Source organism: Triticum aestivum, chromosome 2B (genome assembly GCF_018294505.1).
Source record: "Triticum aestivum cultivar Chinese Spring chromosome 2B, IWGSC CS RefSeq v2.1, whole genome shotgun sequence".
In the NCBI taxonomy this organism is placed as follows: Eukaryota; Viridiplantae; Streptophyta; class Magnoliopsida; order Poales; family Poaceae; genus Triticum; species Triticum aestivum.
In genome coordinates this window covers 197,290,209-197,362,297 of record NC_057798.1, presented here as the reverse complement: position 1 = coordinate 197,362,297, position 72,089 = coordinate 197,290,209, and positions in this window count along the sequence as shown.

Here is a 72,089-nt window from a genome sequence, read left to right as displayed (position 1 = left end):
TGTAGAAGGGGTCGACTATCACGATGTCCGGGGTCTTGTCTCGAATGATCCACATCTCCATACTTAGCGAAAACAGACGAACGAAGGTGTAGTGCAGCGGATGAAGGTTAAATATAGTAAAGATGTCATCAAACCGCAGGACGATCGTACCCCCGATGGCGCCATCCACAAAGCCCTTGCCCTCTGGCACCTTGGCCACGAAAACCGGGTATGCCACATCATTCTAGGAGAGACGCCGCTTCTCCAAAGAAAGAACACTGTCATGCAGACTCCGCATAACACTGGTTGCAGCATTGAGCATATTTGTCGGTAGCATCGCCCTACCCGTCACATGCACCCTTCTCGAGATATCCTTAGGTGAAGGTGGCTGACGGTGTCCTGGACTAGGGGTACTCACCACGTCATATCCCGATCTGTTAGATTGGGACGAGGACTCCCATGGCCGTATACTCATGGGCCAGTCCGGACAGCTGCCACATACAAGGAAGATTCCGCAAGACTTGGCGATAAAGACAAGGACTCCTCCCCCACCGGTGTATTCGGCTAGGACTCATGTTATCCTAAGCCTCTGGTGCATTATATAAACCGGGGCCAGGCTAGTCGATAGACATATACAACAACAATCATACCATAGGCTAGCTTCTAGGGTTTAGCCTCTCTAATCTCGTGGTAGATCAACTCTTGTACTACCCATATCGTCAATATTAATTAAGCAGGAGTAGGGTTTTACCTCCATCGAGAGGGCCCGAACCTGGGTAAAAACATCGTGTCCCTTGTCTCCTGTTACCATTGATCCTAAGACGCACTGCTTGGGACCCCCTACCCGAGAACCGCCGGTTTTGACACCGACATTGGGGTATTAGAATTGCCGTCATGAAGCAGGTCGACAGTTATACCCCATTGGAAAAAAGTTGCCGTGATGAAGCTTTTTCCTCTTGCATATGATTATAATTGTATGGCTTTGTTCCTTGTTCGTGTATTACGCCACAATATGCACCATATTGACTTAAGCGATTTGCAAGCTGGGTTGCCTAGCTCCTGTGCTTACCCCTACGTTCCCGATTGTTCGGCTAGGGAGTAAAGGGAGCACCTCTGCGATTGTCACGATCGGGTCATCTGAGCCGGACCTCAGACTGGGTGAAGCCGAAAGCTAGCGCTCTTATAGTTTTCAATGATGGTCGGCACACAAAGGAACTCATGAGTACAAAAAATCTATTGCTCAAGTCTCATAATAACAATGAGCACCGAAGAAAGGTATCAGTGGGGGTACTATTTTCTTAGAAGATGCTTCTTACACTTCGCAGTAATATAGCATAAGTTCCCTGAGCGCGCTTTGTCTGTTACAGCCTTATGGCCTGATTGCCTGGTTATTGGAAACACTGTCGATATTCTCTACAGATGGAGTACATAACACTTTTCGGTCCTTGACCGAAGAGGGAGAAGCCGACGGTCGGTTAAGACGCGTTTAAAGTTCGGTTGAACATAGATATGATATAAGTACTTCGGTACATGCCATCATTCTTTTACCCAAGTCACTTGGGGCTCTTAAATTTATATGAGCCGTTTTATGATAAGTGTTCTCCTTCTTAGTCGTTGCAAAGTTTTATTATTACTATTATTATCTATCACTCCTTTTTTCGACACGAGCGTGTGTTCACTAGCCGGGGAGCCTAATTTCTCTCTCAAAGCCGCTAGAGTTTAGTTTGCTAAACTGGCCTAATGAGAAGTACTCCGCCCTCGGGATATGAGGTTGAAGCCGTAGGCTGACCCGCTTGAAGTCTTGAGATAAGATGTATCATGTTAAAGCACGACAGAAGCACTTCTTTTGCTAAGGCCAATTTTCGGATTGGCACCGAACACTTGATCTTGTTCGGACGTCAAGTTTTTACTGACGTTTTTCTTGGTTTTCCAAGCTTATGGCACTTTTAAACTATTTGTGTGTTTTCAGCACAAGTCTCGCAGTGCAACGCCAGACACCTTTAGAGATTTGGCAAAAACATTCTCGGATATTGCTATATATGCATCGGTTTCGAATTGTGTCTTTGGTCAATAGTTGGGTTGCCCGGCTCCTGTGCTTGCCTCCTATGTTCCCCTTTGTTCGGCTAGGTGTGCAAAGGGAGAACCACTGCGATCGTGCTTCCAGCTCACATGGTTAAGCACCTCAGTGGAGAAAGCCGAAAACTGACTAGCACAATAAGTGTAAAGTGGTCAGCGATCCGATGACGGTGTTAAACGACAGGCCATTCATAACAATGGCCGAAGTGTTTACGGCTTGACCTCGACTGTCGCCGAACACTACCGTGGGCTATTAACTGGCCTCCTAAACTAAATCCTCGATATTTTGCTCTTACATTGGAGCTGAGGTTTCATGATCATGCTTAGCATGACAACCCAAAGAAAGGAACCGATAGCGGGACTATTTTCTTTGGCAGACATTTCTTATGTTAAACAGTAATATAACATATCTCTCCAGGTACCTTTGTTTATAAAACCGTATGGCCAGATTGCCTTGTTTGTTGTAAATCTTTGCCCTCATAAAGGCTTTATAAAGTAGGACAAACACTCCTTGGCTATTGGCCGAGGAGGTGGAAGCCGATGGTCGGTCAACAAAGTTTTGTACAATGCGGATCCGAGCATTAATGACGTAAAGTACTTGGATACATAGAGTCATTACACATAATTTGTGATTTTACTATGGATATCGATCCTTAATTCAGCCTCCCGTTCCTGCATTAAGGCTCGGGGGCTACTGGGCTTCGGGCTTATTATTTACAAATATTAAAGGGGCACATCGATCCCCTGATCTGGTGTTGCCACCCGACCATTGTCTCGGGGGCTACTGCATTGCATGTTCTATGCAGAAAATTTTGAGTGCAATACAGTTTCCGAGGAGATTTTGATCCTCAGGTTGGTCGGCTGCACCCAACCTGAGTCTCGAGGACTGAGCATGCCGCTTTTTGTGTCCCGAAGTATTTTGCCGAGCTAGGACTTGATCCTCAGACCGATTTTGCAAATCAACCTGAGTCTAACAGCTACGGGGAACAGCGGTCTTATGTCATCCTTCATGTGCATCTCGGGTTTTAGACTGATACCCACCTTGAGGGCTACTGGCTATGTATCTCGGAAGAGAATAAATTGCACCAATAAAAAATATTGACAAAAATCGGCCCACATTCGGGGTGATGCACCACCTCGGAAGCAGTCTGGCATAAAGCTCGGGCGCTAGTGGCTGGCTCCATAGAGGGCATTTCCGGCATTAAGCTCGGCTAAACTCCTTCAAACTTCTTTGAACCAAGGTGATTTATGAAACCTCGGATACAGTCCGGCGTTGGAGCTCGGATACATAGTCCGGCGTTGGAGCTCGGATACATAGTCCGGCGTTAGAGATGGGAAGCAGTCCGGCATTGGTGCTCAGCTGCAAAAGATACCTCGAATGCAGTCCGGCGTTGGAGCTCGGATGCAAGAGGACGCTGCCGCCCGGGAACAACTTCAAACCCGAGGTGTGGCATAAAAATAACAAGGCATTGATAAAGGCCGGAAACTTAAAGGGGCTCCTTGGATACCCGACGTGTAAACTCGTCGAATGCATTTCGGCGATCCTCAAGATCGAAGATGAGAAGATTTGTTGAACCAGTTTTCAAGACCGACGACTGAAGATGAAGAACGGTTCGGAAGAATCAAGGAGCGTCCCTAACTTGATGACCGGTTCAGGGGGCTACTGATGGTGTCTTGGACTAGGGGGTACTCACCACGTCATCTCCCAATCTGTTAGATTGGGCCGAGGACCTCCATGGCCGTATACTCATGGGCCAGTCCGGATAGCTGCCGCATACAAGGAAGATTCCGCAAGACTTGGCGATAAAGACAAGGACTCCTCCCCCACCGGCGTATTCGGCTAGGACTCATGTTATCCTAGGCCTCTGGTGCATTATATAAATCGGGGCCAGGCTAGTCGATAGACATATATAACAACAATCATACCATAGGCTAGCTTCTAGGGTTTAGCCTCTGTGATCTCGTGGTAGATCAACTCTTGTACTACCCATATCGTCAATATTAATCAAGCAGGAGTAGGGTTTTACCTCCATCAAGAGGGCCCAAACCTGGCTAAAAACATCATGTCCCTTGTCTCCTGTTACCATTGATCCTAAGACGCACTGCTTGGGACCCCCTACCCGAGATCCGTCGGTTTTGACACCGACGGTGGCCCATCCTGAGCACGGATCGTACTCGGTGCCGGCTGGCTCGCACCGGCACCCTTGTTAGTCTTTCATTTCCGTCCCTTCTTCTTGATCTGCTGTAATGGGACCGAGTTCTGCTCATAGACCGCCTTCTTGAGTGTGTTGGGGCTGATAATATTTCGCACCTCAGCTATCTGAGGCTCGATGAAGGCGGGAACTGGAGGCCTCTCCTGAGAACTGAACGCCAGACGACGCCTGTTGCAATTGGATTTCTCCGCCGTACCAGCTAGATCGCAGTCGTCTTGGTTGGGTTCTTGAGAAGGAGGCCCACAGAACTCATCACCGTACCCATGTTCGGCAAAGTACTTATTGACGTTGGTAAATGTACCATTGTCGTTATCGTCGTCGTCCGGATCCTGTGCCATATGCATGTCCGGATCCTGTGCCACAGGGATGTCCGGCATGTCCGGTAGTGTTGCGGCGTTCTTGCCATGGCTTGGCGCCGGCACGACTGGCGGTCTTATCTGTGGGGTGGTGTCCCCCGCCCCCAAACGAATCTGGCTCTTCGGCCAAAGCAGGGGCCAGTTTACGCAGGCGTTGAGGGTCATCCCATCTTCTTTGTTGGCCCCAGCGGGTTGAATCTGAGGTAACAGCTCGTCGTAGCCTGGCAGCACCCGAACCAGTTCAACCCTATACACCGTGGGTGGCATCGGATTACCATGGAACACGGGGTTGCCCGGTTGAACGATTTTGCCCTTGGCGACATCGACCAACTCGCCGCCCACGAAGTGCAGGAGAGTGCAAGGAACGTCGGCGGCGCCCTGCGAAAACATGTAGGGCGTCAGGGATGCCCAGTCAAAGGCAAGGAGATGAAGTCATCGACCGAGAGGCTTAGTTACCGTGATGCCGTCAAGCTCGGCTAATGTCGAGGCACCGCCAACGGCGGGCATGCAACTGACGGAGGGGCCGCTTGCTGGCGAGGTGCCGGCCGGCGTACACCCGGGTGCGTTAAGCTCCAATGCCCATGCCGGCACCGGAGACACAAATACCGCCTCCTCCAGAGACACCAATGGCGCCGCTTGAGACACCAATGGCTCCGCCTGTGCGTTGTGCAAGTTGCTGGCCGTGAAGCTGGGAACCGGGGGAGGCCCTTTTTGGCCGCCCGCAATCCATGTCGTCAGCCCGTGAATGAACGTAGGCACCATGGCGGTGAGCGTCGTTCCCAATTGTTATTGCACTTGCTCTTGGATAATCTCCAGAATCCGCGCCACTTGTGCCTTGAGTGCTTCAACCTCGCGCGACTGCCTTTCTGAGCTGGTCTTTTTCTCCTTTCACCCACCAGCGGTATAGTATGATGACCATTTTGTGGACAAGCCTTTGCCGGCCACACGACCAGCTGACGACGGCTTACTAAGCTTATCCTTGTTTTTCATTATGTTCAACACCCTATTTAAAGGGGTGTCGAAAGGGGAGCTCTGAGACGACCCTGCGCTACTACTTTCAGTGTCCTGCGGAAGGAAGGTGAACCATTTAGAAATAATGGGGATTAATTAGAATGCAACCATATGGAGCTAATTATGCGGGGGTGTATTCCTTACCAGAACAAGCTCAAGCGCCCTGGTCTTCGGATCCTTGGTAAGCTCCTTTGTTAATCCCCATGGTCGACATGCATTTCGCGACGACCCTCACGGTGACCCCATCCAGCGAGCCTACCGAGGTGCCTGTTGACAGGCAGACCAACGGGGTTCTCGATGCCTAGATAATTCGTGCAGTAGGAGATGCACTCTTCGGTCAGAAAGCCCCTGGCTATGCTTCCCTCTGGGCGTGACATGTTGCAAACGTATCCTTTGATGACACCATTCATCCTTTCGAACGACATCATGATGTGCAGGAACGTCGGCCCGAGTTGGATGATATCCTCCACGATATGGACCAGCAGATGCACCATAACGTTGAAGAATGCGGGCGGGAAGTACATCTCAAGCTCGCATAGTATCACCACGATCTCTTCCTGTAGCCTTCTGAGTTGCCTCATGCCAACCGATTTCGGAGAGATGACGTCGAAAAAGTTGCATAGGACAAATAGCGCTTCATGGACGTGCGCGTCCATGATCCCACGGATTGCAACTGGAAGTATCAGCGTCATCAGCACGTGAGAGTCGTGAGACTTCATCCCGCTGAACTTCTGCTTCGCTGGGTCTAGGTATCTGCTTATCTTCCCCGTGTAACAGTAAGGAAGTTTTACTCCGACAAGGCAGGTGAAAAACTAATCGATCTCCTCCTGACTTAGAGTGAAGCACGCGGGAGGGTAGTCATTTCTGGTCTTCTTGGCCTTTTTGCCTTCGCGACGACTTTCCATGTCCTGGTTCGCCTCATCATCATCATCATTAGCGTGAAGCTCCTCCCTGATGCCCATTGATTTCAAGTATGCCCTTGCTTTCAGCCCATCTTTGGTCTTCTCTGGCATGTTCAGCAGGGTACCAAGAAGACTCTCGCACACATTCTTCGTGATATGCATGACATCAAGGCTATGAGGCACACGGTGGATCTTCTAGTACGGCAAGTCCCAGAAAACAGACCTCATTTTCCATACCTTCAGCAGCGGCTCTGGCGCCTTTCGCTTCTTTCCCGGCTCTGGTTCCTATTGCTTCTTTCCCGATAGTGGGCAGTCTTTCCAATTTTTCAATAGCTCGTCTATTTCCTCGCCGCGCCTCGTACGCGGGCGTCTTCGGGGTTCGGTTTCACCATTTAACAGATCCTTGCATTTCGTCCACGGGTCATCATCGCGAAGCCACCTTCGATGTCCCATGAACACGGTTTTCGAAGACCCAGGATCTCTATCTAGATGGTGATACGTTGTGTCATCCATGCACCTAACACATCCAGAAAATCCGTGGACCACCTGCCCCGCGACATATCTGTAACCGAGATAGTCGTGCACCATCGTGAGCAGTGCGGCTCTCATAGGGAAATATTCTTTCTCTGCGGCATCCCATGTATTGGCTGGCATTTTCCACAGAGTGTCTAGCTCCTCTTTCAGCAGCCCCAGATACAGATTGATGTCGTTCCCTGGTTGTTTCGGCCCTTCAATTAGCATACTCATGTGAATGTACTTCCTCTTCATGCACACCCAGGGGGAAGGTTGTACATCCACACAAACACAGGCCAGGTGCTATGTGTGCTTCTCTGGCTGCCAAACGGATTGACTCCATCGGTTCTCGCGCCCAGCACAATATTCCTTGGATCCTTCCCAAATTCTGGGTGTTCGAAGTTCAATGCTTGCCACTGGCTCCCATCCCTAGGGTGACTCAGCATCTTGTCTTTTTTATTTATCTCCGGATCGTTTGCGTCATCTTCTGGCTTCTTATCCTCCCTATCCGCGTGCGAACGCAGGAACTTTGCTACCTTAGGGTCCGCGAAATACCGCTGCAGACGAGGAGTGATCGGAAAGTACCACATCACTTTTAGAGGAGCTTTCTTCCTCTTCTTGTATCGAGTGACGCCGCACACCGGACATATGGTAGACTCCACGTGCTCGTCCCGATAAATGATGCAATTATTCATGCACACATGGTATTTCACGTGCGGTAAATCCAGAGGACACATGATTTTCTTCGCCTCCTCGAAACTGGTCGGGCACTTGTTCCCCTTGGGAAGACGTTCGCACCAGAATGTCATGTTCTCGTCGAAGCATGCGTCGGTCATTTTGTGTTTTACCTTCATCTCCAGAGCCATGAGCGTTACTTTCAGGAAGGTATCCTTGGGCCTGGATCCTTCATACAATGGAGTAACCGCGTCTATCTCCAGTTGATCCAGCTTGGCTTTCTCTCGGGCGGCAGCTCTTGCGTTATCCGTCTGCTTGAGAAGCAGCTCTTGAATATGAGGGTCCTGCACCCAGCCCATCGATGGTCCATCGTCGTCTGCTCCGCTGGCATCTTCATCTTCATGATCATGCCCTTCGTCTGCTCCGGCATATTCCTCATCATCATGTCCTGCATCTTCTACATGATGACTGTGTACAGCATCACCGTCGTGATCATGTCCTGGAGATTCTTCGTCTTCTCGCCCGCCCGAGCCGCGGTGGTTGTCTTGCTGCCCTTCCTCATTTCTTGCCCGGCCCCCATGGACGACTTCATAGTCATCTTCATCACCTTGCCACCGATAGCCATCCTTGAAACCACGCAACAGCAGGTGGTCCCGCACCTGCCCGGAATCCGGGTCCGCAATAAGGCTCTTCAGCTTGCATCTTCGACACGGACATCTTATCTCCATCTCATTCTTTTGAAGCATCTCGGCCTTCACAGAGCTCAAAAACCTATTCATGATGCCTTCGTTCATCGTCTGGACCATGGTCGCCTGCGGGGTAGAGCAAAACAATATTTTAGAACCAAGAAAAAATTTGGCATGACTTTCCCTAAAAATAGGACCAAAAAGAATGCATAGTGCCAAAATTCTCGCCGAAACGGAAATGAATCAACATTCCGGTAAAATATTGGCAACTATCGCATTTCAAATACCGGTACCTGCAAACACAAACATATATGCAACACCACAAATATATGCAACACCACAAACATACATAGATCTAGCTAGGCCACAAAAAGTGCATGTGCACGATGTTGGAGGGAGAACAACATAAAGATAGCTTCCCCCCTTACTTACCTATCAACAAAAGGTAATTTAACCACTTAATTTGGATGAATCTATGGTGCAAATGAGGTGAGGAGGAGGAGGCAGCCGAGACAAGCTTGGAGGAGGAGGTGGAGACAATGAAGTGGGGAAAGTGAGTGGTTAGGTGTGGCTGTCCAAAATATCTTGTTGGTCCCAGGTTACTAATGGCGCACCACCTGAAAATGCGCCATTAGTAACAATGGTTACAAATGGCGCACCTGCTGGTGGTGCGCCATTAGTAGTTTTGCAAAAAAAAAATACTAACGTCGCACCATGGCATAGTGCGCCATTACTAGTTTAAACTAGTAATGGCGCACTATGCCACGGTGCGCCATTAGTAGTTTTGCAAAAAAAAGAATAAAAAAACAACAGTAGTGGCGCACTGTGTGGCTGGTGCGCCATTACTAGTTAGCACTAGTAATGGAGCACTTTTGCCAGGATGCGCCATTAGTATGTTTGGAAAACAAATTGTTACTAGTGGCGCACCATGTGCCTGGTGCGCCATTAGTGTCTTCCACACTAATGGCGCACCTGCGCATGGTGCGCCACTGCTATATAGTAGTGGCGCACCACATGTCAGGTGCGCCATTAGTATCCATTTCATCTATAGCCCTTTTCCTAGTAGTGAACTATCTGTTTGGTTTGGCCAACTAGATTGGTTTTTCTTGCAATGGGAGAAGTTCTTAGCTTTGGGTTCAATCTTGCGGTGTCGTTTCCCAGTGACAGTTGGGGCAGCAAGGCACGTATTGTATTGTTGCCATCAAGGATAAAAAAATGGGGTTTTCATCATATTGCTTGAGTTAATTCCTCTACATCATGTCATCTTACTTAATGTGTTACTCCGTTCTTTATGAACTTAATACTCTAGATATATGATGGATAGCGTTTGATGTGTGGAGTAATAGTAGTAGATGCAGAATCTTTTTGGTCTACATGACACGGACATGATGCATATATTCATGATCATTGCCTTAGATATCATCATAACTTTGCACTTTTCTATCAATTGCTCGACAGTAATTTGTTCACCCACCATATTATTTGCTATCTTGAGAGAAGCCTCTAGTGAAACCTATGGCCCCTGGGTCTATTTTCCATCATATAAGTTTCTTATCTAATATTTTGCAATCTTTTACTTTCTGATCTATAAACCATAAATATTTACTTTATCAATTATCTATCTCTATCAGATCTCACTTTTGCAAGTAACTATGAAGGGGTTGACAACCCCTTTTATTGCATTGGGTGCAAGTTTGTTTGATTTATTGTGTAGGTATTCAGTGATTTATGCATTGTCTCCTACTGGATTTATACCTTGGTTATCAAACCGAGGGAAATACTTACCTCTACTTTGCTGCATCACCCTTCCATCTTCAAGAGAAAAACCAATGCAAGCTCAAGAAGTAGCAGGAAGAATTTCTGGCGGTGTTGCTGGGGAGATCTACGCCAAGTCAAGACATACCAAGTACCCATCATAAGCTCTCATATATTGCATTGCATTATTCGCCATTCGCCTCTCGTTTTCCTCTCCCCCACTTCTAAAACGATTTTCGAAAAGATTTGCCTTTTTCTTCGCCCTTCTTCCATTCATCTTTTTTGTTTGCTTGTGTTGCCATGTGCCTTCTTTTTTCTTGCATCTTCGCTTGCTAAAAGTGTATGGATCCTCATCCACTTGCCAATCTTTATAAGAGATCCAATTATGTTTAACCAATTGCTAGTGAGTTGTGTGCACTAGATTATCTTTATGAAGTTTTGCTTGAAATTCGTGAATCTAAAAATTGTGATGAAGAAATTTATGAAGAGATTCATGATAGCTTCTTGAATAAAAATCATGATTGCAATGATATTATTACAAATTCTATTAATGTCAATTGTGTTAATATTATGCAAAACCCTATGCTTGGGGATGCTAGTTTTGCTATGTCTACTACTTGTTGCAGTGATCATCATTGGGGTGATTCTTCTTATGATCTTGAAAATTTATTTAAGCCCAATGATGAATATGAGATTGATAATAATATTTGCAATAATATTTAAAGTGGGTTTGGAAGAGTGTCAACTTTAGATCCCACATATTTGGAGAATGTTCAATCTTATGAAATTTTTGATAAAAGTGGGTTTGGAGAGGTCATGATTTAGTTAATGTTAACCCCACTATTTTGGAAGAGTGTCAACTTTTATGCTTGCGGATCATGTAGAGAATATTTATGTGATAGCTATATTGTTAAATTTGAATATGATCCCACATGCAATTATTATGAGAGAGTAAAATATGGTTGTAGAAATCCTCATGTTACTAAATTACCTCTCTTGATGCTTAGATTGTCAAAGTTTTATCTTTCTTCCATGCATATTATAGTTTTTGCTTGCCTTGATAATTTGTTTGCTTATAAAATGCCTATGCATAGGAAGTATGCTAGACGTAGATGTGTTTGTGATGTGTTTTATGATTCCCTTTTTGTGCTTCAATTCTTGTCTTTCATGTGAGCATCATTGAAATCTCAATGCCTAGCTAAAAGGCTTTAAAGAAAAGCGCTTGTTGGGAGACAACCCAATATTTCCTTGTTGTTTTTGACTAAATAATTCATCTAGCCTCTGTTATATGTGGTTTTGTGCTTTAATTAGTGTTTGTGTCAAGTAAGACCTTTGGGCTGGCTTACAGTGATAGTTGTTTTGATCTTGCTGAGAAACAGAAACTTTTGCGCCCAGGACAATAATTTTCATAATTCACAGAAGCATGCTTTTGATCTGATTCTTTTTGCACTAGATTGGTACACAAATTTCCCAGGTTGTCCTAATGTTTCATAATATTTGGAGTTATAGAAGTATTCGAAGTTTCCTGATTGCTACAGACTGTTCTGTTTTTGATAGATTCTGCTTTCTTTGTGTTGCTTGCTTATTTTGATGAATCTATGGGTAGTATTGGGGGGTATGAACCATGGAAAAGTTGGAATACAGTAGATATTACACCAATACAAATAAAGAATGAGTTCACAACAATACCATAAAGTGGTGATTTATTTTCTTATACTAACGAAGCTTATGAGATTTTTTGTTGAGTTTTGTGTTGTGAAGTTTTCAAGTTTTGGGTAAGGATTTGATGGACTATGGAATAAGGAGTGGCAAGAACCTAAGCTTGGGGATGCCCAAGGCACCCCAAGGTAATATTCAAGAACAACCAAGAGCCTAAGCTTGGGGATGCCCCGGAAGGCATCCCCTCTTTCGTCTTTGTCTATCGGTAACTTTACTTGAGGATATATTTTTATTCACCACATGGTATGTGTTTTGCTTGGAGAGTCTTGTATGATTTGAGTCTTTGATTTTTAGTTTGCCACAATCATCCTTGCTACACACACCTTTTGAGAGGGACACGCATGAATTGTGATTTATTAGAATACTCTATGTGCTTCACATATACCTTTTGAGCTAGGCAATTTTGCTCTAGTGCTTCACTTATATCTTTTGAGAGCACGGCGGTGATTTTATTTTATAGAAGTTGATGAACTCTCATGCTTCACTTATATTATTTTGAGTCTTTAAATAGCATGGTAATTTTCTTTGGTTATAAAATTAGTCCTAATATGATAGGCATCCAAGAAGGATATAATAAAAAATTCAAAAAATAATATATGTGAAGTTTGATTCTTTATGATTGTTTTGAGATATGAAGATGGTGATATTAGAGTCATGATAGTGAGTAATTGTGAATTTGAGAAATACTTATGTTAAAGTTTGTGATTTTCGTAGCATGCACGTATGGTGGACCGTTATGTGATGAAGTCGGAGCATGATTTATTTTTTGATTGTGTTCCTTATGAGTGGTGGTTGGGGATGAGCGATGGTCTTTTCCTACCAATTATCCCCCTAGGAGCATGCACGTAGTACTTCATTTCAATAACTAATAGATTTTTGCAATAAGTATGTGAGTTCCTTATGACTAATGTTGAATCGATGGATTATACGCACTCTCACCCTTCCACCATTGCTAGCCTCTCTTGTACCGCGCAACTTTCGCCGGTACCATACACCCACCATATACCTTCCTCAAAACAGCCACTGTACCTCCCTATTATGGCATTTCCATAGCCATTCCGAGATATATTGCCATGCAACTTTCCACTGTTCCGTTTATTACGACACGCTTCATCATTGTCATATTGCTTTGCATGATCATGTAGTTGACATCGTATCCGTGGCAAAGCACATAATTCTTTCATACATGTCACTCTTGATTCGTTACACATCCCGGTACACCACCAGAGGCATTCATATAGAGTCATATTTTGTTCTAAGTATCAAGTTTTAATTCTTGAGTTAAGTAAATAAAAGTGTGATGATTTACATTATTAGAGCATTGTCCCATGTGAGGAAAGGATGTTGAAGACTATGATTCCCCCATAAGTCGGAGTGAGACTCCGTACGAAAAATAAATAAATAAAAGAGGCCAAAAAATGAGAAAGGCCCAAACTAAAAAAGGGAGAAAAGGGGAGAAGGGGCAATGTTACTATCCTTTTTCCACACTTGTGCTTCAAAGTAGCACCATGATCTTCATGATAGAGAGTCTCCTATGATATCACTTTCATATGCTAGTGGGAATTTTTCATTATAGAACTTGGCTTGTATATACCAATGATGGGCTTCCTTAAATTGCCCTAGGTCTTCTGAGCAAGCGAGTTGGATGCACACCCACTTAGTTTTCTTTTTGAGCTTTCATAAACTTATAACTCTAATGCACCCGTTGCATGGCAATCCGTACTCACTCACATTGGTATCTATTGATGGGCATCTCCATAGCCCGTTGATACGCCTAGTTGATGTGAGACCATCTCTTTCTTTTTGTCTTCTCCACAACCACCATATTCCATTCCACCTATAGTGCTATGTCCATGGCTCATGCTCCTGTATTGCGTGAAGGTTGAAAAACTTTGAGAACATCAGAAGTATGAAACAATTGCTTGGCTTGTCATTGCGGTTGTGCATGATTTAAATATTTTGTGTGATGAAGATGGAGCATAGCCAGACTATATGATTTGTATGGATAAGCTTTCTTTGGCCATGTTATTTTGAGAAGAGATAATTGCCTTGTTAGTATGCTTGAAGTATTATTGTTTTTATGTCAATATTAAACTTTTGTTTTGAATCTTATGGATCTGAACATTCATGCCACAATAAAGAAAATTACATTGATAAATTTGTTAGGTAGCATTCCACATAAAAATTCTGTTTTTATCATTTACCTACTTGAGGACGAGCAGGAATTAAGCTTGGGGATGTTTGATATGTCTCCAATATATCTATAATTTTTGATCGTTCCATGCTATTTTATTATCTATTTTGGATGTTTTATATGCATTAATATGCTATTTTATATTATTTCTAGGACTAACCAATTAACCTAGAGCCCAGTGCTAGTTCCTGTTTTTTCCTTGTTTTTGAGTTTTGCAGAAAAGGAATACCCAACGGAGTCCAAACTGAATGAAAAGGTCTCGATGATTTTTCTTGGATCAGAAGACAACCAGGAGACTTGGAGATGAAGTCGGAGGAGTCACGAGGCGTCCACAATGATGGAGGGCGCGCCAAGGGGATAGGGCGCTCCCCCACCCTTGTGGGCCCCCTATCGGTGTCAAAACCGGCAGATCTCGGGTAGGGGGTCCTGAACTGTGCATCTAAGGCTAATGGTAACAGGAGACTGGGGACACGATGTTTAGCCAGGTTCAGGCCCTCTTGATGGAGGTAATACCCTACTTCCTGCTTGATTGATCTTGATGATATGAGTATTACAAGAGTTCATCTACCACGAGATCAGAGAGGCTAAACCCTAGAAGCTAGCCTATGGTATGATTGTTGATGATAATGATGATGAGTCCTGCGGACTAAACCCTCTGGTTTATATAGACACCGGAGGGGGCTAGGGTTACACAAAGTAGGTATACAGCGGAGGAGATCTACATCCGAATTGCCAAGATTTCCTTCCACGCCAAGGAGAGTCCCATCTGGACACGGGACGAAGTCTTCTATCTTGTATCTTCATAGTCCATCAGTCCGGCCAAAGTACATAGTCCGGCTGTCCAGATACCCCCTTATCCAAGACTCCCTCAGTAGCCCCTGAACCAGGCTTCAATGACGATGAGTCCGGCGCGTAGATTGTCTTCGGCATTGCGAGGCGGGTTCCATCTCCGAATACTCCAAGATAAATTCCGAACACAAGGACTGTGTCCGACTCTGCAAGATAACATTCCATATACCATCGTAGAGAGAATAATAATCCACGAATCCAATCTGCTGACAATTCTTCGAAGGGTGACACCACGCCATGGTCCGGTTTTATTCAAACCATTTTCTTCAACCTGCTTCTGCACACATCGCGAGGCGGTTCCTTTGGCATGTCTTGTCAAAGCAGAGATCGTGTCCCCTTATCACGGGATCTCCATCAATGCGGGTATGGGTAACCCAACCAACAGCATTAATCGAGGCGCCTGAAAAAATAAGAAATTTCGAGAGGCAAGTGGGGAGGCGTACATTCACATCGCCTTTATAAGGGGGCAGAAATCTCCCATTTTCACCCACGCCTTCTTCTTCCTTCGCTCATCCGTTCTCACACCCTCGAGCTCCAGCGCCCAAGTTCTCACCGCAGCATGTCCGAAGCGGGAGGCAAGTGGATGGCCTCCTCTGTTATAGAGGAGAACATTACCAAGCTTCGGGAAGCCGGATACATGGCCGCTAATATCACTCACAGGCTTCCAACAGAGGGACAGATCACCCCTACACCAAAGTCTGGGGAGAGAGTGGTATTTCTCCGCCTTTTCATCCGCGGGCTCATGTACTACTACGGGCTAGATTTTCATGATTTGGCCCCGAATTTCATCCTCAACATCTCGGCCTTCATCGTCATGTGCGATGCCTTGCTCCGCATCAAGCCTCACTTTGGCCTGTGGCTGAAAACCTTCTGCGTGAAGCCGAAGATCGTGAGCGGCCAACAGGCGGAGTGCGGAGGTGCCATGGTGGGCAAACTGCCCAATGTTATATGGCTCGAGGGCTCCTTCGTGGAGTCCATAAAGGGGTGGCAATCAGGGTGGTTCTACATCATTGAGCCACGCGACGCCAACTTGGTGGCGGCCCCCAAATTCAGATCCGGAATCCCCACGCGGCTCACCTCTTGGGAGAAGAAAGGCCTAGCCTGGGGCGAACCCACAGAGCTGGCCGGACTCGAGGCCTGCCTCAGAAGTACGAGGGACAAGGAAATCAAGCTTGTCAATGTGGTCCAGGTCAAGCTCATTCGCCGGATTCTCCCGTGTCAAAGACGGGCATTTGATATGTGGGAGTTCGACCCGGCCGAACACCAGATGCACAACGCACAAAGAAATCTGGAAGGTTCTATTCAAGACCGGCGAAGTCCCTCCTCCCCTTTCCGAGGATCGGGAGCTCAGTGCAATGCGCCTTTCTAGTTAGGTAAGTCCTCTAGTTATTACAAGATGTTTCCTTTCAAGCACATTTGGGGGAGGATTTTTAAGTCACCTTGCTGACCGAACAGGAGTGGGTGGAGACGGCGGAGCGGATCGACTGTCCGGCTCCGTTGCCTGAGGACCCAGTAAGCGCACACCTGGCGGAGATGTTGGTTCCAGCGCCTTACAAGGTGCCGGAGAAAAAGGCCGAAAAGAAGGCCATGGGGACCCGAAGGGGTCTTCGGCACGAGGCCACACCCGACGGCTCGCCAGAAGAGGATGAGGCGCACTCCTCCCACGAAGGGGAGGAGAGGAAGAAGAAGAAGAAGAAGGCTTCCTCAACTGAGGGGCCGAAGGGTCCAATAAGGTGGCCACGGGGACCAGAAAAGGTCACCGGCGCAGGGCCGTGATGGAGTCGTCATCCGAAGACGACAAGGAAGATTCTCCCCTCGAGAACGGGGGAGAAGATGAAGAAATGCCTCCTCCCCGCGCTAGGAAGGAGAAGAAAAGGAAGGCCGCCCCGTCGAGGGAGCCGGGATGCTGAAGAAGGGCAAGGCGTCCCTTCCAGATCAATCCACTACCACCGCCTTTAGTGGCGAGGAGTGGCTGCCCAGGGGCAAACCCTGGGCGAGGTCGTAACTATCCGTATTCCATAATATTTTTTGTATGACTTTTGACCTCATGGTTTGTAATGACGCCGAACACGTATATGCAGTCCGGCTGGGTCCGATCTCTTGGAGTCCTCTTCGGAGGAGTCTCTAAATGAGTCGGAGATGAATTCGCTCCCGACGGCGACCTCTCCGCGACCCGCGGATGACACCGAGGTGTTGTCCCGGAGGATGCCCGAGCAGGGGCGACGGTTCTGGAGATGCCCCAAGGCAGAATCTCAGGCGCCGGACACATGGGGGATGAGAACCCCATGGATTATGCTGATGGGAGCCATAGTAAGTCTGGCTCTCGGCCAGTTACTGCACCAGAGCCTACAAAGGTTCCAGATTCCGGTAAGCAGTCCCTCGTGAAGGAGGGCGAGCCGGCCGTGCTGATGACCTCCACCCAGTCGAAGGCATCAGATAATTTGTTGGAAGTGCTTTGAGGCGCTTCCATCGAGGATGAACACCGTACACTTATGGGTATGGTGATTAAGAAGGTTCGGTCCGCCAAGAGCGGATTGACCGAAGCCTGCACCAGCCTGCTAACAGGCTTTGAGGTAAAGAAAGTGTGAGGAAATATCACCCGATAGGTAGTAGCCCCTAATACTCTGGTTGGTGTTCGGAAAGAAAAGCCAAACAGAGGGTCAATTAAAAAACCACAGGAAACTAATAGTATTTGTCTATATGAATCAAACGGGCACTGCTGCTGACCGCCGCTGCGCATACGGCGGAGGTTGCCATACCCAAGCGCGAACTGGGGCAGGCCGAAGAAGAGCTTGGCCTTGTGAAGAAGCAGCTCGAGGCGAACAGAGGTGAGAAAAACCCCGTCGATATGTAGTATAGAGGATAAAAAGTTGGTGATGCTAAGAAAAAGCATCATGGCTTTTGATAGGGACCGCGATCGAGGTGGCGGCCCTGAAGGAAGCGCTGTCCGCGGCCGAAGCCAAGGTGGATACTGAGCGCACCGAGCAAGAGAAGCAAGATGCTCGGGTGGGAGAGGTGCAGCAGGAGCTCCGGAACTCGGCCAGAAGTTCGGCTCCCTGGAGCATGACTACAAGACGCAAGCGTCTGAGCTTGCAAAGGCCCTCCAGAGTGCGGCCAACACCAAGGCCGAAGCCCAAAAGGCCCTCCAGGAAATCCAGGCGGCCAAGAAGATAGCGGAGGGTAAGGCCATCTTTATGCAAAGCAAGCATGTGGAGGAGTCATTTCTTTTACTTACACGAATCTGGAGCTCTCCAGGGGCATTCGCAGATCTGCCATGCAGCATTTCGGATGCTGTGGAGTTCTATCGCGCTGAAGAGGGGACCTCTACGGAGAAGCTGTTATGGTCCTAATATACTAGGACCGAAAACCCGATGCCTCTGAGTGACCAACTGAAGCAGCTGGTCGAACTCCACAATGCGGCTGAACAGGCCATGGGGGACATCATAGTCCGGATGTGGCCTGGCGAGCCCTTGCCCGGCAGCTATTTTGGCCTGCTGAAGCGGATGGTGCATGCCTGTCCATGGCTAGAAGTTATCAAGCAGTCCGCATGCATTGAGGGTGCCCGACGGGCCTTTGCCCGCGCGAAGGTGCATTGGGACAAGTTGGACGCTGAGAAGCTCGTGAAGGATGGACCCCCGGAGGGCAAGGAGCATCGCTGCCCCGAGAAATGTTATGATGGCGTTATGAAAGGCACTTGTCTTGTGGCGAATGAATGTCCTAAGAACATAATTTTTGAGTGAATGTACTCATGTCATTCGTGTAATATGAGAACGGGTTTATTTGTGATATGCAACACTTTGTTTGATTTAAAATATTACCTTCTCTGCGATCGTTTATCAAAATCCGAAAGTAGGCCAGACGTCGGCTTCCGCCCCCTTGTAACTAGTACTGGGGTGTTCGTGGAAATCTAAACACTCTTTATCCAAAGTTTTGGTCCTTTAAGGAGGTGTTTGGCGCAGCGAACCAGGCAATCGGACTATTCGGCTTTATAACTCTCACTTGACCATAGAAGTCTACAATTTTAAATTTCGGTGAAGCCCCTGGTATTCGGAAAGCCGAACTGGAGCGCTATACAGCCTAAATCGGACGAAGCTGATTCCTCGCCTTAAGCAGAAAAAATCTTTAGGGATTTTGGTAGCTCCTGAATAGCGACCAGCTCTCGCCGCATCATGACGGTCAGTTTTTGGCTTTCTCTACTGAGGTGCTCCTCCGAAAGAACTGGGACACAATCGTAGTAGTTCTCCCTGCACTACCTTAGCCAATATAACGGAACGTAAGGTACCAAAACAAGGGAGCCGGGCTAACCCAAGTATTGACCCAAGACATGATTCGGAGCTGATGCATATAATGCTATAAGTTCGGTGTGCCGCACTGTTGAAAGTGTTCGGAATTTTCTTGCCATGGTATGGGGCTCGATAAGAAGCCCCTGGCAAAATGACCGTACCAAAATGTACGGATGCAGTATTGAATAAAGATTCAACAGAAAATATGAGGATAGTAATAGGAAGCTGGTGCTACGTACTACTTCCAATTTATTTGGACAATATGACAAGACATAGGTGTACAATTATTGCATTAAGCAGAAAAAATAGGACTATTTGACATATCCTATCCAAGGGCAGGCTACATGTGGGTATGTAAGGACAGGTATAACGATCATTGAAGAAGACCACCTGAGTATTCCCTTGTGTGCAAAAGCCTCTTGCCTCCTTGGTGCCCCTCCATAATGAGTCTGGTTATCCGATCTCTTCTGAAGGGGCTTCCCGAAAGTGGGGTCCTAAAAAAGGAAAAAAAGAAAAAAAAAAAGGGTATGCGGGCCTCCTGGTGGCTGAACCGTACTCTGGCCGCATTGTCATCTCGCCTCCACCTATGCCCATGGTATTTTGAGCACGTAATTATGCACGCATGGTACGAACACCGCTTGAATGGGGCTGGGGTGGAGGGCGGATTGCTAATCGAGTTCCTGGCGTGCCTGACTGTCCTGTTGCGGGGTACTCCGGACTCGCTTGATGGTGTTCGGAGATGTCGTTGCCGGATTGGCTGTTTGTTGGAGGAGGCTGCTTTGTACTTCTGCCGTGAGGGCTGCAGTATGTTTTTCCGTACGGAGGGAGCAGTCTGTATTTCCATTAACTGTTATGACCCCGCGAGGTCCTGGCATCTTGAGCTCGAGGTATGCATAGTGCGGTACCGCATTGAAACGAGTGAACGCGGTTCGTCCAACTAGTGTGTGATAGCCACTACGGAAAGGGACAATATCGAAGATTAACTCCTCGCTTCGGAAGTTATCCGGAGATCCGAAGACCACTTCCAGTGTTATTGAGCCCATGCATCGGGCCTCTACCCCTAGAATTACACCTTTGAAGGTGGTTTTGGTGGGTTTGATCCGTGACGGATCGATGCCCATTTTGTGCACTGTATCCTGATAAAGCAGGTTCAGGCTACTGCCGCCATCCATGAGGACTCGCGTGAGGTGGAATCCATCGATGATTTGGTCAAGGACCAATGCGGCTGAGCCGCCATGGCGGATGCTAGTGGGATGGTCCCTACGATCAAAGGTGATCGGCAGGATGACCATGGGTTGAATTTCGGGGCAACAGGCTCCATTGCATCCCTGAGTGCACGCTTTCGCTCCCGTTTCGGGATGTGAATGGCATAGATCATGTTCACCGTTTTTACCTGGGGGGGAATTTCTTCTACCCTCCAGTGTTCGGACGCCGGGGTTCCTCGTCATCATCGCTATGCAACCCCTTGTCCTTGTTCTCGGTGTTTATCTTGCCGGCCTGTTTGAACACCCAGCAATCTCTGTTAGTGTGATTGGCTGGTTTATCGGGGGTGCCATGAATCTGGCACGAGCGGTCGAGTATGCGGTCCAGACTGGACGATCCCGGATTGTTTCTTTTGAACAGCTTCTTCCGCTGATCGGATTTGGAGTTGCTGAATCCAGCATTGACTGCACTGTCCTCCGAATTGTCGTCATTATTTTGATGCTTGTGTCTATTGCATCGTGGCTTTCCGTTACTGTCACGGATATCTGCCGTACCAGGGTTCCAGGAGCGGTGTTGCTATGAGCCAGCCAACTGTCCTCATCCACGCAAAAGCGGGTCATTAGTGTCGTGAGGGCCGCCGTGGTCTTCGGCTTTTCTTGGCTGAGGTGTCGGGCAAGCCACTCGTCGCGGATATTATGCTTAAAGGCTGCCAGGGCCTCAGTGTCTGGACAGTTGACAATTTGGTTCTTTTTGGTGAGAAATTGAGTCCAGAATTTCCTGGCTGACTCTCCGGGCTGTCAGCATCTGGTGGTCGCACATAGGTGCCCTGGAAGTTATCGAGGAATGCGTCCTCAAGATTTTCCCAACTGCCAATGGAGTTTGCTAGTAGGCTATTCAGCCAGTGTCTAGCTGGCCCTTTAAGCTCTAGTGGGAAATACTTGATGGCATGTAGGTCATCACCGCGGGCCATGTGAATGTGGAGAAGAAAATCCCCGGTCCACACCGCGGGGTCTGTTGTGCCATCGTATGACTCAATGTTGACGAGTTTAAACCCTTCTGGGAATTCATGTTCCATTACTTCATCAGTGAAGCAGAGGGGGTGTGCGGCGCCTCTGTGCCGGGCTATGTCACGACATATTCGGATTGGGTCTGGTCGGTAATGTCCGGCCTGGCCGGATTTATCCGTATTGTATCCGGCATGACAATCGGTGTCATGAGCTGTGGTGCGCCCCCATGATCCGTAGATCGATCTTGGTTGTCTTGCGTTGTTTTCCAACATGTCTTGCAGGTCCTGCATATTCCCCCTGGCCGTGTTAAACCGGCATGGGGGTGCGGGCTGGTGTCTGGCCTGATAGCCTGTTTTATCCTAGCCACGAGGTGGCCGGTCAGCCTCATCTTGTGCTGGAAGTTCAGGCTCTTCGGCTTCTTCTTCCAGCGGTTTATGCTTTGGGTATCCCCTGCTCGGGGGCTCGAGTCCATATTCCTCGGCCGCCAGGACTTCGGTCCATCTGTCTGCGAGCAGGTCTTGGTCAGCTTGGAGTTGCTGCTGCTTCTTCTTCAGGATTCTTGCAGTGGCTATAAGCCTGCGCTTGAAGCACTCCTGCTCTATGGGATCCTTTGGTACGCCGAATTCGTCGTCACTGAGGCTCACCTCGTCTTCGGAGGGAGGCATATAGTTATCGTCCTCCAAGTATCCATCCGTCGCCTGTTCGTCTGGGCTAGCCAGCCCGTGTTCCTGTTCAGCTTGCTCGAAGGTGGGTTGATCAGGATCGTATTCCTCTTCGGCACTATCTGGCTTTTCTTCTCCAGTGCCGGTATTGTTGTGGCGAGGCTTGGAGCGGCGCTGATGACGCCCATGTTTTCCTTTCTTCCCCGAGGGGTTTTCTCCCGTTGCCTCATCACCATTGGTTTCTTTGGGAGTATCCACCATGTATATATCATATGAGGAGGTGGCCGTCCAGAGCCCTGTGGGCGGTGGTTCCTGTTCTGCCCCCGCATCATCGTCTATACCGTCGATGTCTTCGGAGTCGAAGTTAAGCACGTCGGTCAAGTCATCGACCATGGTTACTAAGTGGGTGGTGGGTAGGAAACGAATTTCTTCGTTGCCACCTTCCCACTCGAGCTGGACATAGTTCGGCCAGCAGTCTCCTGACAGAGAGAGATACCTTAAAGAATCTAGAACATCTCCGAAGGGTGAGTGCTGAAAGATATCTGCGGCAGTGAACTCCATGACTGGAGCCCAGTTAGATTCAATGGGCACGGACGCGCGCGGCTCGGAACACACGGCCGGAGGTGAGTCCGGGGGTCCAGGGACACAGATCCCTTTAGGAGAGGAGTCTGTGTTCGGCTCCAACGCCGAGGAGTATGTGGCCTCTAGGGCGGGGTCCATCCACCCGTCCTTGGAAGGCACGACCCGCTCTAGAGGGAAGTTCGGAGCGGTAGCAGGTGCGATATTCTGAATACTATCCGACTGCCGATCTAGGTCGTGCACGTCGTGATTGTTCGACGCTCCTGACACAGGCCCGAATCCATCGAAGATCAAGTCTCCGTGGATGTCGGCGGTGTAGTTTAGGTTTCCAAACCTAACCTAATGGCTGGGGGCGTAGCTATCGATCTGCTCCAGATGGCCAAGCGAGTTGGACCGCAGTGCGAAGGCGCCGAACACGAAGATCTGTCCGGGGAGAAAAGTCTCACTCAGGACAGTGTGATTGAAGGATGGAGGAGCCATCTAGCCTTGTAGCAACAACATAGAAGAACTCTCAATGAAAGCACCAATGTCGGTGTCAAAACCGACGAATCTCGGGTAGGGGGTCCCGAACTGTGCGTCTAAGGCTAATGGTAACTGGAGACTGGGGACACGATGTTTACCCAGGTTCAGGCCCTCTCGATGGAGGTAATACCCTACTTCCTACTTGATTAATCTTGATGATATGAGTATTACAAGAGTTGATCTACCACAAGATCAGAGAGGCTAAACCCTAGAAGCTAGCCTATGGTATGATTGTTGATGATAATGATGATGAGTCCTATGGACTAAACCCTCCGGTTTATATAGACACCGGAGGGGGCTAGGGTTACACAGAGTCGTTTTACAGAGGAGTAGATCTACATCCAAATCGCCAAGCTTTCCTTCCACGCCAAGGAGAGTCCCATCCGGACACGGGACGAAGTCTTCTATCTTGTATCTTCATAGTCCATCAGTCCGGCCAAAATACATAGTCCGGCTGTCCGGATACCCCCTTATCCAGGACTCCCTCACCCCCATGACTCTCCTGACCTAATTATTTCGCCTATATATTCCCACATATCCCCAAACCAATAGAAGCATCCACAAAAACACGTTTTCGCCACCGCAACCTTCTGTACCCACGAGATCCCATCTAGGGGCCTTTTCCGGCGTCCTGTCGGAGGGGGATTCGATCACGGAGCGCTTCTGCATCAACTCTATTGTCCTTCTGATTAAGCGTGAGTAGTTTACCACAGACCTACAGGTCCATAGCTAGTAGCTATATGGCTTCTTCTCTCTCTTTATTCTCAATACCATGTTCTCCTTGATGTTCTTGGAGATCTATTCGATGTAATACTTTTTTGCGGTGTGTTTGACGAGATCCGATGAATTGTTGATTTAGATCAGCTTATCTATGAATATTATTTGAATCTTCTCTGAATTCTTATATGCATGATTTGATATCTTTGTTATTCTCTTCGAACTATCGGTTTGGTTTGGCCAACTAGATTGGTTTTTCTTGCAATGGGAGAAGTGCATATCTTTGGGTTCAATGTTGCAGTGTCCTTTCCTAGTGACAGTAGGGGCAGCAAGGCACATATTGTATTGTTGCCATCGAGGATAAAAAGATGGGGTTTTCATCATATTGATTGAGTTAATTCCTCTACATCATGTCATCGTACTTAATGCATTACTCCATTCTTTATGAACTTAATACTCTAGATGCATGCTAGATAGCGGTCGATGTGTGGAGTAATAGTAGTAGATGCAGAATCGTTTTGGTCTACTTGACATGCATGTGATGCCTATATTCATGATCATTGCCTTAGATATCGTCATAACTTTGCGCATTTCTATCAATTGCTCGGTCGTAATTTTTTCACCCACCGTCTTATTTGCTATCTTGAGGTAAGCCTCTAGTGAAACCTATGGCCCCTGGGTCTATTTCCCATTATATAAGTTTACGATCTACTATTTTGCAATATTTTACTTTCCGATCTATAAACCAAAAATATTTACTTTATAGTTTATCTATCTCTATCAGATCTCACTTTTGCAAGTAACCGCGAAGGGATTCACAACCAATTTATCGTGTTGGGTGCAAGTTTGTTTGATTGTTTGTGCAGGTATTCGGTGATTTGTGCATTGTTCTCTACTACATTGATACCTTGGTTCTCAAACTGAGGGAAATACTTATCTCTACTTTATTGCATCCCCCTTTCGTCTTCAAGGGAAAAACCAATGCAGGCTCAAGAAGTAGCAACTCCCACTTAGATAGACACCCCTCAAGTCATCTAAATGATACATCATCCAAATCAACTAACCATGTCCGATCATCACATGAGATGGGGTAGTCATTAATGGTGAACATCTCTATGTTGACCATATCTACTATATGATTCATGTTCGACCTTTCGGTCTCAAGTGTTCTGAGGCCATGTCTATACATGCTAGGCTTGTGAAGTTTAACCCGAGTATTCTGCATATGCAAAACTGTCTTGCACCCGTTGTATGCGAACATAGAGTCTATCACACCCGATCATAATGTGGTGTCTCAACACGACGAACTATCGCAACGGTGCATACTCAGGAGAACACTTATACCTTGAAATTTTAGTTAAGGGATCATCTTATAATGCTACTGTCATACTAAGCAAAATAAGATGCATATAAGTAAACATCACATGCAATCAAAATATGTGACATGATATGGCCATCATCATCTTGTGATTTTGATCTCCATCTCCATAGCATTGTCATGATTTCCATCGTCACCGGCTCGACACCTTGATCTCCATCGTTGCGTCGTGGTCGTCTCGCCAACTATTGCTTCTACAACTATCGCTAACGCGTAGTGATAAAGTAAAACAATTACATGGCGTTTGCATTTCATACAATAAAGAGTCAACCATAAGGCTCTTGCCGGTTGCCAATAACTTTTAAAAAACATGATCATCTCATACAATAACATATATCACATTATGTCTTCACCATATCACATCACAACATGCCCTGCAAAAACAAGTTAGACGTCCTCTACTTTGTTGTTGCAAGTTTTACGTGGCTTCTACGGGCTTCTAGCAAGAACCGTTCTTACCTACGCATCAAAACCACAACGGTGATTTATCAAGTTTTCTATTTTAACCTTCAACAAGGACCGACCGTAGTCAAATTCGATTCAACTAAAGTAAGAGAAATAGACAACCACCAACCACCTCTATGCAAAGCTAGTTGCATGTATGTCGGTGGAACCGGTCTCATGAACGCGGTCATGTAAGGTTGGTCCAGGCCACTTCATCCAACAATACTGCCGAATCAAAATAAGACATTGGTGGTAAGAACTATGATGATCACCGCCCACAACTCTTTGTGTTCTACTCGTGCATATCATCTACGCATAGACTTGGCTCTGATGCCACTGTTGGGGAACATAGCATGCAATTTCAAAAAACCTCCTATGCTCACACAAGATCTATCTAGGAGATGCATAGCAATGAGGGGGAGAGTGTGTCTAAGTACCCTCGTAGACCATAAGCGAAAGTGTTTCACAATGCAGTTGATGTAGTCGAACTTTCTTCATGATCCACCGATCGAGTACCGAACGTATGACACCTCCAAGTTGTGCACACATTCAGCTTGGTGACGTCCCTCGCCTTCTTGATCCAGCAAGATGTCGAGGTAGTAGATGAGTTCTGTCAGCACAACGGTGTGGTTACGGTGATGGCGAAGTTATCCTCGTAGGGCTTCGCCAAAGCACTATGAAAAAATGATCGGAGGTGTAAATGGTGGAGGGGGGCGCCGCACACCGGCTAGGCAATTGTCTAGGGTGTGCTAGGGGCGCCCCCCCCCACATATATATATATAGGTGGGAGGGAGAGGGGAGGCAGGCAGGGTGCCCTCCAAGTAGGATCCGAATCCTACTTGGGGTTTCCCCAAGTGGCGCCCCTGCCTTTTTTCACCGGAGAAGAAAAGGGAAGGGGGAAGAGAGAAGGAAGGGGGGGCGAACCCCCTCTTTTCCTTCTCCCAATTGGCCTCCTGCCATAGGAGGGCGCGCCACCCCTTGTGGGCTGGTGTGCTCCCCTCTTATGGCCCATATGACCAATATCTTCCCTACAGGGGTTTCGGTAACCCCTCCAGTACTCCGATATGTACCCGGTACCCTCCGAAACACTTCTGGTGTCCGAATACCATCGTCCTATATATCAATCTTTATCTCTCGACCATTTCGAGACTCCTCATCAAGTCCATGATCACATCCAGGACTCCGAATAACATTCGGCCACCAAATCACATAACTCATATATTACAACATCGTCATCGAATGTTAAGCGTGCAGACCCTACGGGTTCAAGAACTATGTAGACATGACTGAGACACCTCTCCGGTCAATAACCAATAGCGGAACCTGGATGCTCATATTGGCTCCTACATATTCTAAGAAGATCTTTATTGGTTGAACCGTTATGACAACATACGTAATTCCCTTTGTCCATCAGTATGTTACTTGCCCGAGATTCAATCATTGGTATCTTCATACCTAGTTCAATCTCGTTACCGGCAAGTCTCTTTACTCGTTCTGTAGTACATCATCCTATAACTAACTCATTTGCCACTTTACTTGCAAGGCTTGTTATGATGTGTATTACCGAGAGGGCCCAGAGATACCTCTCCGGTACTCGGAGTGACAAATCCTAATCTCGATCTATGCCAACTCAACATACATCTTCGGAGATACCTATAGAGCATATTTATAATCACCCAGTTACATTGTGATGTTTGACAGCACATAAGGCATTCCTCCGGTATCCGGGAGTTGCATAATCTCATAGTCGAAGGAATATGTATTTGACATGAAGAAAGCAATAGCAATAAAACTGAACGATCAATATGCTAAGCTTATGGATGGGTCTTGTCCATCACATCATTCTCCTAATGATGTGATCTCGTTATCAAATAACAACTCATGTCCATGGTTAGGAAACCTTACCATCTTTGATCAACAAGCTAGTCAAGTAGAGCCTCACTAGGGACACAGTGTTTGTCTATGTATTCACACATGTATTTAGGTTTCTGATCAATACAATTCTACCATGAATAATAGAAATTTATCATGAATAAGGAAATATAAAATAACAACTTTATTATTGCCTCTAGGGCATATTTCCTTCAACTTTTTCTACTTTGATTGAACAAAATAGTGATTCCGTATATGTGAATTTTGTTTCGCGAAACAATTTTGATAACAATGCTTATAGAGGTAATTTTAATCATAGACATTTTCTGCAAGATTCCTCTAATAATTATGGTAAGACTTCTTATAATAATAATAGTAACAACTCTGACCTTGATAATAATATTAAAGAATTTATCAATGCTCAAAAAGTTTTCAACAATATGATATAGGAAAAGTTGAATAAGATTGATGATATGTCTAGAAGCATTGATAGAATTTCTCATGATGTGGAAAATCTCAAGATGAAAATTTGTGTGCCTAAGGTTAAAGAATCAATTAAAGCCTTATATGTTTCTATGGATGAAAGTAAGAAAAGAACCACTATGCTTAGAGCTAAAAGAGATTTTTTAGAAAAAAGTGTTTTCTAGTGATTGCTTTCATAAGAATGATGAAGATCTTAAAATGATGTGTTTCTTATATTGATTCTTTGTTTAGTAAAATTAAAATTGATAATAAAGGGACAGAAGAAGAGTAAACTTTAGTTAGAAGGCGTTCCGATAATTTGGAGGGTGAAAATCTTGTTGAAAAAATTGATAAAAGTGGGTTTGCAAAGGTCAAAACTTTAACTAGTGATGTGCCCACTCTTTTGGATTACAAAGACTTTAATTATTATAATTGCTCTTTGATTGATTGTATTTCTTTGTTGCAATCCATGATAAATTCACCCCATGCTTATGAACAAAATATGCTTTTACTAAATATATTTTTGATGCTATGATGAAAGCTTAGGAAGAAAAGTTGGAATTAGAGATTTCAATTCCTAGAAAATTACATGATGAATGGGAACTTACCATCAAAGTCAAGATTAAAAATTATGATTGTTTTTCTTTATGTGACTTTGGTGCTAGTGTTTCTACAGTTCCGAAATCTTTATGTGATGTGCTTGGTCTTAACAATATTGAAGAATGTTCTTTACATTTGTACTTGGCGGATTCTACTATTAAAAAGCCCAGGGTAAGAATTAATGATGTTCTTAGTCTTGCAAATAGGAATTATGTGCCCATATATTTTATTGTTCTTGATATTGATTGCAATCCATCTTGTCCAATTATACTTGGTAGACCATTTTTACGTACTATTGGTGTCATGATTGATATGAAAGAAGGTAATTTTAAATTTCAATTTCCATTAAGGAAGGGTATGGAAAACTTCACTAGAACAAGAATTAAGACACCATATGAATCAATCATGAGGGCATCCTATGGATCTAGAAATAAAGATGATGATACGTCTCCAACATATCTATAATTTATGAAGTATTCATGCTGTTATATTATCATTCTTAGATGTTTTACAATCATTTTATAGAAACTTTATATCATTTCTTGGGACTAACCTATTGACCCGTGCCCAGTGCTAGTTGTTGTTTTTTGCTTGTTTTTTTACATCGCAGGAAATCAATATCTCACGGAGTCCAAACACCGCGAAATTTTTTGTGAATTTTTTATGGACCATAAGACTACCAATGGGCCAGAGCAGAACCTGGGGGGGTTGCCCCTAGGGGGACACAACCCACCAGGGCGCGCCTGGGCCCCCCCAGGCACCCCCCGGTGGGTTGTGCCCACCTCGATGGCCTCCCGCACCCCCTCTTCACCCTATAAATTCTCAAATATTGCAGAAACCCTCACGGAGAACCTAGATGGGAAGTTCTGCCGCCGCAAGCCTCTATAGCCACCTAAAACCAAACGGGAGCCCATTCCGGCACCTTGCCAAAGGGGGAGATCATCACCGGTGGCCATCTTCATCATCCCGGCGGCCACCACGATGAGGAGGGAGTAGTCGACCCTCGGGGTTGAGGGTTTGTACCAGTAGCTATGTGTTTAATCTCTCTCTCTCTCTCTCTCTCTCTCTCTCTCTCTCTCTCTCTCTTTCTCTCTCGTGCTCTTGAGATGTCACGATCTTGATGTATCATGGTCTTTGTTAACATAGATGGGTCATATGATGTTTCTCCCCTCTCTACTCTTGTTGTGATGAATTGAATCTTTATCCTTTGAAGTTTTATCTTGTCGGATTGAATGTTCAGATCTGAGAACACATGATGTATGTCTTGCGGTATGAATACTTGAGGGGACAATGAGATATCATATTGATTTACATGATATATGTTATGGCACTCAACTTGCGGATTCCCGAGGTGACATTGGGGTAATCTACGCATAGGGGTTGCTGCATGTTTTTATTATCTTTTCTCCGATAGAAACTTTGGGGTCTCCTTGTAGTTCTTTCTATGGATTGAATATTATGATCATGAAGTTGTTTGATGCATATCGTAGAATTAACTCATGGATACTTGTGGTGACATTGGAGTATCTAGGTGACATTAGAGTTGGTTGATGTGTATCATATGGTGTTACTTTAGTATGAACTCTTGGTTAGATTGATCAAAAAGAATAGCTTTGTGTTATTTTAGTACGAACTCTAGGATAGATTGATCGGAAATAATAGCTTTGAGGTGGTTTCGTACCCTATAAACAATTTCTATCTTTTGTTCTCCGCTAATAGGAACTTGGGAGTGATTTTCTATTGCACTTTGAGGGATAATCATATGATCCAACTATGTTAGCATTGTTGAGAGATTTCACTAGTGAAAGTATGCACCCTAGGCCCCATTTTCCATCATTCCAATACCGTTTGTGCTCCGTTTTACTATTTACTACCTTGCTGTTTTTTATTGTTTGCACTATAAAAACTCATATCTACTATCCATACTACACTTTTATCACCATCTCTTCGCCGAACTAGTGCACCTATACAATTTGACATTGTATTGGGTGTGTTGGGGACACAAGACATTTCTTGTATTTGATTGCGGGGTTGCCTAAGAGAGACTTTCTTCATCCTATGCCCCCCATGGATTGATAAACCTTAGGTCATCCACTTGAGGGAAAATTTCTACTGTCCTACAAAGCTCTGCGCTTGGAGGCCCAACACGAGTCTACAAGAATAAAGTTGCATAGTAGACATCAAGCTCTTTTCTGGCGCCGTCGGCCGGGAGGTGAGTGCTTGAAGGTGTATCTTTAGATCTTGCAATCGAATCTTTTATTTTCTTGTTTTATCACTAGTTTGGTTTAAAAAAAAGAAAACTAAAAAAATGGAGATTGGGTTACCTGATATTGTTTGTTATCTTTATAGTGTCTTTCTTGAGAATAAGGGTTCCGATGGTTGTGCTCAATTGCTAGAAAAAGAACTCAATAAAATTTATGGCATAAAAACTTTGAATGATGAGCATGATTGCAATATTGTTAGTATGAATTCCTTGAATATCCATGAGGTTAATGATGATTGCACTAGCCATGATAATTATGTCTCCTACAAGGATGTCAATTTTTGCAGAGTAAATTGGGAGTACACACACACACACACCAAAAAGGGAAGATAGATTTTGTAAGAAGCATAAATATTTAGAAACAAAAAAGTTGCAAGAGAGTCTAGATGATTGTGCTGAAAGATTTAATTTTTTTCGCCATCCTTGTGAACTTTGCAATGAACGTGATCATTTGAATCTCCAATGATATTTGTTTCATGATCAAATCATGTCCAAACATTGTGATAACTTGATTACCCTTGAGCATCATAAAGAGCTTAGTCTTATTTTGGGGTATGAAGAAATGAAACGTATAACTAAGGGTATTCCAAAATTTAATGTCAATAGATTTCTTGATTTTGATCTAGAGGAAATTTATATGTTTTGTGCGATAAATTGCATTGAGAATCCTTATATTGCCAACTATCTAAAGACAAGAAAACAAATAGAATATGAAGAGACTACTAATGAAAGGGAAAATATTTCCCAATACCCTCCTAGTGTTTCTTATGATGAATCAGGTAATGAGGAGGATCTTCCTATCAGTCAATCTCTTCAGCAAGAAGCTCAAAAAATTGATTAAGCCCACACGTGAGGTGGTGAAGAGGAAAAAGAAAAGAAGAAAAAGTAGAGGCAAAAAGGTAACTCTCCCAAGTAATATTGCTCCTATCACCATTGTGCCTCATGAAAGTGAATCAAATATGTTGATGGAGGATGATGATATTGAGTATAATTTTGTGATGCCTACTGCTTGTTGTGATGATTATGATTGGGAAGACAATGATGTCTCTTATGACCTTGAGGATCTTTTTGGCACTTACTTGGAATAATATGATAATAATGTTAGCTATACTATTGGTGCCATTCATGCTATTGATAAGAATGATTATGATGATATGCAAAACCAGAAGCTTGGGGATGCAATGTTTGATGAGTATGAAATGTTTGAAGATTTATTTGCTGAAAATAATGCTTGTCCCAAGCTTGGGAATGATTTGCATAATGAATACGATCCTTTGATCCCTTCTACTTTCGATAAGAAAATTTATTATGATGATAGCATGCCTCCTATTTATGATGATTACAATGATGAAAGGGTTTGGAAGAGTGTCAACTCTAGGTATTAGTGATCCCACTATTTTGGAGGGTGTTGAATCTTATTACAGTATTGATGAAAGTGGATTTGGAGAGGCCATGACTATATTTAGCGATACATCCACTATTTTGGAAGAGGTTTCAATTGAATATGATTAGAACAAAGTTGCTACTTATGATGATTATTATGATGACATGTATGCCACAAAGAGTGATAAATCTTCTCTGCTTTTGGATCATGAAAAGAATGCTTTATGTGATGGTTACATGGATGAATCTATTCATGATTTACTGAAAATTATTATGAGAGAGGAACTTATGATTCATGATGCTCTTGTTATGTTTCAATTTTTATATTTTATGCGAGCATCATTGAAATCATCATGCCTAGCTAAAAGGCATGAAAGAAAATCACATATTGGGAGACAACCCAACACTTTAACCTACTGTTTTTCTATGTTCACATGATTATGCTATCGTAGTAATCATGTTTTATTGCTTTTGTTGCAATAAAGTGCCAAGTAAAGCCTTTGGGATAGTTTGGGTGATAGTTGATTTGATCTTGCTGAAAAACAGAAACTTTTGCGCTCATGAAAATAAATCCCATTTTTAAAAGAAGAGTTCTTTTGAGTTGATTATTTTTGCAAAATATTAACAAACATATTTCTCACGTTGTCCTAATTTTTCAGAATTTTTGGAGTAGAAGAAGTATGGTTGGAGTACATATTACTACAGACTGTTCTGTTTTTCACAGATTCTGTTTTCAATGCATAGTTGATACGTCCATTTTGCATCATGTTTTCCTACTGTTATTTATGTTGTTTTACTGTATAATAATGCTTTTTGGAGTAATTCTAATGCCTTTTCTCTGATAATATGCGAGGTATACACAAAGGGGGAGAATTGTGGTAGCTGGAAATCTGGACCTGAAAAAGCTACGTCAAGCTACCTATTTTGAACAACTCCAAATGAGCTGAAACTCCACTAGGATTTTTTATGGAATAAATAAGAATTTTTGGAGAAAATAAGTACAAGAGGGGGGCCACCAGGTGGGCACGACCCACCTGGGCGCGCCAGGAGGCCCACGCGCGCCCTGGTGGGTGCTGCCCTCCTCGGCCCATGTCCGGTGCCCCTCTTCTGGTATATAAGTCATTTTTACCTATAAAATATAAGGAGAGGACTTTCGGGACAAAGCGCTGCCATCTCGAGGCGGGACTTATGCAGGAGCACTTTTGCCCTCCAGCGGAGCAACTCCGCCGGGGGAACTTCCCTCCCGGAGGGGGAAATCATTATCGTCATCATCACCAACAACTCTCCCATCTTGGGGAGGGCTATCTTCATCAACATCTTCAACAACACCAACTCCTCTCAAACCCTAGTTCATCTCTTGTGTTCAATCTTTGTACCGGAACTATAGATTGGTGCTTGTGGGTGACTAGTAGTGTTGATTACATCTTGTAGTTGATTACTATATGGTTATTTGGTGGAAGATTATATGTTCAGATCCATTATGCTATTTAATACCCCTCTTATCTTGAGCATGATTATCATTTGTGAGTAGTTACTTTCGTTCTTGAGGTCACGGGAGAAATCATGTTGCAAGTAATCATGTGAACTTGATATGTGTTCGATATTTTGATGATATGTATGTTGTGATTCCCTTAGTGGTGTCATGTGAACGTCGACTACATGACACTTCACCATATTTGGGACTAATGGAATGCATTGTGGAGTAGTTATTAGATGATGGGTTGCGAGAGTGGAAGAAGCTTAAACCCGAGTTTATGCGCTATTCCGTAAGGGACCGATTGGATCCAAAAGTTTAATGCTATTGTTAGAATTTATTCTTAATACTTTTCTCGTAGTTGCGGATTCTTGCGAGAGGATTAATCATAAGTAGGAGGTTTGTTCAAGTAAGAATATCACCTAGCACCGTTCCACCCACATATCAAATTATCAAAGTAGCAAACACGAATTAAGCCAACATGATGAAAGTGACTAGACGAAATTCCCGTGTACCCTCAAGAACACTTTGCTTATCATAAGAGACCGTTTTGGCCTGTCCTTTGCCTCAAAAGGATTGGGCTACCTTGCTGCACTTTTGTTACTACTACCGTTACTTGCTCATTACAAATTATCTTGCTACCAAACTACTCCGCTACTTACAATTTTAGCACTTGCAGACATTACCTTGCTGAAAACCACTTGTCATTTCCTTCTGCTCCTCGTTAGGTTCGACACTCTTACTTATCGAAAAGGCTACAATTGACCCCATATACTTGTGGGTCATCAAGGCTATTTTCTGGCGCCGTTGCCGGGGAGTGAAGCGCTCTTGGTAAGTGGAAATTGGTAAGGAAAAATTATTACTACATGCTGAAATTTGTTGTTACTTGCTACTATGGAAAACAATCATTTGAGGGGTTTGTTCGGGGTACCTTCACCTCGACCAGAACCACAATTAGTTGCCCCTCAACCTACTTCACCTACTGAAAATATTGAATATGAAATTCCTTCGGGTATGGTAGAACAACTGCTAGCTAGTCTTTATGTAGGAGATGGAACCGAACATCACGATATGCACTTGATATATGTGGATGAAATTTGTGGATTGTCTAAGCTTGCAGGTTTACCCGGAGGTGAAGCTAAGAAGAAGGTTTTCCCTTTATCTTTGAAGGGAAAATCATTGACATGGTATATGCTATGCCATGATATTGGATCTTGGAACTAGAATCGGTTGAAATTGGAATTTCATCAAAAAATTATCCTATGCATCTAGTTCATCGTGATCGGAATTATATATATAATTTTTGGCCTCGTGAAGGAGAAAGTATCGCTCTAGCTTGGGGGAGGCTTAAGTAAATGTTATATTCATGCCCCAATCATGAGATCTCAAGAAAAATTATTATTCAGAATTTTTATGCTCGGCTTTCTCGGAATGATCAATCCATGCTCGATACTTATTGTACTGGTTCTTTTGTGAAGAAGACTATTGAATTCTAGTGGGATCTTTTAGATAGAATTAAACTCAACTCTGAAGATTGGGAACTTGATGAAGGTAAAGAGTTAGGTATTGAACCAAAGTTTGATTGTGTTAAATCTTTTATGAATACCGAAGCTTTTCAATACTTACTTCCTTTTGTGAATCTTTTGCTACTGATGTTGATCTCCCTAAGGATAAGTGGTTTAAATGTCACCCACCTATTAAATAAGAAGTTAAAGAATCATTAAAAGCTAAAGAAGTAACTATCATTTACAATGTTGATCCAGTTGTTCCCACTACTTATATTGAAAAACCACCTTTCCCTGTTAGGATGAAGCAACATGCTAAAGCTTCAACTGTGGTTAACAATAGTTATGTTAGAACACCCAAACTAGCTGAACAAATAAGAGTTGAACCTAGTGTTGCTATGATTAAAGATCTCTTGGTCGATAATATTGATGAGTATGTTATTTACTTCTGTGATGAAGCTTCTAGAATTGCCAAACCTGACCTGAAGAAAAGGATAAAAATAGACCAGTTGTTGGCATGCCTGTTGTCTCACTTAAGATAGGAGATCACTGTTATCATGGGTTATGTGACCTAGGTGCTAGCGTGAGTGCTATTCCTTTTTCCTTATATGAAGAAATTAAAAAGGAAATAGCACTTGCTGAAATAGAAGACATAGATGTCACTACTAAACTTGCCAATAGAGATACTATATCACCAATTGGGATTCTTAGAGATGTTGAAGTCTTGTGTGGGGAAATAAAATATTCTATTGATTTTCTTGTTCTTGGCTCCCCACAAGATGACTTTTGTCCCATTATCTTTGGTAGACCTTTCTTGAACACCGTCGATGCCAAAATAGATTGTAAGAAACAAACTGTCAGTGTTAGCTTTGGTGATGAATCTCGTGAATTAAATTTTTCCAAGTTTAGTAGACAATCTCATAAGAAAGATTCGCCTAGTAAGGATGAAATTATTGGTCTTGCTTCTATTGATGTACCTCCTACTGATCCTTTGGAACAATATTTGCTTGACCATGAAAATGATTTGCATATGTGCGAAATAAATGAAATAGATAGAATCTTTTTCGAAGAACAACCTCTACTAAAACACAATTTTCTTATTGAAACTCTAGGATGTCCTTCTCCACCTAAAGGTGATCCTGTGTTTGAATTAAAACAATTTCCAGACACTTTGAAATATTCTTATCTTGATGAGAAAAAGATATGTTATTATTAGTGCTAACCTTTCAGAACATGAAGAACAAAGATTATTGAAAGTTCTAAGGAAGCACAGAGCTGCTATTGGATATACTCTTGATGATCTTAAGGGCATTAGCCTCACTCTATGTCAGCACAAGATTAATATGGAACCTGATGCTAAACCCATTGTTGATCACCAACGTCGGTTAAATCTAAAGATGAAAGAAGTGGTCAGAACAGAAATATTCAAACTTCTGGAAGCAGGTATAATCTATCCTATAGCTGATAGTAGATGGGTAAGTCCTGTTCATTGTGTCCCTAAGAAGGGAGGTATTACTGTTGTTCCTAATGATAAGAATGAGCTTATTCCACAAAGAATTGTAACAGGCGATAGGATGATGATTGATTATAGAAAATTAAACAAGGCAACTAGAAAAGATCATTACCCTTTGCCTTTTATTGATCATATGTTAGAAAGATTATCTAAGGACACACATTTTTTCTTTCTTGATGGATATTCTATTTTTTCACAAATACTTGTTTCACAATCTGATCAAGAAAAGACCACTTTTACCTGTCCTTTTGGAACTTATGCTTATAGACGTATGACTTTTGGTTTATGTAATGCACCCGCTACCTTTCAAAGATGTATGACTGCTATATTCTCTGATTTTTGTGAAAAGATTGTTGAGGTTTTCATGGATGACTTTTCCGCTTATGGGAAGTCTTTTGATGATTGTTTAATCAATCTTGATCGAGTTTTGCAGAGATGTGAACAAACAAATCTTGTCTTGAATTGGGAGAAGTGCCACTTTATGGTTAACAAAGGTATTGTTTTGGGCCATAAAATTTCTGAAAGAGGCATTGAAGTGGACCAGGCCAAGGTTGATGCAATTCAGAAATGCCATGTCCTAAAGATATCAAAGGTATTCGTAGTTTCCTTGGTCATGATGGTTTCTATAGGAGGTTTATCAAAGACTTTTCTAAAACTTCTAGGCCTCTGACAAATCTTTTGCAAAAGGATATTCCCTTTGTGTTTGATGATGATTGTTTGGAAGCCTTTGAAACACTAAAGAAAGCCTTAATTACGGCACATCTTGTTCAACCACCTGATTGGAACTTGCCTTTTGAGATTATGTGTGATGCTAGTGATTATGCTGTTGGTGTTGTTCTAGGACAAAGAGTTGATAAGAAACTGAATGTTATCCATTATGCTAGTAAAACTATAGACAGTGCTCAACAAAATTATGCTACTAATGAAAAAGAATTCTTAGCAGTGGTGTTTGCTTGTGATAAATTCAGATCTTACATTGTTGATTCTAAAGTGAGTGTTCACACCGATCATGCTGCGATAGAATATCTTATGGAAAAGAAAGATGCTAAACCTAGACTCATTAGGTAAGTTCTTCTGCTACAAGAAGTTGATTTGCATATCACTGATAGGAAAGGAGAAGAGAACCTCGTAGCTGATAACTTGTCTAGTCTTGAAAATATTCTTGATGACCCACAACCTATTAATGATAGCTTTCCTGATACGCCGCAAAAAAAATGATAGCTTTCCTGATGAACAATTGACTGCAATAAATGTTTCTAATAGTACACCTTAGTATGCTGACTATGGTAATTATATTGTTGCTAAATACATACCACCTAGCTTCACATACCAGCAAAAGAAAAAATATTCTATGATTTAAGACATTACTTTTGGGATGACCCACATCTTTATGAAGAAGTAGATGGTATTATTAGACGTTGTGTACCTGAGCATGAGTAGGAACAAATCCTACGGAAATGTCACTCTAAAGCTTATAGAGGACATCACGCGGGAGACAGAATCGCTCATAAGGTATTGCAATCTGGTTTTTATTAGCCTACTCTCTTCAAGGATGCCCGTAAGTTTGTCTCGTCTTGTGATGAATGTCAAAGAATAGGTAATATCGGTAAGTGTCAAGAAATTCCTATGAATTATTCACTTGCTGTTGAACCATTTGATGTTTGGGGATTTGATTTCATGGGACCTTTTCCTTCCTCTAATGGGTATACACATATTTTGGTTGTTGTTGATTATGTTACTAAATGGGTAGAAGCTATTCCAACCAGTAGTGCTGATCACAACACCTCTATTAAAATGCTTAAGGAAGTTATTTTCCCAAGGTTTGGAGTCCCTAGATATTTAATGACGGATGGTGGTTCATACTTTATTCATGGTGCTTTTCGTAAAATGCTTGCTAAGTATGATGTTAACCATAGAATTGCATCACCTTATCATCCTCAGTCTTGTGGTCAAGTTGAACTTAGCAATAGAGAAATAAAACTAATCTTATAAAAGACTGTCAATACATCCCAGAAGAATTGGTCTAAGAAATTAGATGATGCACTTTGGGCTTATAGAAGAACTTATAAAAATCCTATGGGTATGTCACCATATAAAATGGTTTATGGAAAAGCTTGTCATTTGCCTCTTGAGTTAGAACATAAAGCATATTGGGCAATTAAAGAACTCAATTATGATTTCAAAATTGCTGTTGAAAAGAGGCTATTTGATATTAGCTCATTAGATGAATGGAGAAACCAGGCTTATGAAAATGCAAAGTTATTCAAAGAAAAAGTTAAAAGATGGCATGACAAAAGAATCGAAAAGCGTGAGTTCAAAGTTGGAGAATATGTTCTTTTTTACAACTCTCGATCCAGATTCTTTGCAGGGAAACTTCTCTCCAAATGGAAAGGAACCTATGCCATCGAGGAGGTCTATCGATCCAGAGCTATCAAAATAAATAATGCCTAAGGTTGTCAATGGGAAACGAATAAAACATTATATCTCAGGTACGACCATTAATGTTGAAAGCAATATTATCCAAACTTTGACACCGGAAGAACACAAAAAGGAAACCTTCCGGAACACCCCAGAATCATGAAAAAAGGGAGGTATGTGATACTTTAAGTAAACGGACTCCAAAAAATCCGCAAAAATATTTTTTGTCAGTTTTGGAATATTTAAAAATTAGGAAATAAAGAAACTTCTAGGAAAGTAACCCTAGTGGGCACGATACACTAGTGCACGCCTGGCATGCCAGGCGCGTCCCGATGGGTTGTGCCCACCTCGGGTACTTTTAGGACTCCATTTTTCTTCTGTTCTGCTTGTTCCCCAAGATAAAAAATCTTTATATACCTCCTGAACCTGTTGACCTCCGTATCACGGAGAAATCTTCTGCTTTCTTTTCTTGCTTTTTTTTGTCAAATCCAATCCATCATGTCCACTTCAAGCTCCTCCAAGGACAAGTTCTTCGACAACATCATCAACCCATAACTGCTGGAGGTGATGCAGCACCCTCAAGCTATCTAGATGCGCGATGGGGTGCTGCATATCCGCGATGTGCAAGGACCCAAGGGGACTGGATCCATGGAGGCCAGGCTTGAAGCTATGGATCAGGACATCTTCAGGTGCAAGGGGATGGGGGAATGTCGACTCAATGCCAATCACCTCACGATCGCGGATTATACCCATGATCTCAAGGTGGATGGCAAGTCCATAAAGGACATCAACTTCTCCCTCAATGAGCAAATAAACTTCCTCCATAGCCAGATTCACGACCTTCGAAGCCAAGTATTTTAATATGAGGCAAGGTTTAAAGGTATGAGTTTGGCTGCCAGTTGCAGGATCCGAGAGACTCACTCTTCCTCTTATGATGGTGAGCCTCTGGCATGGAAACCCGAGGACAAGAAACCTTCTACTTCATCACCACCACATCCTTCTTCGCCACCAAAAGAAAACTGAGTATCGGGTATGGGCACTCCCCTGGGATTTCTCCAAGCTCCGGTATCGTATCATCTCCACTATCTTTTGCCTTTACTTTCTTAGTTCGATCCATGGTTATATTTTGCTATTAGATGAATGAAAGTTTAGCTCAATCCTTTCTTTTTGAGAGTTTACTTAGTGACCAATCCTTGTAATCGTGTGCGAGATATATAATAAAGTTTAGTTTGAGTTTTGCCTTCTTTATTTTCTTGTTTCAATAAAAAGAAAGGAAATAAATGAAAAAGATCATATGCTAAACTTATGGTAGGTGATGACATTACACAAGGAAAAGTATAAGTAGAAAATTTTATTGTAGATTGACAAACATAGCATTGGTCAATGATGCAACTCATGAAAGAATTAATAAGGGAAGAGAAGATTCACATACAAATACACTACCCTCGAAATCTTTTGTGATTGTGAGCACTCATCAAAATATTATATGCCAAAATTGTTGACGTTGGACAAGGAAGACAACTTAATGATTTATGTTTGCTCATATTCACATAGAAATTATATTGTCATAGATCCTTCAACATGTGATGCTTGCCCCTATCTTTGCTAGCCAAAAACTTTGCACTAAGTAGAGATACTACTTGTGCATCCAAAAACCTTAAACCCAAATCTTGTTTGAGAGTCCACCATACCTACTTATGGATTGAGGTAAGATCCTTCAAGTAAGTTGTGATCGGTGCAAAAAGGGAAATAAAAATTGCTTCTAAAAGTGTAAGATCATTTAGTGTAAGGGAAAATTGAGCGTTGTACGAACTTGTGATGGTGAAGAATAAAAGCGACAGACTACATAATAAAGGTTGCTATCACAAGGGGCAATATAACGTGACATTCTCTTACACTAAGGGGTTGAGCATACAAACAAAAATTGCATGGCAACCTCTGCTTCCCTTTGATAAGGGCCTATATTTTAATTTCACATATTTACTTTCATGCAAGAGTCAAAGTTTTTCTCTCTATTCCTTTAATTTTTCTCCTTTGGCAAGCATCATGTGGTGAGGAAATATCTAGGCACATATATCCAGTTGAATATGGGTAGCATGACTTATTATTGTTGACATCATGTTGGGGAAATGACACCTATGGGATCACAAGGATCCCTTGTACGGTTGGCGGGGAGAGGATTGCACAAAGAGCAAGTCTGGTGATCAGCACGGGGGATTTTTATCCCAGGTTCGGGCCGTTGAGGAGCGTAAAACCCAGTCCTGCTTTGGGTGTATATTTAGTGTTCTTGAGTTCCTAGACTAGCTGCTATGCATGCCCTATCCAAAAAGTTTGAATCCTTCTCCAGTATGCCTCGGGCCTCCTTTTGTGTGTCAAAGGGGTCGCCACAGTGGCACACAGGAGGTGTAGACTAACTACAGTGTACAAGCTTATCGCTGACGTTCTAGGACAAATGCATTAAATGTGCTGCTTACGTGCCCTCCAACTTTATCGGGGGTGGTAACAGAACCTGTCCCATCCGTCGCCGCCTCACCCTGCCTTGACACGCGTCCAAGCTGACGAGGCATGCAATACCAAGCTGACTAGCTGGCCACTACGCTGGCGCGGTGGCTGGATCTTCACGAAGATCTGCATGCCACCACGCAGGTGCTTGCCTAGTTGGCAGGCTGGTCACCGTGCTAGAATGGCCGTGAGGTGGTGAAACCTTGCTGGGCATGGGCCCAGCCGTGGTCCCACAATTATCCCCGACAAGGGTCTTGTCGGGGCCTCGCAGTCGTCCACGGCAAGGGCCTTGCCGGGGGTCTTTGTCTTCTGGTTTCCACGTAGACCCACAGGCCATCGGTCTTCACAAAGATCTGCATGCTACATTGCATGCACCCTCGAGTCTTGGCCTTGACGTTGTCGATGGTGCCAGAGCTCTCAGCTTCAAGGGTGGTGGCCTTGCTGGTGCTTCGCAAGCTGCCCCGACAAGGCTCTCGCCGGGGCTACGTATGCCGCCCCGGCAAGGGTGTTGCCGGGGGAGGTCTAGCTTCTCTTCTGCTCTATATTCACTGGCTTGGATACTATCTTGGTAGTCTTGTATCTTTCCTTCTAATGCCCCGCCAAGCCTTGCCACAGGTGTGGCTACGACTGCCCATGCACAAGTAAGGGGCACATAAAGGCCCATACTTATGTACACCGACAGGAGCCCCCGAGCCTGGGCCACACATAAGCATGAAGCATCATTGGGCCAGGCCCAGAACAGTGTGCGGGCACACGTGGCAGGGATTAACTTCTGCAATCTATTCGTTACTTGCACTTCCCCATGGTACGCATTCAGTGTGTGACGTGGGGGTCGTGTGTGGAACGGTCGCAGCACGCCTGCGATGCCTCGCATCAAATAGTAAAGAGGCAGCCCGCGCCTTCCCCATAAAATGAGAAATCTACAGGGGCGCTGCTCATTTACGAAGTAAACTAGGGTCGTAGCTTGCATGGTGCCTGCACTGAGGGAGTCCTGGATAAGGGGGTATCCGGACACCCGCACTATATGCTTTGGACGGACTGTTGGACTATGAAGATACAAGATTGAAGACTTCATCCCATGTCCGGATGCGACTCTCCTTGGCGTGGAAGGCAAGCTTGGCGATTCGGATGTAGATCTCCTTCTCTGTAAACCGACTCTGTGTAACCCTAACCCCCTCCGGTGTCTATATAAACCGGAGGGTTTAGTCCGTAGGACCAATAATCATCATCAACAATCATACCATAGGCTAGCTTCTAGGGTTTAGCCTCTCTGATCTCGTGGTAGATCAACTCTTGTAATACTCATATCATCAAGATCAATCAAGCGGGAAGTAGGGTATTACCTCCATCGAGAGGGACCGAACCTGGGTAAACATCGTGTCCCCGGCCTCCTGTTACCATTAGCCTTATGCGCACAGTTTGGGACCCCCTACCCGAGATCCGCCGGTTTTGACACCAACATTGGTGCTTTCATTGAGAGTTCCACTGTGTCGTCACGATAAGGCTTGATGGCTCGTCTCGTTGTCAAAGACAATATCACCTCCGAGGGAGCCCTGGCTCTAGGCCAAACTCTCAGGCTGGGCGGCTTCGTTATAACCGCCCGATCGGCTGTTGCGCCGATGATGACTTCTCAGGTCATTAAAAACAGCCTCCACGTTAATTTGGAATTTCCCGAAAAGATGGACCCAATGGAGCTCTTCTCCCTCAATGAGCTCCTGGATCGCATCGCCGCCCTGGGCGTCGCTACGGACTATGACTGGATCGGGCTTAAACCCGACCAAAGGGAGATTCGCTCTCCATCGGTCACCCATGAGATAGCGGTAGTGGAAGAGCATCATCCCAATTATCCCTCTACTTTGAGGATGAAATATGTCTGGATTTTCGAGCTCTCTGAGCCGGACACCCGCTCGCGGGAGGGCATGACCCAGGTCCCGGACTCAGGATCGGGTGGCGGGCCGAAGAAATCAGGCAACGCCCCAGAACCCGAGCCTTTAAGTTCGGAAGCCTCTTTGCCCCTGGGTCCCAGATCGGGTCAGGATTCGGATTCAAATCCACCCACCCACCCAGATTTATCCAATCTTTCCCATATCAGACAAGAGCCCCAAGAAACAGTACATCATTACTGGGCCAGATTCCTCCTTGTGATAAACAGGGTCAAGGACTGTCGCGAGGCAGACGCAATCTCCCTCTTTTGCAAAAATTGCACGGACAAAGGGATTCTCAACGCTATAAGTCATCGTGACATAGTACACTTCGCTGACTTAGCGGCCATAGTGCAAAAGTATTGCGTGATGGAAAGCGCTTGGAAAACCCAAACAAGTTTCTGGGACAATCCGGCTCTAACCAAACCCTCTGTCTGAACTAGAAGGGTAAACTCTTGTAAGTCACCCGATTCAAGTACCAAAAAAATAAAACCCGCCGCAAGGCACGAAACCGTATTGGAAGAATGGCTAAACGGGCCATGCAAGATTCATAGCACACCGGATACTACGCCAACGCATAGCCTAAGAGCATGTTGGATACTCCGGCAGGTAGCAAAGAGCGGCGAGGATCTCCTCATAAAACATACAGTAGAGCAACATCCCGCCGGAGACAACAATGCGGTATTTACAGTCTTTGAGACTTTCGCCTCAAATAATAGGCGCAAGCGAGCTCATCGCAGCCTCGCAGAAGTTTGCCACGTGGCAACAACAAACCCATGGAATGACATGGCTATAACTTACAATGCCAGTGACGAACCTCAATTCCGAACAGTCCGAGCACCAGCCGCTTTGGTCCTTAGCCCAATCGTGGATCGCTTCAGGCTCACTAAAGTGCTCATGGACGGCGGAAGCAGACTAAACCTCATCTATGAGGAAACCATTAACAAGATGGAAATTGACAAGAGCCGCATTGAACGAAGCAGCACGACCTTCAGGGGGATCATCCCTAGTCGAGAGGCACAATGCGCGGGAAAAATCACACTGGATGTCGTATTCAGCATGCTGGAGAATTACAGGTCCGAAGAAATTACATTGCAAGTGGCCCCATTCAGCAGCGGATACCACGCCCTCTTGGGGTGGGACGCATTCACGAGTTTTCAAGCCATACCCCACTACGGGTACATGAAGATCAAAATGCCCGGTGTTGACACACGAACACGTCACGTGTACCCTCGACGCCGGGGGTGATGCACCGCAGCTCACGTCGAAGGAGACCCGACCGACAGCGCGATACGCAAGACAGTCGGCGGGTGCTTTTGCAGACCCGAAACCCCGCGCACCCGGGAGGGACCCCGTCAGGGATTGCGGCGGCTATGGGCTGCCCTAGGTCGATTCGCTCGCCCCTAGAGCCTCGGGATTCGCAGCTCTCAACACGAAGAACAGCGAAGAACGAGAGAGAAAAACGGTGGAGAGATAAAAAGTAGACAGGAAAAAGTAGTATATTGATTTGTTCGATTGTGTGTTGTTCAATCGGCCGTCACCCCCAACATATATAAGAGGCGGCTGGACTTCCCGTACAAGTAAAGGATTCATCTAGGCTTTCCTTACAAGAAAAATTACATCAATTCGCGTCCTAGAGTCCTAGTTCTATTTCAACTCGGATTCAGTCTGAATCTGGCCCAACTTCTGTCTTCCTCCTTGTGCAGGCCGCCGAGCCTCCATATGACTCCGATCAAGATGGCCCAAATACCAAACTTGTGCGCCTCGACGATACGAACAACTCTCATGTTGATCACTTTTTCAAATAAGGCCATCTTGAATACTTTTCGAGGTCGTCTTTACCTTCCAGTCGGACTCGGTCTTGCGGTAGACTGAACTATCCGAGTCTTGTAGTAAATTTGCAGGCCATATACTATCTCTGATGATGATGACTCCAAAACCAAAGTTTAACGTTTTGATGATACGCACAACTTCTGTATTGAACACTTCTTCATCCGAGACCATCTTGATAGACTTTTGGGCACATGTTCAGTTTCACTCGGATTTGAGCTCATCCACTCGGATATTAGAGTCTTTACTCGGATGGTCTGACTGGACTTTTCACTCGGATGACTATATTTTCACTCGGAAGACAATCTTTCACTCGGATGATGACCACATTTTCAGTCGGAAGATAATCTTTTACTCGATCGACCTTTTACTCGATCGGTAGGTTTTCACTCGACCTTTTACTCGATCGGTAAGTTTTCACTCGACCTTTTATTCGATCGGTAGGTTCTCACTTGACCTTTTACTCGATTGGTAGGTTTTCACTCGACCTTTTATTCGATCGGTAGGTTCTCACTTGACCTCTTACTCGATCGGTAGGTTTTCACTCGACCGGTGAGTTTTCACTCGACCTTTTACTCGATCGGTAGGTTCTCACTTGACCTTTTACTCGATCGGTAGGTTTTCACTCGACCGGTGAGTTTTCACTCGACCAAAAACATAGCCTGAACTTGATTTGTATCCCCAAGTCTCATATGACCTCGGATTGAGACGAATTATATATGAAAATCGATCGGCTCGACGAGACGAAACTTTCTCGTGTTGAAGTTTTTTTAATTATAGGCCGTCTTGAGGGCTGAATTGCTCACGCATTGCATCAGACACTCATCAACATGTGTCTGATGTCAAGCGTAATATTTTGGTCTCTGGCCTGTCCAGACCGTATTGACTATAACTTTTGCATATGAACTCGGATTGAGATGATTTATATATGAGAATCAATTGTCTTGACGAGACGAAGACAATTCCTTTAGAGCACTCCTTCATCTGAGTTCATATTGAGGGCGTAATCGGCCGAAAAGCACTCAGAACATTTAAATTTTGTCACTCGGAGTATAGCTTCGGCCACTGAGATGAGGTCGAATGGCGATAGCCTAAACATCAAAGTTGTTCCACTCGACGATACGAAACTTTCTCATGCTGAAAACCCTTTCACTCTGTATATTGCCAAAATCAGTTGTCAACACATGCCCCCCTGTTTTTCGGCAAAGCTTGCATGCCGAAAAATAATATGCATAGTGTTCATTCTAAGGACGATGTCAACACTCCATCGGCCATTTATTTTTCTCAGGGCGATAATTATGTATCGGCCATATTTGTGCTAAGGGCGATAATCGTATACCGGCCATTGCCTACTTAGGCTTCCTGCCATACACTCGGGTGGTACTTTTTCAAATATTTGCCATTGAGAGCTCGAGGTAACAAGGCCCCTTGTATTGATTCCACCAAATATGAATTTCCGGGAACAACTCTTGTAATCCTAAAAGGACCTTCCCCACTTGGAGACCACTTCCCAAATTTTCTATCTCTTGAACCAATTGGCAGAATCACTTTCCAGACGAGATCACCAACTTGAAAATTCTTCAACTTGACTTTCTTATTGTAAGCTCTTGCCACCCTCAACTTATCTCTCTCTATGGCCTTTAAAGCAACCAAACGTTTATCGGCAACCTCATCAATATTGTCCATCATTAGGTTATAAAAGTCTACTGCCGATAAATTATTTTGTTTGGCTATTCTCAAAGCATTCAAATTTACTTCTACTGGTAAAACGGCCTCTTGACCATATACTAGCTCATATGGAGTTACCTTCGTAGCACCATGCCTTGAAATTCTATGTGCCCATAAAGCTTCAGACAACAACTCATGCCATCTCCTCGGATTATCCTCAATCTTCTTCTTGATGAGCTTGATTAAGATTTTATTGCTAGACTCGGCTTGTCCATTAGCTTGGGCATAATATGGAGAGGAATTGAGCAACTTTATATTATAAGATTCGGCAAACTCTCTGACTTGGTGTGACATAAAAGATGAACCTTGATCTGTAGTTAATGTTTGAGGAATACCGAATCTGTGAATAATGTGTTCGGTTATGAATTGGATTACCTCCGTATGTGTCATGTTCTTGAGAGGTACTGCTTCGGACCATTTAGTGAAATAATCAGTTGCCACCAACACGAACCGATGCCCCTTTGAGGAAGATGGATGAATTTGCCCAATAAAGTCTAAACCCCATCCTCTGAAAGGCCACGGCTTGATAATAGGATGCAACATAGCAGCAGGAGCCAATTGAATATCACCAAATTTTGACAAGCTTCACACCCTTTATAATATCTGAAGCAATCATTAATCATGGTCGGCCAATAAAACCCAGCACGTCGTAATAACCATTTCATCTTGGGAGCCGACTGGTGAGTACCACAAATGCCCTCATGTACCTCTCCCATAGCAACTCTTGCTTGGTCCTCATCCAAGCATTTTAAAAGAACATCATCAACTGTTCGGCGATAAAGGTCATCATCCCTCATAGTATATTTAAAAGCTATACGCCGAACAGCCCTGTCCACCCTTTCACTCGGATTGCACAAGTAATCAACAATGGGCTTTCTCCAGTCGGAATTATCACCTGCACTAGATTTTTTGTTAATGGCCGAATCAGTGGGTTCAGGTTCGGCCTCTCCCATATTGGCAAGACAAGACATCGGTCTTTGAGAGATATGAAACATGCCATGATCAACATGATATCCAGATGCTTGCTGTGCCAACTCATTTGCTTTCCAGTTGTCATGTCTAGATATATGTGCAATGCTAAAACAATCCAAAGTAGAAATTATATCTAGACATTTATCAAGATAAACATTAAGTGATTCGTCAAAACACTGAAAGATTCTAGATATTTGCTGCACTACTAGTAACGAATCACCGTAAGCCTCAATATGTGTAACACCTATAGCAAGTAACATCTCTAGACTGAATAACAATGCTTCATATTCGGCTTGATTGTTTGTGCAAAAATATTCTAAGCGGCATGAGGCTTCAAAAACAGCACCATGAGGAGATATATAAACAATACCAACACCTTGGCCATTGCTACAAACTGAACCATCAAAATACAATCTCCATGGCACTAATGAAACAAGGTTCATATCAACATCATGCTTGTCATTAATCCGATGTTCAACAATGAAATTAGCAACAATTTGGCCTTTCATGGATTTTAGAGATTCATAAGCCAAATCATACTCAATCAAAGTATAAGCCCACTTGCCAATTCTACCACTAAGAATTGGCCTATGCAACATGTACTTAATGACATCGGTTTGACAAGCTACTACACAAGCACTCGGCACTAGGTAATGTCTCAATTTTGTGCAAGCGTAATATAAGCATAGACATAGTTTTTCAATAAATGTATACCTTGTCTCGGCGTCCAATAAACGTCTGCTCAAATATGTAATGGCATGCTCTTTTCCTTCGGTATCTTGAGTCAAAACAGCACCAATAACACCTTCCTCTGCTGCGATATAAAGTTTGAAAGGCTCTCTATGCTTGGGTGCTTTCATCACCGGAGGAGTGCACAAATAATTCTTGATCATATCAAAGGCTTCTTGCTGTTTTGCCCCCCAAGTGAAATCAACATCATTCTTTAACCGAAGGATAGGAGTAAATGCATCAACTTTCCCTGACAGATTAGCTATGAACCTTCTCAAATAATTGACTTTGCCAAGGAACTTTTGCATATCTTTCTTGCATGTCGGAGCCTCCACTTTCTGTATGGCCTCTATCTTTTTGGGATCGATTTCGATGCCATCTTCATGAATAATGAAACCCAAAAATTTGCCAGCTGACACGCCGAATGCACACTTCAAAGGATTCATCTTCAGTCCATACTTTTTCATCCTTTCAAAAGCTAAACGCAAATCGGCCAAGTGGGATTCAAAAGCATCCGATTTGACAACAATATCATCAATATAAACTTCAAGTATGACACCGAGTAAATCATGAAAAATCAAATTCATAGCCCTTTGATATGTGGCCCCAGCATTTTTCAATCCGAATGTCATCACTGTCCACTCGAATAAACCAAGGAAACCAGGACACCGGAAAGCTGTTTTGTACATGTCCTCTTCGGCCATAAAAATTTGATTGTATCCGGCATTACCATCTAGAAAGCTAATAACCTTATGTCCAGAAGCATCATTAATAAGCATATCGGCTATTGGCATGGGATACTCATCTTTGGGTGTAGCCCTATTCACATCTCTGAAGTCAATGCACACCCTCAACTTGCCGGATCCCTTCTTCTCCACTGGGACAATGTTAGAAATCCACTCGGCATACCTGCAAGGTCGAATGAATTTAGCTTCAAGCAGTCGACCGATCTCTTCCTTGATCCGGTCATATGTTTTCGGATTAAACTTTCTGGCCGACTGTTTATAAGGTCTAAAACCGGCCTTTATAGGCAACCGATGCTCCACTAGCTCTCGGCTCAACCCTGGCATCTCATGATATTCCCATGCAAAGCAACAAACATATTCTTTCAATAGCTCGATTAATTTAGCTTTACAATCGGCTTTCAAATTTTTGTTTATAAATGTCGGTCGACTGACTGATCCATCTCCGATATCTACCTCTTCTAACGGATCGGCCGATGTAAAACCTTGTCCAAGTTTATCCATGTCATCCAACTCCTCAATAGACTCATACATATCGTTCTCGCTGGACCGATATTTTGCAAGACGTTTTTGTAACCACTCAGAACTAGGATCCATTTAAACATATCATACCTTGGAGCCGATTGCATTCAGTCGGCTTTAAAGACACGGGCACAAAACCATTCTTGGTCGCGCTGAGAAAATCAAACTCTGATAAGTCACGTCCCGTCAAGCAAGTAGCATTGGGATGTTGCCAATCCACCGATGCATCGGCCAAAGCAACACAGGCCGAGTTATCCGCATGAATGACTTCCACTTCATCGTCAACCCACTGAATCAAAAACTGGTGCATAGTGGATGGCACGCACTGGTTTGCATGAACCCAATCACGGCCTAGTATAATGTTGTAGTTACCTTGCACCTCAGCGACAAAGAATGCAGTAGCCAAAGTTTTGCTTCCGACTGTAAGCTCCACATACATCACACCTTTGGCTTCAGTTCTCTCTTTGCCTTCAAACCCGTTGAGCACCATATTGGTCTTGATCAATTCTTCATCAGGCAAACCCAATTTCTTGAAGACCGAATAGGGCATAAGATTTACCACAGCACCTCCATCCACAAGCATCCGAGTGAGCGGTGACCCATTGATATGACCTCTGAGATATAACGGTTTCAGATGCGTTACTGGTTCTTTTGGCTTCTCGAATATTGCATTTTTAGGGCCAAAATCTAGCTGAGCCACTTCCCCTTCCTCATCTACAGCACGAAACTCAGCAGGTAAGTAATATACCATATTGATATCCATACCTTCATGAACCGGTGTAGACTCATAATCCAACATATCAGCCTCTTCTTCAAGTGGATCGACCGATTCTGAAATCTGGTCGAGTGAAGGAGAAGTAGGAAGTGTTGTAGACGATGTAATAGCTGTCGCATCGTCCTCCTTGGGTGGTGTAGGCACTTCTGTGATAGATGTAGAAGCTGATGTATCTTGTATTTGTTTAGGCCTCCACACTTGTTTTGCTGGAACCATGGGCCGAGTGTCATTGAACAACTTATCTCTTTGCTTCTCGGCCTCCTGCTCTGCCATCTCTTGACTCCTTAACCTCTGTAGTTTCCTCTTCTGTGTCTTTGTTAGCCCTGGAGGACACCACTTTGGTCGAGTGTACTTAGCATCTCTCACCTTTACTTGGCTGGTGCTTGCTTCATGGTCATTAACCGAGTGCTTTGGCGCGATAGCAAGTATCGGCTCAGTCGAGTGGTTATCCACAGTCGGCTGCTGTATGGGGAATGTTTCGGTGCCCAAGATAAGTGAGTCGACATCCATTTTCTCTTTGCCTTTTCCTGACTCAACTGCTGCAACACTTGGTGACTTAACACGCCATTCTTTTCGACTTTCCAGATGCATGAAATTTCCACTCGGGCGCACCTTTTTACTCGGATGGAATCCACTCGGATGGACGTCACTTTGATGGAATCCACTCGGATGGAAATCAGTCGGATGGAATCTACTTGGCCACATTTTTTCACTTGGATAGCTTCCACCAGGGTGCATTCTTACACTAGGATATTTTCCACTCAGTCGCATATTTTGACCAGCCGACTGATAGTCACCGATGTTCAGTCGACCATTATATGAGTAATCAAGTCGATTCCACACAGATTGCCTCTGCTCTTCTGAAAACTGCGCCCTTGGTCCACTCGGTTTCACATACTGACTGAACATATCATTCGATGGTGACCTTGGTCGCTTCAAGTGTGATGGCCGGTTAGAGCTGGGACCAGCCGACTGATTAGTATATTTAGACAGCAACATATCAAAAGTTGGCTTGACCCGCTTGCGTTGCACTTTAGCTTCATCCTCTTCCATTTGCCAACTTCTGGACTCTTGGGCTTGACAAACTTAACTCGAGTGTCCTGCTGCACCTGTGTTTGCCCCCCGAGTGTAGGATTCTTGATGGTGATCTTGATCACTTCCTTGCCATCGGGTTGCTTATCAAGCACAACATGTCTCCCCAAGACCTTGTCACCCTCCTTGTCTTTCCTGGGCTCACCAACAATGACATTAGCTTTATTAGCAGATTCGGCTACCTCCGGCCGAATGAGCAGCTTCTTCCCTTCTAAATCCATTGTGTTCATTGGATAGGGCTGTTTATCAACTTGCATCTCAGAAAAGTTCAATCGTCCATCATTAATGGCCGATTGTATCTGTCGTCGAAAAACATTGCAATCGTTAGTAGCATGAGAAAAAGAATTATGATATTTGCAATAAGCACGCCGTTTCAGCTCTTCAAACGGCGGTAAAGTATGAGATATTCTAATAATCTTAGCCTGCAGCAAAGTATCAAATATTCTATCACACTTAGCAATGTTAAAAGTAAACTTCATATCTTCATCACGATTCTTATGAATCGGTTTCAGATCATTGCAAGTAAAGGGTTTGGCCTTAGATGGCCAAACAAATTCAGTAGCAAAAACATCACCCTCATCGTCCGAGTGATCACTATCATATTCCACCATATTCATCTTTGGACGATCGGCTTTGTATCTATGCACTTCTTTGAGATCTTTGCTTCGGCTTTCCTGAGCCAAAGCCCTTTGTAAGACTTGGTTAATATTTAAGAACTCATAGCCTTCTAACTTTTCTCTAATGGGAGTTCTCAAACCACTTAGCACTAGGTCTGCCAAGTCTCTCTCAGTTATCACCAAACTAAAACATCGGTTTTTCGTTTCTCTGAATCTCTTGACGTAATCGGAGACCGATTCATCATGCTTCTGTTTAACCGATGTTAGATGTGACAACTTGAGTTCATTGTCGCCGCTGTAAAAGTGATCATGAAATTTCTGCTCTAGCTGCGACCAAACTCGAATGGAACCATGTGGTAAAGAAGAAAACCATGAAAATGCGGTACCAGTTAATGATAAAGGAAATAAACGCACTTTCAACTCATTTAGTGAACCTGCTTCACCTAATTGTGCTAAGTATTGACTAACATGCTCCCATGTGGTTTTTGTGCCCTCTCCATTGAACTTAACAAAATCTGGAATTTTATATCCTGGAGGGCACTGGATGGCATCAAAGTACTCGGGGTACGGCTTTTGGTAAATCCGATTCCGAGGTAACTCAACCCCAAAATTCTCTCGAAGCATCTTAGCCATCTCCTCTCTAAGATTAGCTAGACCATCATCCATACTGGACGATGAAGCTTGTGGCAGTGGCATAGGAGGAGTATGATTACTAGCTGTAGGTAGGAATTGTGGCAGGTATGTCGACCCATAATTTGCTAGTGGTCGAGTGGTTGTAGCTGTAGGTAAGGTTGGGTTCGGCGTTGCCACCGAACCTGGCATGCTCATAATAGGATTAATGGGTGCAGCCACAATCTGATTTGTTTGGGTAGGATAATAAGCCATCGGCACGGGAGGCGCCGATGCAATAGGTAAAGCCTGATTAGGGTTTTGCACACTAGCAGCTACACCATATTACCACTAGTCGATTGAGATGTATTCTTCTGAGCATTAGTATTTTCTATGAAAGTTTGATAGACTAGATTGTTACCATCAGCAATACGACTTTCAATCTCAGCCCACTGCTCAGGAGAAAAGGTAGTACTCACAGAAGGTTTAACCTGCTCGGCTTGAAGAGGAGGGAACTTGATTTCTTCAATCGGAGTGATGTTGCCTTGGCGATCCTTCTTGAACTTTGCAAGGAACTCCTGCAAATCCTTCTCTTCGCGCGCCTTCTTGTACTCCTCATAGACTTGGCGATGATCAGCCGATATCTCATCAAGACTGGGCTTAATGATGTTATCGGCGTCTACCTCGGATGGCTTGGGAAGATCGGACATGGTGGATGATGATGATTGATCCTCTTCCCCAGCGGAGTCGCCAAAAAGTGTGTTGACACACGAACACGTCACGTGTACCCTCGACGCCGGGGGTGATGCACCGCAGCTCACGTCGAAGGAGACCCGACCGACAGCGCGATACGCAAGACAGTCGGCGGGTGCTTTTGCAGACCCGAAACCCCGCGCACCCGGGAGGGACCCCGTCAGGGATTGCGGCGGCTATGGGCTGCCCTAGGTCGATTCGCTCGCCCCTAGAGCCTCGGGATTCGCAGCTCTCAAACACGAAGAACAGCGAAGAACGAGAGAGAAAAACGGTGGAGAGATAAAAAGTAGACAGGAAAAAGTAGTATATTGATTTGTTCGATTGTGTGTTGTTCAATCGGCCGTCACCCCCAACATATATAAGAGGCGGCTGGACTTCCCGTACAAGTAAAGGATTCATCTAGGCTTTCCTTACAAGAAAAATTACATCAATTCGCGTCCTAGAGTCCTAGTTCTATTCCAACTCGGATTCAGTCTGAATCTGGCCCAACTTCTGTCTTCCTCCTTGTGCAGGCCGCCGAGCCTCCATATGACCTCCGATCAAGATGGCCCAAATACCAAACTTGTGCGCCTTGACGATACGAACAACTCTCATGTTGATCACTTTTTCAAATAAGACCATCTTGAATACTTTTCGAGGTCGTCTTTACCTTCCAGTCGGACTCGGTCTTGCGGTAGACTGAACTATCCGAGTCTTGTAGTAAATTTGCAGGCCATATACTATCTCTGATGATGATGACTCCAAAACCAAAGTTTAACGTTTTGATGATACGCACAACTTCTGTATTGAACACTTCTTCATCCGAGACCATCTTGATAGACTTTTGGGCACATGTTCAGTTTCACTCGGATTTGAGCTCATCCACTCGGATATTAGAGTCTTTTACTCGGATGGTCCGACTGGACTTTTTCACTCGGATGACTATATTTTCACTCGGAAGACAATCTTTCACTCGGATGATGACCACATTTTCAGTCGGAAGATAATCTTTTACTCGATCGACCTTTTACTCGATCGGTAGGTTTCACTCGACCTTTTACTCGATCGGTAAGTTTCACTCGACCTTTTATTCGATCGGTAGGTTCTCACTTGACCTTTTACTCGATTGGTAGGTTTTCACTCGACCTTTTATTCGATCGGTAGGTTCTCACTTGACCTCTTACTCGATCGGTAGGTTTTCACTCGACCGGTGAGTTTTCACTCGACCTTTTACTCGATCGGTAGGTTCTCACTTGACCTTTTACTCGATCGGTAGGTTTTCACTCGACCGGTGAGTTTTCACTCGACCAAAAACATAGCCTGAACTTGATTTGTATCCCCAAGTCTCATATGACCTCGGATTGAGACGAATTATATATGAAAATCGATCGGGCTCGATGAGACGAAACTTTCTCGTGTTGAAGTTTTTTTAATTAAAGGCCGTCTTGAGGGCTGAATTGCTCACGCATTGCATCATACACTCATCAACATGTGTCTGATGTCAAGCGTAATATTTTGGTCTCTGGCCTGTCCAGACCGTATTGACTATAACTTTTGCATATGAACTCGGATTGAGATGATTTATATATGAGAATCAATTGTCTTGACGAGACGAAGACAATTCCTTTAGAGCACTCCTTCATCTGAGTTCATATTGAGGGCGTAATCGGCCGAAAAGCACTCAGAACATTTAAATTTTGTCACTCGGAGTATAGCTTCGGCCACTGAGATGAGGTCGAATGGCGATAGCCTAAACATCAAAGTTGTTCCACTCGACGATACGAAACTTTCTCATGCTGAAAACCCTTTCACTCTGTATATTGCCAAAATCAGTTGTCAACACCCGGGCCCAATGGAATCATCACTCTAGCTAGTGATCCGGATGTCGCACTCCGCGCCGAAAATAAAACCGCCGCCCTTGCCCTGGAGGCATTATCAGAAGCCCTTGCGGCCAAAGAACTAACAACACTGCAAGCAACAGTGGACAAAGACGACGTGATACTCGACAAACGACCTAAATCCACCTCCTTCAAGCCAGCGGACGAGATTGTCAAATTCGAGGTCCACCCAACGGACCCCTCGAAGATAGCTTCCATCGGGACACAGCTGAACCCCACAATAGACACCGCACTGCGAGACTTCCTACGTGAAAACTGGGATATTTTCGGCTGGCATCCTTCAGACAAGCCGGGCATCCCACGCAGGCTGGCCGAACACAGAGGATACAAGCCAGTCAAGCAGACTCTTATACGCTTCTCAGAACCTAAGCGGCAAGCCATGGGAGAAGAGCTAGCCAAGCTACTCGAGGCCGGATTCATCAAAGACATCAAACATCCGGATTGGCTAGCAAACTTAGTAATGGTACCAAAGAAGGACAAATCCTGGCGCTTGTGTGTCGATTTCAAAGACCTCAATAAAGCTTGCCCTAAGAGTCCCTTCCCCCTCCCCCGCATTGATCAAATAATCGATGCCACCGCAGGACACGACTCATTGTGTTTCCTCGACGCATACTCCGAATACCATCAAATAGAGATGGCGGAGTCCAACCAGGCCGCAACGGCCTTATCACTCCGTACGACCCCTTCAGTTTCAACACCATGCCCTTCGGGCTCAAAAACGCCGGCGCAACCTACCAGTGCATGATTCAGACATGCCTGTAAAAACAAATCGGCAAGACAGTAGGCCTACGTAGACGACGTGGTCATCAAAACAAGACACGTCAAAACTTTAATAGATGACTTGAGGCCCACGTTCAATAATCTCTGAACATACGACATCAAGCTCAACCCGGAGAAGTGTGTCTTTGGAGTACCCTCTGGAAAATTTCCCGGCTTCATCGTTTCCAATAGAGGAATTGAAGCCAATCCGGAAAAAATCCGAGCTCTGTCACAGTTGGCTATCCCAACTGACCTCAAGTAAATCCAGAAACTAACTGGATGTGTGGCTGCCTTAAGCCGCTTTATCTCCCGCTTAGGAGAGAAGGCACTACCTCTGTATCGCCTTCTTCGATGAACCGAACACTTCAAGTGGACGGATGCGGCCACGGCCGGACTAGACGAAATAAAAGCCATACTGGCAACAAACCCAGTCCTGGCCGCGCCAGACATTGGCGAACCAATGCTATTATACATTGCAGCAACACATCAGGTTGTAAGTGCAGTGCTCGTCGTCGAATGAGAAGCGGACGGACACAAATTCCCCATTCAAAAGCCAGTCCATTATGTGTCCACTGTCCTCACTCCCTGCAAATCACGGTACCCGCATTATCAAAAAGATTGCGTATGCGGTATTCATGGCATCCTGGAAGCTCCGACACGACTTTCAAGAGTGTTCAATAACAGTAGCCTCGGAAGTACCACTTAACGATATTATAAACAACCATGACGCAACGGGTCGGATTGCCAAATGGGCCATCGAGCTCCTCCCGTTCGACATAACTTATAAGCCACGACGAGCCATCAAGTCACAATTCTTGGCCGACTTCGTCGCAGAATGGACGGAGGCCGAACTCCCTAAAGAGTAAGGCACATATTCAAATTGGATCATGCATTTCGACGGCTCCAAGATGTTGGCCGGACTGGGGGCTGGCGTCGTTTTGACGTCCCCCACAGGAGACATAGTTCAATACATACTACAGATTATGTACAATGACTCCAACAATGCAGCCGAATATGAGGCCCTTTTACATGGTCTCCGGATGGCAGTATCCATGAGCATCCAACGCCTAGAGGTGCACGGGGACTCGAACCTCGCAATATCCCAAATAAATGGAGACTTCGATGCCAAGGATCCAAAAATGGCAGCTTACCACAACGCCGTCCTAAAAATGTCAGCTCGGTTCGAGGGCTTGAATTTCACCCATATAGCCCGGGAAAGTAATTAGGCGGCAGATGGTCCTGGCACGCATCGGCGCAAAAACGCGATGTGGTCCCCCCCAACATCTTCTGGAAAGGCTATTCAAGCCATCCATAGCATGGGAAGGGGAGCCAAACAATAACAGCCCCGGACCCAACCGCACTGCCCGGACACCGACCATTCTGACACAATCAGAGGCTCTGCCAATGAAATAACACCTTCAGCCCACGTAATAATGGTCGTCATCACCCCGTGGACAGAACCATTCCTCGCCTACCTTACTAGGCAGGAACTCCCCGAGGACCAAAATGAGGCACGCTGCATAGTTGCGGCGATCCAAAGCCTACACAGTCCACGAGGGAGAGCTTTATAAGAAAAGCACTACCGGAGTCCTTCAAAGGTGCATCTCCGAAGAGGAGGGGCGGAATCTCCTGGCTGAAATTCATGCCGGACTCGGCGGTCATCACGCGGCAGCCCGGTCCCTTGTAAGCAAGGCCTTCCGTACACGCTTTTATTGGCCGACGGCCCGGGCAGACGCTCAGGACTTAGTCCAACGATGCACCGGTTGCCAGCTCTTTGCAAACGAAAGCCACATGCCACCCACCGCCCTCCAAACCATCCTCATTACTTGGCCCTTCGCGGTCTGGGGGCTTGACATGGTTGGACCCCTTAAAGGCGGAACCCACAAGAAAAAATGCTTACTTTTCAGGGTGGATAAGTTCACCAAATGGATAGAAGCCAAGCCTGTTAAGACGGTCGAATCCGGACCGGTGATAGACTTTATATCCGGGGTGTACACCATTACGGCGTCCCCCAACAGCATCATCATTGATAACGGCACGAACTTCACGGCCGACGAGGTAAAACTCTGGTGCAAAAACATGGGCATCAAGCTTAATTATGCTTCCGTCTATCGCCCACAAACTAACGGCCAGGTCAAACGTGCAAATGGTCTTATCATGAGCGGCATCAAACCCATATTAGTGCGGTCCCTCAAGGAATCTAACACGCACTGGGTAGAGGAGCTCGACTCCGTACTCTGGGGGCTGTGGACCACGCCGAATCACACCACCCGATACACACCATTCTTTATGGCGTACGGTGCAGAGGCAGTTTTGCCTTGCGACATAATTTATGACTCACCTCGAGTGCGCATGTACGAAGAAAGAGAAGCCGAGCTCGATCGGTAGGACAGCTTGGACGCATTGGAGGAGGAGCGTGATGTTGCTAAAGCCCGTTCCACATTCTATCAGCAACATGCTTGAAGGTATCAAAGCAGAGAAGTACGGGACAAAACTTATAACATTGGCGAACTCGTTCTACGCATACCTGAGAAGAAGAATGACAAACCCAAACCCAAGTGAGAGGGTCCCTTCATCATTGATAAAGTTCTCACCGGAGGAGCGTACCATTTGCACAATGCATCTGATAACAGACTCGAGCCGAACCCATGGAACGCGGCCAGACTCCAGAGATTCTACGCCTAGCGCCGAACCCAGTGTTCGTCTCCTTAACTCCGCCTCTTCAATTATGTTCTCTTTTCTCCTTTCTCGCCCCTTTTTTCCTTTTATATATACAGCCTTCAAACTGTACGGATGCCCTGAGCACTCCGGCCGCATTATGTGTGCACACTATACCTGGGGGCTTCCTATTCGGAAGCTAAATATAACTACTTTAATGGCTTCTCTCCAGCCACATATGCATTCTTCTTTCCATATGTGCCTTTTCTTCACCATTATATGCATCGATGTGACTTAAGTTTTGGCCATGATGGGTTGCCTGGCTCTTGTATTTATGCCCTACGTTCCCGTTAATTCGGCTAGGGCATAAGGGGAGCACCTCTGCGATTGTCACTGCCGGTTGAGCCGGATGTGTACCTCAGACTGGGTGAAGCCGAAAGCTAGCATTCTTAAGGGAATATTCGGTCGGTGAACAAAAGATGTTCTCGTTCATAACAACGAAAATACCCAGATGTTTTGTTTCCTGCGCTTCTGTTCGCAGTTCGGACATGCACATCGATGCATGCGTACCCAGAGAAAGGAACCCCTAACGGAACTATTCTCTCTACAAGATGTTTCTTACTATCCATGTAATATAACATAACTAGTTGGGTACTTGTCTATTCAAGCACTTATGTCCCCTACGCCTGGTTTCCACGCATACCCCGGTTTTTCATAATTGTGTGGGTATTCGGATACACCCCGGACTGTCGGATCCGGGTGCTGAAGCGAAAAGGTCTGCCATGACAAATGATTTTCAATCCGGCTAGGGAGTACATGAGCCTATTCAAATTACATACTCATACAGACTGGCTGTACTCTTCCTCTATACCATCCAACAGGTTGTCTAGCTTACAATCCTGCTGGGAATACTTTGCAGCTAATGCTACTTGATCATATACCAAACTAACGGGTATCTCTTCTCCATCTGGCCCAGCCGGCCCGACTTCGGCCATATGGTTCGGGTCAGCCTTGGCGTATCGCGTCTTCACCATGGCCCAAGCTTCTCTCGCGCCTTGCCGGCAAGCTGATACCTTCCATAATCGGAAGCGTCGCCGTGCTCCTTTGAGCATCTCTACAAGTTCGCTCATGCCTCCTGGCAGGGAAGCGGACGGCCACAAGGCCTGGGCAATACCCTGCATCACCTGCCGAGCTCCTTCGTGCAGTTTTGAAAGCTCCTGCAGCATATCGCCTGCGGAACCGGGCATCTCCTCTTCAGGGCGTCACGTCAACATACCTGTAGACATAACTTTGTCAATACACCTCCTCGCCGAACTATACTACAGTTTGTTCAAGAACTTACTATAAATGCCGTGTCAAAGCCTCCGGTTCTCCTTCACGGATTCCGCAAGCTGAGCCCGAACATCTTTCAATTCGCCGCTCAGTTGGAGATTAGCATCTTGCAGCTTATTCTTCTCCTGGATAGACTGCTTCAGCACGCGTTCACCCGCCTTCAGCTGACTTCGCAGATGCATCTCCTTATCTTCCACAGTCTCCGGATTTCCTCTGGGATTGTCTGCCAAATCTTTCGTCAGATTTATAAAACATGCCGAACATACAAACTGGTAGAAGGAAGTTCTTACCAGAAGAAGCCTTTTTGGATTCCTCTTGTTCGGCTACATTGGCCGTCATTTGGGCCTTACACTCCTCCGGCTCTTGAGACAACTGAGCATTCTTCTCTACAAGAACCTATGCATTTAATGATCCATAAATCAGTTGCTCCAACTGTTTCAAGTCTCAGGGGCTACTACTACACATACTTATTAAATTTTCTTACCCGTATATCCTTCACATACTAGTCCGTTGCTCTGGCAAGTCCATCTTGAGCAGCGCGGATATAGGTGTATCCAGAATTGAAGGCATTGAACGCCTCTTCGGAAAAAATACCACCGCGGAGTACGGCCCATCGGACAGTGATTCATGGCGATCTCCACTTCTAAATTGGTGGTGGAAAGCATATCTGTATCCTCCGCAGGAGGATAGTTTGGCACTGTCCCCACATCAGCCTCCGCCCGTGAATCCGGTCCAGGAATCCGGCTGCTGGAGGCGTGGCCGGTAGGGTCCTCGAACATAGTCCGGTGTTTCCTAATAGGACATAATTAAAGTCGTCGCGCCTCGACAAATAGACCAAATAGACCATGGGGCAAGTTTAATGAATACCTCTGCGCCTGTGTACCGCTCCTAACCGCCTTCATTTTAAGCTTACCTTGTCTAGGCGCCTCTTGCTGAGAGGCCCCCGCGGGTTCTGCACGGTGTCCCGACCGTCGTTTCTATGAAAACACGGCGTATGATCACAAGGTGCGGCAAAACGAAGGAATCCTTTCGGAAGGTTGGAACCCCGACATTACTTACATGTGACACAGGAAGAAGTCCGGGATAATCCGTGATGATGGCCACTAAAGAGCCACCGCTGCTTGCCTGATAGAAGGTCCCATCGACGAATTCCACGGATATGTCCGGATCTTCTTCAAGTCCGGGGTCGAGAGCCCGGCCGGGATCCTCTGGCTGCGGAGGGGGGCTGTTGAACTCTTTCACGGCCTTCCTTAGTTCTTGTTTCGAAACGGCAAGGCAAATAATTATGATGAAGAAGGTAAGAACGAATAGAGTCAGTAAAAGATAACAACTTAGCCACCTTCGGGGGTTGTACATGGAAAATCCATCCCGCGGTTTAATGCGGAGGAACTCCTCTTCTTCTCCTTTGTACAATTTGGACAGTATCCTCGCCAAAGATGTGGCGGAGTCCGGACCTTTGCGACCACAGTGGGAGGCATCGTCTTCTCCATTGAAGTGCCACATGGGTTTTCCCCTATATTGAAGTGGCTGCACTCCCCTTATTACGCATATTGACATAACTTCGATTATTGTCAATCCTGATTTGGCCAGGGTTTGTATCCGGCTCATCAGATAGACTTCCCTGTTTTCTTCCTCCTGGGGGCTCCGATGGCGCCAGCTTTGGCGTTTCTTCAGTGGAGTATTGGTAAACTCGGGAAGGCCCGTCCGGACTGGGTCCGGGAGGGGAACATCATCGATATAAAACTACTCCGAGGGCCAGTCTTCGGACGCCTTCTTTGGAGTACCGGACAGGTATCCGGTCTAGGCGATGCGCCATATTTCGGCTCCGCCCACTTGATATATAGATCCCTCCTGGTTACAGGGGACAAGGCAAAATAACCTCTTCCATAGCTCAAAATGAGCTTCGCACCCTAGGAACAGCTCGCAGAGGGCAACGTAGCCTGCGATGTGCAGTATGGAGGCGGGGGTAAGATTATACAACTGGAGACCGTAGAACTCCAGGAGCCCGCGGAGTAATGGGTGGATTGGAAACCCGACGCCTCTTAGCAGATATGGGACGAAGCATACCCGCTCCCCCCGAGATAGGTTAGGAAATCTCTCTGCTTGCTCCCCGCCATTATAGGTGGCTAGTCCGGATCGGACGGGGACCATGTATGCGGGCGGAAGGAACCCCTTGGTCTGCAGCTCTATTAGGCGACTGTGAGGGATGGAACACTTTTCCCAATCCCCTGGCTTCGAGCTAGGGGAGCGACGAGCAGGGCTGCGGCGACCGGTCATGATGGGATGGCCTCTTTTGGACGTGCTCTGCGGAGTGCTGGCTTGGGGGAAGATGGTGTGGTTTGGATCTGAAGATCCCCGTCTCCTCAAATAGACGGCTCGCCTATGGGATTAGGGTGGAAAATGCAAAAATGCCCTGGCCGCTCGTCTTCGATCGACGCGTGGAGATGGCCATTATTGAAGCACAGAAGCCGAGGAGTACAACCTAACTGGGAGGCCGGACACTATTCGCTATGACGGGTGCACCGGATATGGAGAAGAACCCGCCTTGCAATGCCGAAGACAATCTGCGCGCCGGACTCATCGTCATTGAAGCCTGGTTCGGGGGATACTGAGGGAGTCCTGGATAAGGGGGTATCTGGACAGCTGAACTATATGCTTTGTCCGGATTGTTGGACTATGAAGATACAAGATTGAAGACTTCGTCCCGTGTCCGGATGGGACTCTCCTTGGCGTGGAAGGCATGCTTGGCGATTCGGATGTAAATCTCCTTCTCCGTAAACCGACTCTGTGTAACCCTAACCCCCTCCGGTGTCTATATAAACCGTAGGGTTTAGTCCATAGGACCAATAATCATCATCAACAATCATACCATAGGCTAGCTTCTAGGGTTTAGCCTCTCTGATCTCGTGGTAGATCAACTCTTGTAATACTCATATCATCAAGATCAATCAAGCAGGAAGTAGGGTATTACCTCCATCGAGAGGGCCCGAACCTGGGTAAACATCGTGTCCCCAGCCTCCTGTTACCATTAGCCTTAGGCACACAGTTCGGGACCCCCTACCCGAGATCCGCCGGTTTTGACACCGACATGCACCCCACGATCACAGGGTGGAAAACGGCCGTCCCACTTGTCTTTATGCTTCTGACTTGCTCGCCATGTCTCCTTCATGCCTTAGGAAGGGTAGGCAGAGGATGCGGAGGGCACATGCATTAACACCGTGGCGGGAAATCAGGCGTCGCTGATTGGAGTAGCGGGGCAGTCCTGATAACCCGCGCCTCTGGAGGCTGTATTGGTCGAGCGGGGCGGCCGCCCTTGGGGTGAGAGGCCAGGCTCTGTCCCTACCCTTCTATAAAAAGGGGGAGGGACGGTGTTTTTCCACACTCACCACCTTCTTCCCCTTCCTGCTTGGTCACCTTCCTCCTCCGGCCATGGTGAGATGGCGCGCTGGCGCTCCAATGGCGGTGACGAGGGCTTCTGCTCGATAGCGCGTCCCTCCTCCTCTATATTTCATGGAGGCGGAACCCGCTATGAGAGGGAAAGGGAGGAGGCGAGGCCGAGGTCACCATGGAGCTCGGGGAAGAGGAGGACGGGGTGGCGCACCAGCCACGTCTCCGTCGGCGGCCCCTCCCGCAATGGAGGGCCATGTCGGAGACTAGCCCCGAGAGTTCTTCATCATGCTATACAAGCCCATGTGCGGTCATCTCCACCTTCCTACTCCGTTTGCTTGGTAATGGAGCTTGACCGGCCGCACGCCTTGAGGCTGAATATGAGGGGTTGTGGGAACGACAGCATGTGGGTCGACGTCGACTTCCCCACTCCTCACGTCATGTATTTCCGCCATGGGTGGAAAACCTTTGCCCGTGACCATAGCTTGTCGAAGGGACACGTTTTCCAGTTCAAATTAATGGAGAGCGGCCTGCTTTCCATCAAGGTCTTTGGGCGCTCGGGAATCCACTTAGGGTGTTGCACGGAGAGCTCCACCGACGATGAAAGCTCCTCCTCGAGCGACAGCGACGAGGAGGTCCACGATGGTGATGACGACGGTAGCGGGCGGGAGGATGACGACTCCGACTCCGGCTGACCATTCGTGGCAGCACCATCATCTGCACCGCCCCTCCCCCGGCCACATGCCTTGCCGGGGGTTGTGCCCTGCTGGTTCTGGTGTTGGTGGTCAACGGGTCACCTCCGCCATGCTCTTCATCGACGCGTCCCCCTCGCATCTCCTTTGCCTTCACCTGCCATGCCTAGGAGGAGAGGGGCAAGAATGGGGATTACGGGGCACTTATCTTTTTTTTAACTTTGTAGGCATTTGCCAAATCTTAATTTTAAATAATGTAATCTCTCGAGTCCATGCTTATGTTCTGTAACGTTTGTACTTGTATCAGCATGTCAATGAAAAAGATGAGCCTTGCCAGGAACCCATGCAAGTATATGTCCATGCAGAGGCGAAATGCCTCTTTAATGTAAATAAACGAGTTTTCCCGCCAAGCTACCTTGCCGGCACCCTTTGTGCCTACCGGAGAGTAACATCTGCCGGGTTACAGACAAAGGGTCCATCCCCTTGCCAATCTCTTTTTACCAAAGGCTATTGTGACCATTCTGACCGAAGCAGCGTTCGGATCAGGGATGGGAGCACCTAAGTCTAAGAAGAGTGGTGAGGTTTTCTAGTTCACAAGTTATGGGTTATGAACATAAATGGACAAGAGGTAAACTTTATCTATCTGGTTTGCCGGGGACAACGGAACTGGGCATCTTCGCTGTGGCTAGAACGAAATGAATATAGGAGCATGGAACCTTGGTGGTTCGTCAGTATCTACTGGAAACAAGGGTAGTACAATATCCTGGACAAGCATGCATATACGTATATACATAAACATGGAAATCAACAGGAACTGTACATACTGAAAGTTGTTCGACTGCGCACAGGGTCTGCGCCTAGCTCTGTACATAGGGTTACATGCCTTGCCGACAAGGCTAGTACAAAAGGTGGTTGCCGGGGGTCCCGGCAACTGCGCCTCATGGGCAAAACTTGCAAAGATGTTCGATATTCCAGGAGTTGCTCACCAGAATACCATCTTCGGTCTCCAAGCGGACTACAGTGGGCCTGGTGACTCGTATTACCCGATAAGGGCCTTTCCACTTCGGCGTCAACTTGTTGGAATTCTTGGCGGATTGAATACGCCGAAGAACAAGGTCGCCTTCCTTAAGGCTTAGGGCATGAACCTTGTGGTTATGGTAGCGGCGCAAGGCTTGTTGATAGCGTGCGGCTCGCACAGCAGCCCGAAGACGATCTTCCTCAAGGAGGCTAGTATCATCTTGGTGCAACTGCTCTTGCTCAAGCTCATCACATGAGAGCACTCGAGGTGAACCGTATATGAGTTCCATGGGGAGAACTGCTTCTGCCACGTATACCAGGGAGAAGCTCTGGCTAATGGCTCGATTTGGTGTCATTCTGATTGACCAAAGAACCATATGCAACTCATCAATCCAGCTTCTTCCGCACTTGTGCAGCCTGTCGAAAGTCCTTGATTTGAGGCCCTGCAACACTTCAGCATTTGCCCTTTCTGCCTGGACGTTGCTTCTTGGATGAGCAACAAAAGCAAAACAAACTTTGTTGCCAAGGTCTTGGATATACTGCATGAAGGTGTGGCTCGTGAACTGTGTGCCATTGTCGGTGATGACTCTGTTTGGCACACCAAAATGGCAAAGTAGTCATTTGAAGAACTTGACGGTTTATTGTGCTGTCACCTTTCTCACTGGCTCCACTTCTGGCCACTTCGTGAACTTGTCGATTATGACGTACAAGTACTCAAAGCCCCCGAGAGCACGGGGGAAGGGTCCCAGTATGTCGAACCCGCAGACCAAAAATGGCCAGGAAAGAGGGATCGTCTGAAGAGCTCGAGCTGGTTGATGAAGCTTCTTTGAATGGAACTGGCACACTTCACACTTGGTTACTAGTGCAGTTGCATCTTGGAGAGTGGTGGGCCAAAAGAAACCTTGCTGGAATGCTTTGCCGGCAAGGGCTCTTGACCCTATGTGGGAGCCACATATGCCTCCATGTATCTCTGACAACAGCTCCAGTCCATCCTCCTGAGGAATGCACTTCAATTTCACACCGTTCGGTCTCCTCCTGTATAGGACATCATCCACAAACTGGTACATGCTGGACCGACGGGCTACTTTCTCTGCCTCTTCCTGTTCCTCAGGGAGTTCCCCTGTATGGAGGAACCGAATGGTGTGTTGTGCCCATGTCGGAGCCTGAGGCTCGACGGCAAGTACTAAAGGCATGTCTTCTGCCGTGGGGGTAGCCGTCTCTATGGCAAGGGCTTGAGGCCCTGCCTGAGCCTGCTGCTCCCCGACAAGCTTGGGGTTCCTGGCAACTTCCTTGCCAGTGGCTCATGGGAGCTCAGCGAGAAAGTACTTGCCAGGGCCCGCCTTCCTTCGCTTATTCTGTCCTGCCGATGGTTCAATGATGGTTGATTCAATTAGAGCACAAAGGTTCCTGGTTCCACAGGCAACTTGAGGGCAGCGCGTTTTGACAAGTCGTCGGCAATGATGTTCTCTGCTTGAGGAACATGCTCTTGCAAACCATCAAAACGCTCCTCCAACTTCCTCACTTCATCTACATAGGCTTCCTTCAACAGGATATGATAATCTTTGTTAACTTGCTTGACGACAAGTTGTGAGTCACCTCTGATGATGAGCTTCCTGATTCCGAGGTCTGCCACGATCCTGAGACCGGCAAGCAGTCCCTCATATTCTGTAGTGTTGACTTCGGTTTCGCCTCACTTTCCCTTTCGGCCTTCAGATCCTCTCTCGACAGTCCAGACGGACGTCGATGCCATCATTGAGGAGACTGCCAAGGCCGTCACCGCTGAGGCCGCCAAGGTTGCCGCCAACAAGGCCGCTAAAGACGCGCACAAAGAGGCTGACAAGGGGTCTGCCAGGGAGGCCAGCAAGGAATCCGGTGACCGTACTGATGGCAATTCTGCCTCAGGAGCGCCTAGCACTGCATCGGCCCCAGAGCCTTCAGCTGCCGGGAAGGAGGTGGTTAATGATCAACCATCAACCTCTGAAGCCCCCACCCCAAGAAAATACCTAAAGGTGGCGATGACCTGTTCGTCGGCATCACAGGAACAATGAGCACCGGAGCACCAACCGAAGGGGAGGCCTTTGATGAAGAAATCCTTGCGGCTGTCGGGCTCCAGGTTGTTGATGAGCCGAGTGCCAGCGGTAGTGGCTCCAAAGAAGACCAACTCCTCCAAGCCATGAGCACCAATTTCCAGAAGCTTCAGGTGCTTTATCGTGCTCGTACGGAGAAAGCGGACTCCAGGATGACGGCCGTGGACAAAGCAAATTCAAATTTCCAAGAGCGCATCGCTCAGATGCAGACCTAGTTTGCCGAGGCCCAGCAAGATCTGAAGGCCGCCCAGGATCAGCTGAGTGAGAGCCAGCACGAGCTCCTCCTGAAGCAGGCTGACATCAAGAAGGCCCAAGAGGTGGCTACTATGCAGGCCGCCAAGGATGAAGCTGACCAGAGGCAGTGTCGCGTCCTGCTTGATGCCCAATAAGAAGATCTTGTCGCCCGCGAAGAGGCGCTTGCCGCCAAGCTCCACGGCAAGGACGAAGAGATCGAAAAGCTTGTCGCGCAACGGACCTAGGAGCTGAAGCAGGAGCACAAAAACTCACTCGATGCTATGGCCCTAGACCATGACATCAAGCTAAAGGAGGCAATCAACGGTGCTGAGGCTGCGGAGGCCGCCAAAAACGAGCCGGCCGACAAGGTGGAGAAACTGGAGCTGGAGCTGGAGGAGCACAGGAAAGAGGTCTCCATGTTGAAGAGCAATAGTGACAAGACTAGGGACACCTTGTCAGAGCTGCAGGTCGCCATATCTGACAAGACCAAACTACTCTCCGAGGCCAACGACTCCATTGCTGATCTAAAGCTGAAGTTGACCACCTTGGTGGAGACGCTCATAGAAAGCACGACCCGTGAAAAGGCCCTGGCCAATGACCTCGAGGCTGAGAAACTGCTGCTGCAGAGTGCTGCCGCCACCAACAACGACTTTGTGGATGGCATGAAGATCTGGACCACACACCTCATTGATGTTGCGAGAGGCTCACCATGCAGTTGTCTGTCATGGGCATGCCAAGCTTCAGGTTCTCCCAGGAAGAGAATGTGAGCCAAAGCGCCAGGCTGACCATGTTCTTTGAGCGCGTCCTCGATGCCCTGGTACTGCTCCACTTCAACGGGGCAAACCATCTGGCCAATGAGGCCCGGAAGCTTTGCCGGGGCACCCTCCTCAAGGTGCTCACCAAGGTGGCACACTGGAACCCCGGTGTCGACTTCACCAAGGCACTTGAGAGCTTGCCAGAGGACGGATACCTCAAGGCGCTTGAAGAACTCGTCGAGCCCATCATCAGCTGTGTTGACGGAGTCAAGAGGTTGTAAGGCCAGCGTTGAGATTAGTCAGTCCGCTCTTTATTGCCACTGCAAATTCATGCCTAAGAAAATTTCATCTTAAGTTAGAAACGTGGAAACCATCTATGCAATACAACTCGCTATGTTTTGAATTGAATGCATGCTATCTTCCCGCTTGATCTCTTTTTGTATGTACTACACCCTAAACCCATTTGGATAGGCTTGCTGGTGCGCGCACCCTTGCCACAAGAGCATTGAGGAATGGATCCTTAGCAGCCTGCTAGGGGTGTCGCTACCGGCAAGACACCTTGTTGCTCCTAGTGCAGCAACTTGAACCGCTGAGCGGAGTCGAAACAGATCAAAGGCCCTACTAGCCGTGGCAGGGTTCCTTTACGTACAAGTTTTCCATACAAAACGAAATCCTCTGAGGAAAATAACCTTATATTTAAAGAAAATCACTCAAGGTTTGATGTGACTTAGCTTTTCGTTGTTGCATTCTTTTCTACAAGATGATACTTTGAACGACGCCTGTTGGTGCCCATACTCTCTATCCTCCCTGACAAACCTGTGCGCGAGGGAATCTTCTGTCCTTTTGAGAAAAAGAAAGAAGAGAAAATAGGAACATGGAACCTTGGCGGTTCATCAGTATTTGCTAGAAAACATAGTACAAAACCTCGGACAGGCATGCATATATATATGTATATAAACATGGAAATGAACAAGAACTGTACATATTGGCGATTATTCAATTGCGCACAAGATCCGCGCCTAGCTTTGTACATAGGGTTACATGCCTTACCGGCAAGGCTAGTACAAAAAGGGGGGTTGCTGGGGTCCAGGAAACCGCACCTTATGGGTAATACTTGCGAAGGTGTTTGATATTCCAGGAGTTACTCACTGGAACACCATCTTCGGTCTCCAGGCGGACTGCGCCGGGCCTGGTGACTTGAATTACCCGATAAGAGCCTTTGGATAGCAGCCCTCTACTCTTCTTGCCTCTTTCATAGCAGGAGGAAAGTCGAGGAGTAGTTGTGCTTGTTCCAATGCTTCTGCTCGTGTGGGTGGCAGCGATAAACGTGAGGAACGGGAGGTGCTCGGACTTCTAACTACGTTAGAAGGAGCTCCATCACAGTTCCGCGGGCGCGCGCCCTTTTTGCCAGCATATTGGCATGCATGTCGGCCCTGCACATCTTGAGAATGACGCTGAGGGCTCTTTCCGCAACGATGCCCGGGGTCACCAACGTTGCGGTGCTACTCGTCACGCACGACCTGGGAGGACCATGGTGCGTGCGTCAGCGGGGTCGTCTTCCTACCCTTGGAGGTCCGCACGCCACCTGAGGGCAGCACATCTCCGTCCTTGGATGTGGTGGCGTGCGGATCATTGCCGTGGCTGCGGACGATGCCGCTCGCTTGGTTGCTGGTACCAGAATGATGTGGATGGTCTTGATCCCCTCCGCCACCAGCATCTGCTCCGTCGCCCGTTTGCGCTGGCACGGGCAGACCGGCTTGTAGGATCGAAAGTATGTCTAGAGGGGAGGGGGTGATTAGACTACTTGACCAAATAAAACTTAACCTTTTTCCAATTTTAATTCTTGGCAGATTTTAGTAACTTAGCAGAAGTCAAGCAATCTTAATACAATTCAAGCAAGCATGCAAAGAGTATATGAGCAGCGGAAAGTAAAGCATGTAATTTGCAAGAAAGTAAATGGGAGGAGTTTGGAGGGAGCAAATGCAATGTTGACACGGAGATTTTTGGCGTGGTTCCGATAGGTGGTGCTATCGTACATCCACGTTGATGGAGACTCCAACCCACGAAGAGTAATGGTTGCGCGAGTCCACGGAGGGCTCCACCCATGAAGGGTACACGAAGAAGCAACCTTGTCTATCCCACCATGGCCATCACCCACGAAAGACTTGCCTCACTAGGGTAGATCTTCACGAAGTAGGCGATCTCCTTGCCCTTACAAACTCCTTGGTTGAACTCCACAATATTGACGGAGGCTCCCAAGTGACACCTAACCAATCTAGGAGATACCACTCTCCAAAAGGTAATAGATGGTGTGTTAATGATGAACTCCTTGCTCTTGTGCTTCAAATGATAGTCTCCCCAACACTCAACTTTCTCTCACAGATTTGGCCATGGTGGAAAGATGATTTGAGTGGAAAGAACCTTGGGGAAGGCTAGAGATCAAGATTCTTGTGGTTGGACTCCAATATCTTAGTCTCAGCACATGAGTAGGTCGTTTTCTCTCAGAAAATGAATGTTGGAAGTGTAGGCACGTTCTAATAGCTCTCTCAACGAATGAAGAATGTGTGGAGGGGTATATATAGCCTCCACACAAAATCTAACCGTTACACACAGATTCCCAAACTTGGTGAGACCGAATGGTAAAACCCGGTCAGACCGATTCAGGTCAAAATATGAATGTTAGGCTTTTCAGATGGACCGACACAGTCAACTCGGTGGGACCGATATGCTAGGGTTAGGGCATAACATAATCTCGGTGTGACTGATCACATGAACTAGGTGGGACCGATTTTAGTAATAGGCACATAGAGAGTTGGTCAGGCAAGCTCGGTGGGACCGATTCACTCACTTCAGTAAGACCGAAGTGTTACGAAAAGGAAACAGGGAGTTTGCATTGCAGACTCGGTGGGACCGATTCGCTCATTTTGCTAAGACCGAAATGTTACAAAAAGGAAACCGTGAGTTTGCAATCCCATCTCGGTGAGATTGAGATCCCTATTAGTGAAACCGAAGTGACTAGGGTTTGTGGCAGTGGCTATGTCAAATGAAACTCGGTGGCGCCGGATAGATCAAATCGGTGGGGCCGAGTTTGACTTTTAGGTTTAGGACATATGTGGAAATGAGAAAGTGGTTGAGGGTTTTGGAGCATATCACTAAGCATTTTGAGCAAGTAAGCCATTAAGCAATACCTCATTCCCTTTTAATAGTATTTGCTTTCCTATTGACTCAATGTGATCTTGGATCCCTGAAATGAAAAATGTAGAGTCTTGAGCTTGTTGCCAATA